This window comes from Anser anser (assembly GCF_964211835.1).
Source record: "Anser anser genome assembly, chromosome: 1".
NCBI lineage: Eukaryota > Metazoa > Chordata > Aves > Anseriformes > Anatidae > Anser > Anser anser.
The window spans coordinates 17,051,018-17,111,965 of NC_139720.1; the positions used below are offsets into that span (position 1 = coordinate 17,051,018).

The 60,948-nt window shown below is 40.2% G+C and overlaps 1 protein-coding gene across 2 annotated transcripts; it reads right to left on the reverse strand.

Annotated features, from left to right (window-relative positions):
- Positions 1-15,923: 15,923 nt before the first annotated feature.
- CERK (ceramide kinase) lies at positions 15,924-60,720 on the reverse strand. Of its 2 annotated transcripts, none has more exons than XM_083827493.1 (13): positions 60,347-60,720; positions 51,085-51,198; positions 49,866-49,988; positions 47,507-47,632; positions 46,857-46,920; positions 42,121-42,266; positions 33,659-33,733; positions 33,256-33,408; positions 32,432-32,537; positions 30,319-30,389; positions 22,031-22,233; positions 19,632-19,840; positions 15,924-18,660 (listed from the first exon to the last, which is right to left on the reverse strand). In XM_083827493.1, exons 1-13 carry the CDS (start codon positions 60,477-60,479, stop codon positions 18,561-18,563), a joined length of 1,623 nt encoding a protein of 540 aa, XP_083683619.1. In that variant the 5' UTR covers positions 60,480-60,720; the 3' UTR covers positions 15,924-18,560. The 2 variants fall into 2 exon arrangements, with proteins under 2 accessions (XP_083683619.1, XP_083683618.1); XM_083827492.1 differs by having other exon boundaries at positions 22,031-22,236.
- Between the last annotated feature and the right edge of the window lie 228 nt (positions 60,721-60,948).

Here is a 60,948-nt window from a genome sequence, read left to right on the forward strand (position 1 = left end):
GTACCTTCCACCCTTTGGCCTCAGCTTAACGGGTTGAGAAAGAATTCATGGTGTAATTTTGGCCTCATGTTAGAAGGTAAGCTAAGAAATTAATTACTTCGTGTGCTTGCAGAGTGTGTTCACAAATTCCCCTGGAGACCCCGGACTAGCTGATCCTAGTCATTAGCCTGGGCATGCATGGAAAAGAGCCAGTGGCCAGAATCCTTACAGTAGGTTTCACGGGCATCTCAGTAGAGGTGATGATGGTAATTCCGCTGACAGCCTGTCTAAAGATCGTTGCAAAGATACTGCATAATGCACATGCTGTGCATGGCCTGAGGTATTTGATAAAGGCCTTGTCCACGAGACATGGAAGTTGGATTGCAGATGAAAGTCAAAGGATTCAGCAAGCAGCCAGGTTGTTTACACAGACCTAATTGATTTAATTCGCTCAGAATGTTTGGTTTTACTTTTTCTCCAATACTTTCTAATCCAAGTGACCTAAACAGATCATGAAAATGACAACTGAGATTTTATCTGAGCACAGGACTCAAATAAAAACAGCAGCTATAGTAAAAGCTGTGGACTCCAGTGCTGTAGACTCCACCTGGTTAAGCCCTTTGGGCCTGAGTAGCTAGGCTCTGTGGAGCTGAGAGGCATGCACTGAACTGTAGTACTACTAATGGATGGGAAGACATGGCAACAAATTGATTTGCAACGGAGTGCAAGCCACTAATGTTGACTCTAGAGATGGTGGCCATGTGTTTTGTTTGAAAAACTGTGAGAACCGAAGAATGACCTTCATTATGAGTATCTTTTTTTTTTTTTTTTTCCTTTGTCATTGTTTACTATCCCATTTTTTGGTGGTGGTGGTGGTGGAATTTTTTGGTTTTTATTTTTGGTAGATGTTGGTATGAGCATATGGCAATAGCAGGGTCTTACACATTCCGTATTGTGGATGATATGTTTCATGTATATTATTTACTTCCAGCACAAAGAATACATTAATTATTCAGTATGGCAAGAATTGAGTGTCCAAATGCCTCTGGTGAAAGTATGAATTATAGATTGATCTAGCTATATACGTGTTCTGTTCTTATGAGCTGGGCTTCTAAGACTTTGTCTCAGTGGACTGTTAGTCAATATGAACCTGATGCATGCCAGTAATAAACTAATAGTACAGGTGCAAGCTCTCTCATTAATAGGGCATCCTGCCTTCAGCTCTCTGGTCTTATTCCCATTGTTCCAGCATCAAGGATTAGCCCTATTCAGAAATATACGTACTACATATACAGCTGCCATGGCTACATATGGCGTGGCTGCTCGAGGTCTCCTTGCTTACCTCCTCGCTCACTGCAGAGCTGTACTGATGCTCGTGTTCAGCCGAGTCACTGAGAGGGGAGCTGGTGGCATCACACTCTGCTTAGTTTAGAGAAACCCAGTCTTGGACAGGAGGATGAGTGGTGAGCCTGGAAATGCTCCTGCTGTTTGTTTTTTCCAGAAGGGCACAACTCAGCTGTGGAGGAAGGGGATTACGTCAATGACAAAGAACAGCAGGCACAATGTGCTGCTGCCTTGCGCAGATGCAAATTTATGTCCACTGAGATTGTGGGAGGATAAGAAATGCAGTTTCTCGTGTGGTGGTTTTCATGCAGCCAAAGTGCATTCAGTGGCAATGTCATGTAAGCACAAAGACTTTCTTAGGAAAGTCCAAGGACATATAGGGATGGTAAACAGCTGGAGCTTGGAAGGCATGTAATGCAGGATGGGCACCTGCAACCGGAGATGACTTTTGCCTTAACCTGCCTTCTCCAGAGAAAACAAGATCTTCAGACTCCTGATTGTGTCCTTGCGCAGAGCAGGCCTGGTCCAGGCAGGGGTGATGCCCTCAGACTGCTGCACTAACAGGAGGGATAAACCCTTTTACAGCTTCAAAATGTCTGCCCTTCTGCTGCTATAAAATGCAGGCAGACCGAAACAACAGAGTGCAAAATGGTAAAGAACAGTGAGTGGTGGGTAAATACTGTATTGTATGGTCAGATTAGAAATGGAAAAAAAAACAGTTTATCCACACCTGTCATCAGTTCAACCCTTGGAACAAAACCCCAGAGAGTTCCTTCTCCGTCAGCTGTCCTGTAAAAGGACAGCTTTTCCAGACAAGGTCTAAAGGACGGAATCATGACCATATGCATTTGTGTCCTACTTCATCTCCGGGTGTAACATCTCCCAGTTGGGTGTGCATTTACTCATAAATGGTGAGTGAGCAATACACAATGACGTACTTCTGAGACCGTGAGGGTGGTGAGAACCACGGAGAAGTTAGCTCAGGAGTCCTTTAGAGAAGGCATTTCTTGGATCCATGAAACCATACAGACTTTTAAACATCAGGCACTTGATACAGCTGAAAGTAATTGCTCCGGTGCTGAAAAACAGAATTGTTCTCTAGGGATGATAGTGTTCTTTAGTTAAAATACCAGGCAAATAAATAACTTACTTTTCTAAAAGAAAGCCAAAAAATGTCACTTAGAGCTGAGCAATCATTCTTAAAAGGCAGCACTTGTCTGACACAGCTACAGAAACAGCACTCTTCGCAGGAAGGAGCTTGTGTGGTTATTATCGTAATTCGTGCAGGTCCAGCTGCCTTGCAAGCAGAATGCAGAGCAGCTTTAATCACAGCTTTAAACTAATGTGGCAGATATTTATGATAAGAACAGTGGTGTCAGCTGTGTCAGATGCTGTAAAAAAAACTCAAAACAATCAGCTGTCAGACCGACTGATAAAAAAAAAGTAGTTTCCTCTCAAAGTGCTGAGGTAATTTAAAAAAAAATAATAAATTATAAAGAGCAAAATTAAATTTAATCAAACCATTTCAATGATAAATTGCATCCAGGGAAGTCTCCTGGGGATGTAAAGAACACACTTATACTGTCAAGCATGTCAAAAGGAAGATTAGATGGAGACATTGTAATGACGGAGGAAAGCAGGGATGCTCCTTTCCCCCACTCCTCTGCCATCACAGTGTCCCAGCAGTGCTATCTGCACCATGACGTGGCCAAGTACATCCCCTGCCTGCTTTCTGCCTCCCTGAAACTCTCACTGGTGAGGATACTTCCTTCTGTGGAAAGGGGGGAAAAGAGGGGAAAGAGACACCTAATGTCTGACTTGTCTGAATCTGTCCCTAAAACAACAGCTGCAGGTGCAGGTGTGTGCCATCAGCCCGTGCTGGCTGTCCTGGGGGTGCACGGCGGGGCAACCTGCAGCTGCACCTCCCTCCTCCTGCTGCTGGTGGGCTCCGTGCTGCTGGGCTGAGATTTTCCCACCTGGCTGATGGCTGGCGGGAACAGCCAGAGCCCGAGGGCCGGGTTACATCCACGGGGGAGTTCTCACGGGAAATGCTGTCTGTTCCTGTGCTTTTGCTACACAGAGAGTTACGGCTAGTGGGCATCCGATGAACGTGGGGCTAAGTAATTTGGGTTACGCGCAGCAACAATCCGTGCTAAAGATTCAGCACATTAAAACGGACTTGTAGTGAGATGGTCAGAAAGCCCCGTGCAATAATTTTAAATTAAAAAAAAAAAAAGCATTAATCTCCTTTGTTGTTTCTGTATTTTTAATGGCAAGATTAATATGGGAAAGCAGTAAATGAAATAGGCTGATCATTTAGTGTCACGAATTACATGTTATCGTTCAAGAAGAGCATTGCGTGCAGAAGACAGGATACATTATAGATATGTCAGGGAAGATTCAATGCAACTGAAATAACTGGAGAACATAAGCTCTCCTTCACAACTGACAGAAGAGCTAGAAGTGTTTGATTTAGTTCATGCTGCTGCACTGTGCGGCTCTGCTTTGTAAGTCCGTACTTTTTCTGTTAACTCCTCAATTCAACCTTACAATTGGGAATTCAGATAACACAGCCCTTCACTTCTGATCTTAGTTGAATACCAATGCCATAATTTTATGCTTCCTTGCTTTCTCTACTCCTGACCTTTCATGTTTCTTGAGGGACATCTCATTTCCTGTAGCTTTCAAACACCTCAACGTTTATTTCTTCTTATTGGTGATACAATTAAGTACACATCCTTAATTGAGTTACAAGCAAATACATAGAATAATAGCAGGGTGTTTATCTTTGTCAACCCTAGACAGGTAATTAAATAGTCTCCTTCACACTCTTCTAGGCAAACAGAACCCTTTAAACTGATATGCCTCCTTTACATAATGTCAATAGACTGTCTTCTCCTCTCTGTTTAGATGAGCTTGGGTATTCACTAGAAAATGCAAATTTTCCTTACTCGAGACTCGTCTGGAAATGAACCTAACACTTCTACTAGTCTGGTTCCTCTGGCTCAGAGTATATTAAAGTGAAACAAAATGTTACTTCTTTTGCTAGTGCTTACAGGAAACAATTCCAGAGGTAACACCATAGAGGCAAAACCTATTCATAGTTGTGGTGAAATGCATGATGAGATGTGCTTGGATTAAGCATGTATATTGGCTAAGCAGAGTAGCAGATTTTCACCTGTGGTAAACCGTGATGTGGCACTATTAAAAATCAGAGGTGTTGCACTCGTTTCCATCAGCTAGGGATATAGCTGACCTGCCACTTGTGCCTGGCCCCATTGCCCTTTGGAAAAAGAAACCCTCTGGTGCTCAGCATCAAGGTGCTCTTGCTGACCTCCGAGGGCTCTGTTGGTGAGTGCTGACTTTCAAAACATTTATGTGAGGCTGCTCAAGTGGAATGGTGACATGCCAAAGGCTCCAAAGTGCAGTCGGCTTGGATTTTGTAATCAATGTGCCACTGGCTGAGCCTTCCATAAAGGCTGGGATATACAAACATGCAGAGGCCTGGCTTTTGATTTGAGCTTTTCTCTGCTATGTATCATTCCCCTGCTGCTCCCCCAAGGGCAGAAGGATTGGTACCTCTCCTGCTACCTTTTTGATAGTGTTGTGTTCTCTCTCATCATTTTCCACTGAAAGCCCCAGGGATCTTAATACTCCTGAACTTAAAAGATGGCCACAGTCAGCACAGAATACACAGCCCTTTTGGCCATGGGAACAGCCGTTTCCCTTTTATAGAGCTTATGGTTTCTGATGAAATCCAGTTACAAACATCAGGATGCACTTCAATCAAGTGTTGTGTGGGTTACGGATCCCATTGTAAACAAGCCAGCTCATAGCAATAAATGCTAGGAACATTTGCACTGAAATAACTCTATCCGATTTTCTGCAAAATTGCTTTTTACACATGTATCATTGCTCTGCTATACAGGAGAAAATATGTAGAGCACGAGTATTGACATTTATATTGTCCATACCAGTACATGTTAAAGAAATCATTATTTTTTTAAAGGCTTTCAATAAAGATGGCTGTTGGAAGGTTAAGAGAGAGAACAAACATCTTAGCAGCACCACACAGTACTTCTGTTTCCTTGGAGATCCCTTTTAATGTAGAAATAAGTACGAAAAGCTCACTGTTCACAGCGACATGTTTTTTTTAACCCAGTCTCTTAGACAGAGGAGTATGAACATGCCAATGTGCTACCCCAGTGGTGATGCTACGTAACCTCTTGTCAGTGATACTCAGTATTTAAATGCTGCCTTTGAGAATATGCACTTATTTGCAACTGATTTCCACATAAAGAATAACATTTTCATATTGCTATTGTCATTCATTTATTATACATCAATATTTCCCCTTGATAAAAGCAGTTTTGAAGAATTTTCAAATACTTAAGACAGAAAACACTCACAAAGCCACAAACCCAAAGCTGATCAGTATGGCTTGGATATACTGTAACATAAAACACTTGGGTGCCCAAGGACATGTCCAGATGCCAAACAACTTTCACATCTCTTCTCAGTGATATACAAGTAAGTCCCTTGTTTCAGATGTATGTCTGCATCACAAAATCAAGCAGAAAAGTTCCAGAATAGAAATAACACAGAGAGGAGCTTGATAGTCTGCGTGCTGGAGCAGCAGGCAGCCCGACCGAGGGAGTATCAAAGGTGGACCAAGGGAGATTAAAAGAAGAGAGAAATGTCATCAGGCCAGAACTACAGGAACCACATCTGAACTCAAAAAGAAACTGGTAAAAGAAGACAGTAGAAATAGTAAAAGGTCAGGAGAGAAATGAGGAAGGGAAGAAGAGAAAAAGTGTAAGGGGTGAGAGAGTGTGTGCCTGGTTGTGCTGGATGAGCAAGGGGAAAAGCTGGGGGAGAATTAGCACCCAGAAATACTGCTGTGGCATAAAGGAGCAAAGGGCTGAGCCTGGGAGCCAGGAACTGAGAGGGGGAGGAAGAAGTAGCACCAAATCTACCGAGTTTTGCCACAGCCTCCTGTATGCCATGTGGCAATGACTGACGATGGTAGTGAGAGAGCGATTTCCTGGGTAAGTCCTTGCAGGCTACTAGCTTAACATACATGGAACCTGATTTTCTTTATTTATACTGCATTGACAGTCCTCCACTCTTCCTTAGGGCAGAGCACAGCGAACCCTCACTCACCAAGAGCTGGAATTACCTAAGAACTGATGGAAAAGAAAATTCTAGCCACCATTATTTGTGTGTCCAGTACGGTTACAGTTCAGGCAAATCCTCCCAGACTGAAAAAGTTGGTACCTGAGCAAGAATCTAAGGATCTCAGATCCTAACATTTACAATTACATTTGACACTATTTGACCTATGTTTCTATCCTTTTTTTATTGAAGACATTGTCCAAATCATTCAGTTGTTTGGGACAAAATCAAAGCAAAACAAAAGAAACAATGACAACAACAACAACTGTGCAGCATCTTTCACTGTTTGAACACAGTGAATCCTGAAAAGAAAATGAAAAGTAGAAATTACCAGTGTGAAATAACGTGTAATTTGAAGTGAAGCATGTTACTGCAGATCTCATCAGTAAGGGAACCCACAGGAAATGGATTTGCCAGGCTACCTTAAAAATGAATGCTGTGTGTTGAAATGCAGCTATTTTCCAGAGAAATAATTTGCAGTAGAGGGAGCTGCAGGACTGTCAGACTTAAAACACTGACTAGCAGTTACTGCAGTAAGGTAGATAACTAAGTATTTACATTAAAATGCAGAATTATTAAACACTGTACTAGAGAGTTTATTATTATAAAGTGATTTAAACCCTAGAACTCTCCACTTGAGCTTAGGGTGTGGAGAAAACAACAGTGGCATGTATATAACTGCATGCAAAGGCACTGTCTCACATATTGCTGAAAAATAATCTTCTCTTTTCCTGGATTATAGGCACTGATTTGTGATACAAAGGCTCTGAAAGCAAAACAAAGCCATATTTCTTTCCTTATTGAAAGTTAGTGGCAATATTTCCAATACGGTGACTTCAGACTGCAGGGTTAGAGATTCAAACAACATGCACGCCAGAGAACAACAGGCAGAGTTATATATGCTGTCTCCATCCTGTTGTATTTGTATGCAAAATAATCTGTTTCTACCCAAAGGCAAATCTTGTGTGTGTGCAATTTTCTCTGGATGTGTCATTTTCAAATGTTATCCTTTCTACTCAACATGCACTGATCCTTTTTGCTACTGAGGCTGCTCTACCAGCGTAGTCCAGTTAGCAGGGTTTGAAACACCGTGCCATTTATAGATGTTTAGTGTCCCTCAGTGTTGGCGAGCCCTTCCTGTTCTGACACCGCTGTGTCAGCAGTGTCAGCGAAGATTGAAAAACAAGACCTTGACAGGTGCCTGAACAGAGAAAAATGAGGTTACAACAAAAGACCTGATGTTATTTACAGGTCTCAATGCATCCTAGAAAGTCTGAGATATTTGTTTGGAGATGAGCATCTTCTCCAGTGGGCCTGCATAAAGGCCCTGAAAATACACCTTTATGACAATAATTTCCTCAGGTCAAATTACTCCCAAACACTCAACAGTAGCAAATATGCTGTAGTGCTGGGGCAGCACCAGTAAGGCTGCCCTGCAGTCTCTGCTGCTGGCTGCCTTAGTCCTGTGGATGAGCTCTGCTCATGTTCACAGTCTCACTGCAAAAATGGGGGCCCCTCCGTGCCACGTCCATGCCATCCGTCATGTGGCACAAGCCCAAAGGACAAGATGCTGCTACTCCATCTTAACTTGTACACACCACATAGACCCTGCTGCCCTATTTAAAACCTCCTGATGTTGTAACCTCTCACAGAAACACAGAACTGCGAGGCTGGCAGGGCCCTCTGGAGGCCAGCTGCTCCAACCCCTGCCCAAGCAGGGACACCCAGAGCAGGCTGCCCAGGACCACGTCCAGGCGGTTTCTGAAGTTCTCCAAGGAGGAGACCCCACAGCCCCCGTGGGCAGCCTGTGCCAGTGCTTGGTCACCCTCTCAGTGTCAATCTTCTTCCTGCTCATCGGTCTGCTGTAACAGCCTGATACCTATGAGAGGAGAGAAGGGCAAAAGAAGTGTCTGCAGAGAGCTTAAAGTAGGAGACACCACAGGAAGCGCCTCAGTGCATCTCCGCAGTCAAACTGCCTTAGCTGTTTTCTAAACAAGGGATGATGTCTCGGTTGCTGAGGGCTCCACTCATGAAAGCAGGCTTGCGATGCCTTAGAGATCTGGAACTAGAATAACAAGAAGGTATTCTATAGGTACATTGGCCAGAAAAGAAAGGCCAAGGATAAATGAGATAAACGAGAAGGGAGAACTGGTAACAACAGACATGGAGGAGGCTGAGGTACTCAGCAACTTCTCTGCCTCAGTCTTTGCTGCCAGTCAGGCTGTCCACATATCTTATTTCCCTGAACCTGTAGATGAGGGCTGGGGAAGCAAAGTCCCTCCCACTGTAAGCAAAGAGCAGGTTCGAGACCACTTGATGAAACTGAATGTTGGAGAGTTATGGATTTGAAGGGTAGAACATTGGGTGGATAAGGAATTGGCTTGACAGCCACACCCAGAGAGTGGTGGTCAATGGCTCTGTGTCCAAATGGAGGCCAGTGACGAGTGATATCCCACAGGGGTCTGTCTTGGGACAGGTACTGTTTAATATCTTTGTCAATGACATAGACAGTGGGATCGAGTGCAGTCTCAGCAAGTTTGCAGATGACACCAAGGTGAGTTGATACACAAGAAGGAAGGGAAGCCATCCAAAGGGACCTGGACAAGCTGGAAAAGTGGGCCTATGTGAACCTAATGAGGTTCAACAAGTCTAAGTGCAAGGTGCTGCACCTGGGTTGGGGCAAATCCAGACGTAAGCACAGACTGGGAGAACTCACTGAGAGCAGCCCTGCAGAGAAGGACTTGGGGGCTTTGGTGGATGAAAGGCTCGACACGAGCCAGCAGTGCGTGCCTGCAGCCCAGAAGGCCAACTGCGTCCTGGGCTGCACCAACAGAGGGGTGGCCAGCAGGGGAGGGAGGGGATCGTGCCCCTCTGCTCTGCCCTTGTGAGGCCCCACCTGGAGCCCTGCATCCAGGTCTGGGGCCCCCAGCACAGGAAGGATGTGGGGCTGTTGGAGTGGTTCAGCGGAGGGCCCCGAAGATGATCAGAGGCTGGAGCACCTCTCCTGTGAAGAAAGGCTGAGAGAGCTGAGGATGTTCTGCCTGGAGAAGAGAAGGCTCCGGGGTGACCTCACTGCAGCTTTTGAATACGTAAAGTGGACTTATGAAAAAGATGGAGAGCAACTTCTTGCTTGGGCAGATAATGACAGGACAAGGGAAAATGGTTTTAAACTAAGAGAGGGGAGATTTGAGATGTTAGGAGGAAATTCTTCACTCTGAGGGTGGCACTGGCACAGGTTGCCCAGAGAGGTTGTGGATGCCCCATCCCTGGAGGTGTACAAGGCCAGGTTGGATGAGGCCCTGGGCAAGGAGGTGTCCCTGCCCATGGCAGGGGTGTTGGAACTAGATGATCTTTAGTGTCCCTTCCAATCCAAGCCATTCTACGAGTCTGTGAACTTGCATCAGGACCTTATAACCTTCCTGGCCTGGCATGACCACCTACAAGTGAGAAACATTTAGATCTTTGACCAAGAGCTGCCACAAGATCTGGAGTGCCAGTGCATTTGTTGCCAGGCTCTCACCGTCACTTAAACGAGTGGGCAGTGCCTTCAGTGAGCTGATTGTGCTCAGCCCCTGCAGCTCCGTAGCTTGGCAGTTCACTGTCAGCGCGTCCATTACAGACATCATTAACAAGAGCTCTGTGAACTCCTCTCTTTTGTATAGCTTGTTTTGTCTGCACCCCGTTTGTTGCTCCTTGCTGGCACTTCTGCATTCTGGAGGCACGGCATGATTTGTGTTAGAGCCATCAATGAGAAGCACATCCTGATATAAGGTTCTTTGCAGGGCATGTTCTACGTCAGTGCTCCTGATGGCTACAGGGCACTCCTGCTAATCAGGACTGGTCGCACAACCATAGAGGATACCCACATCTTTTTCCTGGTGCATACCAGGGGTTTCTCAGCATACATCTCAACATGTACGAGAGAGAAAACCACACAGCCCTCCTCTCCTGATAAAATGTCTGTGGTCTTAGCTCAATGATAATGGCAACCTCATTTCCTGATAGAGGTCTTCTGATTGCATCTTCATATGGACCAAACCCTGTTATTAGTAGGACATTGCTTTGATGGCAGTAGAAATCATAGAATCACAGAATATCCTGAGTTGGAAGGGACCCACAAGTATCATCAAGTCCAACTCCTGGCTCCACACAGGACCACACAAAAATCAGACCATGTGTCTGAGAGCGTTGTCCAAATGCTTCTTGAACTGCAGCAGCTCGGTGCTGTGGCCACTGCCCTGGGGAGCCTGTCCCAGTGCCCGAGCACCCTCTGGGTGCAGAACCTTTCCCTAACCCCCAGCCTGACCCTCCCCTGTCCCAGCTCCATGCCGTTCCCTCGGGTCCTGTCGCTGTCCCCAGAGAGCAGAGCTCAGCGCCTGCCCCTCTGCAGGGACAGAGAGGGAGATGCAAGGCAGCACTGCAGTGAGCTTCTGATGTTAGATGCCCAGTCTTTAGGAAGACAGCAGAGATCCAGTCCCACCTGAGTGGCATTAGGAGAAGCATTAAAAACACAGTAATTTCAGTGTGTTTCAGTCATTGTCTTGCACCAGGGAGGCATTTGCCACTGCATAGAAAGCTCTGGCCATCATCACTGAGGGACATATCCTGTGTCCTGGGACTGAATCCAAACAAAGTACAGCTATCTGTACTTCCAAAGGGTAGAGCATTCATTTCCTTAGCTCCCAACCACATCAAGCACATGAAGGGGTTCTGGTATCTCAGCAGTCTTTTTTAGGAGGCATAAATTAGAAACCTTGGTAAAAATTAGTAGAAGTACCAGTAGTCTCCTACTCCCCTTGCAAGTGCAAAGTAGGATGCATTGTGTCAGACTCTCAGTAAGGGATGGGGTGAGTCAGCAACCGTTTCTTCATCTTCCTTTTCATCTTTAAATTCAGGTGAAAAAAATGAGCACAATCCACTTTGCTAGCAAATTCCCGCTGAGCTTTTTCACAGCAGTGTTACAAAATTTATCCCACATCGGTGAAATTTCCTCCGACAAATGAAGGCAGGGCAGACAGCCTTCAGTCCCCAAACCTGAGCACAGGCACAGGACAACATTTTTGTTGACTGTGAGAGTGCGATTGGACTGCTGAGTGTGCATAGCCATCCATCTTTTGATATTTGTGCTCATCTCATCCCCTTTCTGCTTTATTCCACTCAGAGGAAGCCTTACAACAAAGCACAGCCTCTGCCTGCTGTTCCCACTTCAGCAGCCTGAGGACGGACTCCTGAGTACAGACAGCAGCAGGTCTGTGCTTCCTCCCCAGCGTGCTTTCCTCCATTGAGTCTGTAAATGCTTTTATCTAGGGAAAATACATACTCTTTTGTTAGCCTAAAGCTTTGCCTACGCACCGAGGAGAACAAACAGCACAATCTGCCGTTCCAGTGGGAGAATACGCCCATGTTTACTCTTTCCTGGTCCTGCTACCAACAAGCTGAGGATTTTCTGAAAACCTTTAACAGGAACTTGCGACTAAATCAACGCCAAAGTGTTCAGGTTTTGCCTGTTTTCCCTTGAAAAGCTTCAGCATTACAAGAAAAAATGGACAAGCGGAGCACACCTGAGAGCTACTTATTTTATTGGGTTGATTGTTCTTGAGCTAGGGGCAGTGCAGAATCTACCAGCCTTGCAACCATCAGAGTAGCTATTTCTTTGATAGGTATTGCTAAGGGGAGGTATCTATTCTAAATACATCCATCAAAGCTGCAGACAGTGTTCTATGAAAACATGATCTCCAGGAACTAACAGTATCTGCTTTGATTGAAGACTTTACGCAGATATGCATTCCTCTTCTGGAGCAAGCCTGTCAATACTTGCTTTCTTTCTACAGAGTCACTTCTTTGGTGGTAAATAGAAATCAGCTTCAAGCGGTTTTTCTTGATATCGATATTCTGCTCAAACATTTTTCCCCCCCTCTGTCTGAATATTAATGCTGCATGAGCGAAGAGCAGCAGACTAAGAGGGAAGACAGTAACATAGGTAAGGGAACTGCCTCGAAGGGAACGACCTGTTCCCTCTGCCCACTGTGGCCAGAACAAGGAAGCTTAAATACAGAAAAAGCAATTCAGTTAAGCAAATAAACTTTTCTAGCTGTAAAAATCTTTAAGCAATCTGTTCTGGTGGCTAAACTGCATTGCAGAGCCCACATCACTGAAGGCTCGGGAGAACAGCTTACACAAACATCTACCAGCATCAGCAGAGGCATTTAGGTATGCAGTCATTTTCCTTGGGAAGTTTGCCTGAAGTTAAAAGGTTTATGGAGCAGCCCCTTAGCTGGCATGAGTTGCTATCCTACAGCTTTAACCTCAGCAGCACTGAGGTACTAACACAGCACTTCTTGCTTGCTGCCCAATCCCCCCCTTTCCTAAAATACAGTTGCTAAATATTAACATGAAAAATAAATATCCAGCAGATTAAATTCAACAGCCATTTCAGATTACTGCACATTGCTACAAGGAGCTGCTTTTACAATTGCCCTTTAACACCCCTTCTAGTGATGCTGTTATTTTGCTGAAGTTTGCAAGTGGAGATATAGACCACGACTAAACAACTTAGAAATATGTCTTCACAAGTGATGAAGTGTTTATTCTGTCTACCAGTGGTAAATATTCAAATTTCTGGTAATCTATTCAAGCTTTTAGTGCCAGCTTTTCTGTGTAGTTAAAGTAAACATGACGGGGCAATGCTTTCCAGAAAAAGAAAACAATATGAAACAACAAACTAGCATGTCTGCATTTTATTTTCCTATTTCCATTTAATTTTTTTTTCCCTCCTTCTTTATATAAACTGTTTTACTTTTGCTCACTTTCATCCTTTCCAGGAATCCCTAGCCAGGATGATGACAGACTGATGAATTATTCTTTAGGAAACTAAGAGATACCTCTAGGTCAGCTGCCCTTGTCCTTAGGGGTGGTTTCAACTTGCCAGATGTTAACTGGTAATACCACACAGCTGACACAAACAGGTCCAGGAGATTCCCAAAGCACCTGTTGGTAACTTCTTGGTATAGGTACTAAGGGAGCTGACCAGGAAAGGTGCCCTCCTAGATCTGTTGCTTATAAACAGAGAGGGTCTCATGGGTGAAGTGGTGATTGGTGGCCATCTTGGCCATAGTGACCACGAGGTAGTCAGGTTTAAAGCCTTTGATGATGGGAGGAAAATTGTCACCCACAACTCAGGATTTGGAGAGAGCAGACTTCAGGCTGCTCAGAGAACTAATTTGCAAGGTCCCCAAGAAACTGCTTTTGAAGGCATTGTGGTCCATCAGTGCTGGTCAATTTTTAAGTACCTCTTAAGAGCACAGGAATAGGCAATTCCAAAATGTCAGAAGTGAAGTAGGCAGGGCAGAAGGCCAGCTTGGCTAAGCAGGGATCTACTAGATTTTAGGCAGGAAAAAAAGCCTATGGCCACTGGAAGAGAGGTTGGGCGACATGGGAGGACTACAAGGATGATGTTTGCCATCGTAGGGAGAAAATCTGAGTGGGCAAAGCTCAATTAGAGTTGAATTTGGCCAGTACTGTGGGGGACAATAAAGAGGATGTTTTAAAATATGTTAACAGGAAAAGGAGGAGCAGAGATAACATTGAGCCATTACTTGATGAGGATGACCAGCTCACAAACAGGGATGTAGACAAAGCAGAAATGGTTAATGCTTTCTTTGCATCTGTCTTCAACATTGATGATGGGCCCTGGGACCCCCAGAGCCCTGAGATGGAGGACTGCGACTGTGGGAATGATAAACTTCCAGCCAACTCCAAATTTGTGTGGGATTTGCTGCTTCACCTGGATACATATAAGTCTATGGGGTCTGAAGGGATTCATCCCAGGGCACTCAAAGTAGTCAAAGCTGGTTGATGTCATTGTAAGACCTCTCTCAATTGTTGGGGATCTGGAGAGATCCCAGTTGGCTGGAAGCTGGCAAACATTGTTCCAATTTTCAAGAAGGGCAAGAAAGAAGACCCTGGCAATTGCAGGCCTGACAGTCTCAGTGCAGTGCTTGGTAAAATTGTGGAGATTATTCTCGGAGACACTGAAAAATACCTGAACAACACAGTCGCTGGTCACAGCTGACATGGATTCATGAGGGGAAAGTCCTGTTTAACGAACTTTATTTCCTTTTATGATAAGGTTATCCACCTAGTTGACCAAGGGAAACTGGTTGATGCACCTTCTCAGATTTCAGTAAACCTTCTTTTCCATTTGACAAGGAAAAACTTTTTTACATGCAACAAACAAAAAAAATGCACTGTAGTTGAAATAGCTACCAAATCCAGCATGCTATTATTTCAAACATGTACGAGTCTTAAAGAAGGAAACAGCTTTTGAAGACAACCCCTTGTTGGCAATTTCAGTAGGTACATGTCAGGAATTATTTTTAGCAGTGGGAAATTAAATAAAAAATTGTTAACCCTCTCATTGCAGAGTATTTGAAAGGACTAAATTGGGGCAGACTGAATGCCCCAATTCCTTTTAAATAATGGGTCTCGTCACACGTTAAGAACATACATAAGCCCTTTACAAGATGTACACTATGTGCATATCAGAGGGTAAGACAGAAGGCTGGGGAGATTTGCTTCATTATAGACAGAATTCATTTACTGCAACTTAAACATCAGCTAGAGCCTATTAAATGTATTTAATTAACCTATTGAAAGTTTGGAATAAGCAATATGACTAGTGAGAATAAAAATGATGAAGTCCTGTTATTCATTTAATTCATAGGGATTAAGGCAGGAGTTCTGAGGAAATAATATTTGAACAGCAAGACAGAGATTTCTGGTTCTACATACCATCTTCCCCTTCACGAATAAACATTATTTTCATATACGAAGTCTTATGACATCCCTGCAAACATTGGCTTGTTGCATAACTTCAAAAGCAGAACTGTCTGAAGTGTTGAAAATCATATTCCTGCTGTGTCCACTGCTTACCTATAAAGAATACATTGTACTTCTTACTGGGAAGTGTGCTGTATCAGTAATAATTATTGCAAGGAAACTCTAAAAACATCATCTTGGCATATAGGAGGTACTGTTTAGAGTACAATATATATTCTGTATTTCTTACAATGGTAGTTGGTTTTGACTTGTTGCAGTTTAAAATTTTCCATAACCAAAACCTCTAAATCCTCACAACTAAGTTATTTCTCCTCCTTCAGTCTTAAGTTTCTCTTAACAGAGTTAGTTTTAGTAGAAGTCTAGCTTCACTAGTTGCTTTCCTTCACTCTCAGTGTTTGCCCACACTCACGCTTGCTATAAAGCTGTAGTCAACATCAATGAAACCTTATGAATTACTTCTCTGCCTGGTTCAGCCTGGGCATGCTCATTACACTGAGTACGTTACCTTTGTTGGGCTGAAATCTCTCAACAGGCATTTTTTTTTTTTTTCAAATCAAGTTGTGAAAAGAAGAAAACCACAGTACTGCTGCTGTACAACATAATTTATTTATTTTTTTAAATGAATTCCCTTAGCCTCATAAAACAGAACGCATTTTCTAATCTTGAAGCCAGCAAGATTGGGAAATAAAAAACGAAATCGAACTTGGTTTTCCTATAAATGATTTTCATACTGAGACTACATTCAGAGGAAAAACAAAACAAAAAAATACTAGAATTAAAACGAACGCAGACATTACTTATACAGCTCTCTTCTTAAAATACACTGGACATTTCATACAACTCAACTATGATGCTTGGCTAGTATAATATGCTACAAGTATAATTATTCAAATGCAGCTATGTAGCTTTTCTATTTTCTAAGAGATTTTATTTTATTATGCTGCAACACCTTTAGTATTTAATTTACACTTCATTACCATACGACTGAATGATCTGTTTTCCCTTCTTTTCTGGTAGCTCATTTCTCAGAATGGAGGCCTTAACTGTGGGCTTTTTTTGGAAATACCAAGTGCACAGTTTCAGATATTAAAAGTACTCAGAGCACTTCAGTATACATTCACAATGTAACTAATCCACCGTTTTTTGAGTTAGGAGTCTCATGACTTGCTAGAAAAATAATGGAAAGAGCTGGTTAGTATTTACTTCTGTTCTCATAAATAAGAAAGTGATCTGGATAGCTGTAATGCTTCATAGAAGTCCTCGCCTGTTGGTGAGCTGAGTGTACACTGTCATATCCTGCCCAAGAATTACAGTAATTTGAAATCTCAGTTTTTTCACAATATTCATGGATAGATCAATCTAACTAAAACTTTTTACACAAATGACACTTTCAGAAGATATCTGCATTTGTATGACAGCATAATTTCATTTTTCAACAGGGTTCTTGGTTCAACAGTACTATTTCACTTACTAAAAATGGCTTTAAAATACAGTATACATAACAAATGTCTGAAAAACATTGGATGAATCAACTTTTCAACTCATTGCATCACTGAAGAAAGTACAGTACTACTTTTGGAAAAGTTTTCAAGTATCTCCCTGAAACACTATATAATAAGAAACGGATCCTAAACTTTGTATGACTGTACTTTGAGCAATTATCATTTGCAAGTTTTTTTTTGTCATACAGTATGAACACAACAGTATGAATAATACTTTATAGCAACAATATAGCACAACATTTTAATATTACACAAAACTGGAATGTTTCAATAGAAAAAAAAACAAACAGCCACTTAAAACAAATTTCAAGTGTTTCAGTAATAAACCAACCGATCACCATGGCTCACACAGAGCAAATACACAGGAGACTGAAACTAATAATAGCTGAATGACAGAAATGCCAATAGATACACATGAATAGAGAGAGTCATTAGCTGTTCAGACACACACACAAATCTGAGATGCCTGAGATGCAGTAAGGTTTACAGAAGAGAGCAGGGGCTAGCTTCTGATCCTCAAACAGGAATAAACCTGTATGAGAAGAGCAAAATCCAGCACCAAGCCTGCACACTGTACGTGTGTGTGCCACAACACACAAATTCATACACAAATAATCACTACATAGCTGTACATGATAGTCTTATGTATTTGCTGTAAAAACAAGTCAGCACAGTGATTTGTGATTTATCATATACCAGTTTCTTCCCTTGACTTCACAACACAAATCGTTTCCTATTTAGTTAAATAAAAATATTACTTAAAAACATTCAATCATTGAATCGTATCTTCAAACTTAACATTCCAACATCTTATTTTGCAAAGACATTTTAATGTATCTAGTGGAATCTCCAAAGAATTGTGTACTGAAAAGGGAAGCTTTTCATATGTTAATTTTAGTTATTTTTAGAAATGCAAAATTTGCTGGTGTTTTATAAGATATTTATATCTTCCCTTGCCTGTGCCTTCGTGGTATCATTATGTATCCGTACCAGTTGCTGATAAGACATTTCAGTTGCAGTGTGTGGTATTTGGTATCATCCAAACAGTCATAAAACCCTTTATAAACCCAAAAAGCAGCATGCAAGGAAGCATTTATAAATAGATTACATAAGAGAAGGTATGATCTATATACAGATGTACTTTTATTTTTCAAAATATTTCTAAATTGTTATTGTTATTACTTAAAGCCAGGAATGTGTGTTTGAATTGCATTGATAAGTTGCAAGGTATTGTCAGAATTAGAAAATGAAAGATTTTACTAAAAAAAATAAAAAAAATGCGAATGACAACACTGTTGTCCAGCATTTAAGCCACATGCAACTACATAACACTCCCAGCAGAAAACATCTTCTCAGACTCTGAAAACATCTTGTCCTGATATCTTGGTTTGATGGCAATATAAAGTTCAATGTTTTATAATATTTAAATATTATTGCAACACAGCTGCTAAATTAGCTCTCTAGAAAAGCACAGAGTATTTATCAGTTATTGTGAATACATACATATATGCCAATCTAACATAAATTACATTACTTCAAGACATATTTTAATGATTAGAATGTTAAAAAAATACACAGTGAAATAAAATGTCTAAGATTATACTGAAGCCATCACAAAAAAAAATCTAAAATTTTAAAATACTTGTCAATTTGACTAAAATGCATATATACTCAATTTCCTTGAGCTTTTATTTTTTCTTCTCCCCATTGGAGGAACAGTGTCTATAGTAAGTGTTCAATGCTACTGTGGCTGTAGGCAGCTTCATCTTTACAGTTTTCCTCGATTCCCCTTGCAAACAGTTTCATTAACTGGCAGTGAACCCTGAAAAATATGGAAATCAATTAATCGTATTTTTTTTAAATATAAGTAGGTACTATATATTTAGTTTTAATAATCTGTGAATCTCAAGCAGTTAGGCAAAATTCTTTGTTTCAGACTACAAAAATAGCCCTCATGCTTGATAAAATCCTCCCCTTCAAAGAAGGCTGGGTGCTTTCACACATACCTCACTCCTGCTACTACTCTCTTCCACACAGTAGGCGACATGGGACACTTAGAGGAGCTGACCTTATATAACATACACTGTTCTTACATAAATCACTCAGACTGCTGTGTGATTGCATTTGAATGGAACAAACTTGGATGCACACATTTTGTATTTCCCTTTGATCTACAATAAACAAACCCAAACTAAACAAATTAAAAAGCCCTTCAAAATTTCAAAGCTGTTATTCCTTTCCAATTTGTTCATTTGCAGAACTGCAAACTTCTTCCTCCATACGCCGAGGCTGGAGATAAGACTGTGCTGTGTGTCAAAATATACACAATACGGGACGTACTCAGTATTTCTGTAAGACGAAGACGCTAGTTAAGCACCTATCAGGTGGCTTCTATATGACTTTTCAAAAAATGGAAAAAATGACTACTATTTTGCTGAAAAATACTTTGTTTATTTGCAAAGGCTAGCGCTCAGAGTAAAGAAATACTACATTTCTCTAAAAAGAATCCTTCCACCAAGACCTCCACCCTTCAGCACTTCAAACATATCAGTTTCTAAGAACTAAGCAGGACTTTGAGGGTAGGGTCATCTATCTCAAAGAGATCATTTACAACATATAGCCGGAGTGTTTACTAGAAAGGATCCAAAACTTAACAACAAAAATCTAAGTTTATTATCAGAAGACTCGAATTTGCTGGGGAGATATGTTTTTGGGATATCTTTATTAGCACCTTTACATCAATGAAAAGGCTTAATATCTTCTTGGTAGATGCAGAGAAAAACAGGTGCTCACCTCACTTCAATTGCTGAACTATCCAGAGTTTCTCCATCACAGTTCCAAGTGCTGTCAGCAATATTGCAGCAACAGGCTGGGTGATCTCTACAGAACTGGCCAAAACGTTTCTTTCCTATGTCTGTAACATTGCTTCCATTGTCTTCTGAAAGCTTTGATGTAAATTGAAAACTCTTCACCCGATAAACATCTACAAATGAGAAGTCAAACTACAAAGAAAGAAATAATCAAAAAAGGCAATTACAATTACTTAAATATACTTGATGCGTAAAGAAACTCAGCATGCAGCATTTGGTATTCAATAAAGTCCATCCGTTCCAATTTTCTACAGAATTTTACCTGAGGCTAGAGTGATATTTGTTTTTAAGAAACTGCAGAAGTCAAAAACCATAAAGCAAAACTGAAACCTTATTTTTGATGGTCATCTTCGAGAAGCAGCAGTACTGCCACTTTAAGGGTAATGAGGTAACAGGTTCTGAGATTATGAGTATGGGGTATAAGAACTATTAATAAACTATTAAAAAAACTACTATAACATGGAATTGAAGTCAAAAAGGTTTGGATTGGAACCTTGTACCATCCTCAGGACCTGTTCACTACAGCCCTTAAGAAACATAAGCTTTTCTGAAAGTCTTATGCTTCTGAATTTTGGAAGAATACCTTGAGATGAGCAGACCACTGCCCTAATCAAAGAATTAGAGAGATTGGAGAGCTGGGTGTATAGGAAAATACGACTATATGGAGATATTATAATACTCCAACAAAATAAAAACATTTCAGCTAGCTAATTCAGGTAAAAATATGTAGCATCAGTCTGAGGCTCACTAAGAAGCATTCCAGGCCAAAAAGTTTAGCTGCAAAAACTGGTTATCACTGGCTGCACAGAGCCACTTATGAATGTTCTCGTGTGTCATGGCTAAGCAGAATGTTATTATAATTCTTATTTTATGATAGTAATGATATAATTATATATATTATTATGATTATTATTGCGTAATATATTTTCATATAGTTTGTTCTTATCATTTATATATTTTATTAATTTATAAATTGATAGGTTGATTGATAAAGATTGATAAATCTTGAAACCGATTGGAAAGGCAGCTGGGAAAGGCTTCAAGTAACGAAAAATACTGAGGAAACAGAGAGAATAGGGAGGAGTGAAGGGAAGAAGAAGAGACAAAGAACAGCAGGAAGACAGAACACAGACAAACAAAATGTGCCTGGGAATGGTAACAAGGAAATACAGGAAAGAGAATTTATACAAACTCTAGAGGACGAAGAGTAGCAATGCAAACAAGTGAGATTTGTTATTGTTTCTATAACCAGATATGCCATCAGTGTATTGTTCAGTTATCTGCCAGAACATGTTAATAATATCAGGTTGTGACAAATATTAAAGTGTGTGCGTTCATAGCCATAGCTCTACTTTCAACAGGTATTAACACTCCGAAGCAGTGATCAATCTTCCCTTGCAGTTTATCCTGACAGCTGTAACTTATGCAAGGAAGAACTCTGAAGCTGAATGCCTAAAGCTCATGTCACCCGTACGTATTAAAATCCGGCTCTAGGCCTGCAGTTTAGAATCAAACTGTAGTTCTAGTAAGTTTTTTCTACATCATATTTTTATACGTTTTACAAGAATTATTATTCCTTGCTAGTCTTCTACCTCAGCTACATTATATTGCTGTGAACAATTTTTCATGACAAATACTTGTGTGCACAGATGTGATAACATTTTAAATATTGTCCAAATAGTAAATATACTCAAAATATTATAAGAAAGAATTCAACTAATAGAAGTGGAATGTGGTTAGAATCATAGAATATCCCGAGTTGGAAGGGACCCATAAGGATCGAGTCCAACTCTTGGCACCACACAGGTCAACCGAAAAGTTTAGACCATGTGACTAAGTGCACAGTCCAAATGCTTCTTAAATTCAGACAGGCTTGGTGCAGTGACTACTTCCCTGGGGAGCCTGTTCCAGTGTGCGACCACCCTCTCGGTGAAGAACCTCTTCCTGATGTCTAGCCTAAACCTCCCCTGCCTCAGCTTGACACCATTGCCACGGGTCCTATCACTGGTGATTAAGGAGAATAGGTCACCTGCCCCACCACTCCCCCTCACAAGGAAGCTGTAGACTGCGATGAGGTCTCCCCTCAGCCTCCTCTTCTCCAGGCTGAAATATATATAACATAGAATGCTATAGGCCAAAGATTTGAGTTAGTTTAAGCGATTTTTCTGATGGTACGCATGCTAAGATTAAGTCATACGAACTGTATAAGCACTTTTCAAAAAACTGTTTTGTAGATATTCTTTTTGTCATATACAGTTGTCAATATTTACAACTTAGGCTGCTCCTGGAGAGAGTTCACTGCCAAAGGGAACACACACCTACCTGGTCATCTTGGTTTGTATTTCTGACAAGATGCCGTAGAAAATCAAATCTGGAGCATTTACGAACTAGAATGAGGTCAGCTGAACCATCTGCCAGATGAGCTGCTGGTGAAAGACCTTTTGGACTGCGTGGACAGGCACAGCTCATATTTACTGCATTGATGGCTAGAAATTTCCCTTTAATAACCTTCCATTCTTCTTCATCTTCTGAAACACATGAATAAAGGCATGGATATAGGCTATTATTTGATAGATTCACAAGAACAGTAAAAAGCAATCATTGGCAGGTTAAGAGGTTTTACTGGGCATGTTTATGCACTGTCATTACACATCTAAAAAAAATGCATTTAAAAAAAATCTGTCTTTCATATACTAACAGAACAGTTGCTTCCTCCCTTCACAGACCATTATTATCTACTAACACCGCTTACTGTAAAACCACAAAGCCTCAGGCAGGGACAAGACAGAGGCAGGTTGCAACTCTTGTAGCTTAAAACTTTGTGAGGATTTTTAACTTTATTCTTGCTGTTCAACATGTTAAGTCTTAAGCAAACAATAATGCAGAGACAGTGGTTTAGTGTCTGGTTTCTAAACCAATATTCCTCTTCTGCCTCAGTGCCACAAACTATAAAAAACAACTCCAAACACAACAACAAGACCAAATCTGAACAGGGAGGACATGACTCAGGGTTCAGGAAGCACCAGGATGCAGCAGTGCTGTTACGTCTGTTAACGACACCCCACAATGTCTGCAGACGAATAGTATTAGCAGAACTGAATTTTTCCATGCAAAAACATTCAGAGATTCCCGGAAAACAATATAAAAGTGTTTTCAACAATGCAAAACTGTTCTGTTAGAATAGAACTGGACTGAATTTAAATGTGTGATGGAATAAACACTACCGAGAGGCAAAGGAATTTTCTGGAACGAAGACTGATTACATTGGCAGCCACTGCACAGAGTTGTTATCTAAACTGTATTTTCATCTATAGGGATAAAAACAGACAATAAAAGCCTTTGCATTTGTAGATTACACACAATTGCCTTCCTCACTACAATAAAAAAGCCATAAAGCAGCTATAACACTCTGTTTTGCCTCCAAATATAAATGGGCTCAGATATTTCAAATGAACAACTCCACAGTACTAATGATTTCAGAACAGTCTGTGGAGATATGCACAGTTCTAGGGCTGTATTTCAGGAGTGAAGTGTCACAGTAGGTGATGGGGGGGGGGGTAAAAATTAAGGAACAACCAAAAGAAAAAGTTTGTTTATCTAAGATTGTTTAACGTGTTTGGTCATCAAACCACAGTAAGGTAGAGGTTTTGAGGCATATTAACTAATAGGGACTTAGAAATCTAACACTACCCATTTGCCCATGCTGGGGTTAACTTATAATTAATTATTCACAGTGCTTCTTTGATAAGATTATGTATAGCACACCAAGCCCTCTATTTCATTTCCTGAAATTCCGTTATTTTTACCAGCTTATTTCTCACGCCTTATTACCTTAGTTCTTGCATCTACTTTAGAGAACCATTACTGAGGTTCAACAAGCCCAAGTGCAAGGTGCTGCACCTGGGTCAGGGCAATCTCCGACATAAGCACAGACTGGGAGGAGAACTCACTGAGAGCAGCCCTGCAGAGAAGGACTTGGGGGCTCTGGCAGACAAAAAGCTCGACACGAGCCAGCAGTGCGTGCCTGCAGCCCAGAAGGCCAACTGCGTCCTGGGCTGCACCAACAGAGGGGTGGCCAGCAGGGGAGGGAGGGGATCGTGCCCCTCTGCTCTGCCCTTGTGAGGCCCCACCTGGAGCCCTGTGTTCAGGTCTGGGGCCCCCAGCACAGGAAGGATGTGGGGCTGTTGGAGTGGTCCCGAGGAGGGCCATGAAGATGATCAGAGGCTGGAGCACCTCTCCTGTGAAGAAAGCCTGAGAGAGCTGGGGACATTCAGCCTGGAGAAGAGAAGGCTCTGGGGTCGCCGCATTACAGCCTTTCAATACTTAAAGTGGACTTATTAAAAAGATGGAGAGCAACTCTTTACATGGACAGACAGTGATAGGACAAGGGGGAACAATTTTAAACTGAAAGAGGGGAGATTTACACTACATGTTAGGAAGACTTTTTTACTCTGAGGGTGGTGAGGCACTGACACGGGCTGCCCAGAGAAGCTGTGGCTGCCCCATCCCTTGAGGTGTTCAAGGCCAGGCTGGATGGGGTCCTGGGCAACCTGATCTGGTGGGTGGCATCCATGTGCTTGGCAAGGGGGTTGGAACTAGATGATCTTTAAGGTCCCTTCCAACCCAAGCCATTCTATGACTGTAGAATTACTACCATTGTCTAGATAATTGTGGACCTAAATTCTGTAACATTCTTTTTGAATTAACCTCTTCCAAGCTTTATTCACCAGGAAAAGAGGAAAAATAGGAGAAAAAAGTTTCTGTAGACCTTGCTCTTTCAAGTTTTCTTTTTTTTTTTTCTTATTTTTTATTTATTGAAACTTCTTACTATCCCCTCTCCAGTAACAGAACCCAGAAAGCCGGAACTCCAGGGAAAACAGAGAAGGACTGTAACATGACAAAAGACTTAAAGGAAACTAAAAATAACTATCACTTTTCCATCTAGTCTATCCTCCTCTCTATATTCTGATAAACAAATCAGTAATAAAAGAAATGCAGCTTTGTTAAATTCAACATTTTTACATCATTTCCCAGAGTGGTTTTAGTATCAATTATGTTTGCTTTACTGCTGATCTTTTATGTTGCTTTCAAAAAGGACATTACAGAAAGAAATCATTTAAATTAGATTCAAAATATGTATTTTAAGAGAGAAGAGAGAAACATACATCAAACTACAGAATGACTTTGTTCAGGCTGCAGGCAAATGATGACTCTGCTCTGAGATTAAGGGAATCAAACAGAACATAAGAAACTTCTGGAAAAAAAATGAGAAATAGTTCAACCTAACAGTTATCAGTGTGAGAAGCTGATGAAAGTTACAGACAGTGCTGTAAAGGATGTCTGGGTTTCACAGGCAGTTATGAGGAGTTACGTGAGAGATTGCACAGAGAACTGAAGGGGACCACCACCTTTAGGGGAGTTGAACCTTACAAAGCCAACAGCACCTATGCGTCCATACCAGTAATACCACACACATATGGGATCACATAGATCCTATTAGAAATACCAAATTTGGGCTTTTATGTAGCAGAACTGAAAACAAGGATGAAATTTAGCTAGATCCAGCTGTTTATTTGGGAGGAGACGAGGCTGGAGAAAGGGAAGAAACTTTTGCCCGTAAATAGAGAAGGACTGTGGGTGATGTGAAGGCTGGAGGCTGTGTTGGACATGGTGATCACAAATTAATGAGTTTTTGATTCTTCGGAAAAGAAAGGAGGGATGTTAGCAGAACTACCACCCCGGACTTCCATAGGGCAGACTTCGGCCTGTATTGGAGACTGGTTGGTAGAATCCCTTGGGAGGCAGTCCTGAAGGGCAAAGGAGTCCAGGAAGGCTGGACACTCTTCAAGAAAGAAATCATTAAGGCACAGGAGTAATAATCCATGAGGAAATGGCTAGTGACCTGCTAAACCACTTAGACATTCGCAAGTCAATGGGCCAGATGGAATCCACCCGAGGGTACTGAGGGAGCTGCCAGAAGTGCTCACCAAGACACTTTTGATCATTTATCAGCAGTCCTGGCTATCAGGGGAGGTCCCACTCGACTGGCAGCTAGCAAATGTGACTCCAATCTACAAGAAGGGCCAGAAGGTGGACCCAAGGAACTACAGGCCTGTCAGTCTGACCTCAGTGCTGTGGAAGCTCATGGAGCAGATTATCTTGAGTGCCATCACACAGCACTTACAGGACAATCAAGGGATTAGGCCCACTCAGCATGGGTCTATCAAAGGCAGGTCCTGCTTGATGGACCTGATCTCTTTCTACAACAAGGTGACGCTCAGTGTATGAGGGAAGAGCTGTTAGATGTAGTCTACCTAGACTTCAACAAGGCTTTTGACATTGTTTCCCACAGCATTCTCCTGAAGAAGCTGGCTGCTCAAGGCTTGAATGGGTGTACGCTTCATTGGGTTAAAAACTGGCTGGGTGGCCAGGCCCAAAGAGTTGTGGTGAATGAGGTTAAATCCAGCCAGACGCCGGTCTCCATTGGTGTCCCCCAGGGCTCAGTACTGGGGACAGTTCTCTTCAATACCTTTATCAATGATCTGGACAAGAGGATAGAGGGCACCCTCACTAAGTTTGCAGATAACACCAAGTTAAGCAGGAGTATTGATCTGCTTGAGGGTAGGAAGGCTCTGCAGAGGGATCTGGATAGGCTGGACCAATGTATGAGGTTTAACAAGGTCAAGTGCTGGATCCTGCACTTGGGGCACAACAACCCCATGCAGCGCTACAGGCTGGGGGAAGAGTGGCTGGAAAGCTGCCAGGAGGAAAGGGACCTGGGGATATTGGTTGATAGCCAGCTGAATATGAGCCAGCAGTGTGCTCAGGTGGCCGAGAAGGCCAACAGCATCCTGGCTTGTGACAGAAACAGTGTGGCCAGCAGGACGAGGGAGGTGATTGTCCCCCTGTACTTGGCTCTGGTGAGGCCGCACCTCGAGTACTGTGTTCAGTTTTGGGCCCCTTGCTACAAGAAGGACATCGAGGTGATGAAGTGTGTCCAGAGAAGGGCAACAAAGCTGGTGAAATGTCTAGAGAACAAGTCTTACGAGGAGTGGCTGAGCGAACTGAGGTTGTTTAAGCCTAGAGAAAAGGAAGCTCAGGGGAGACATCATCATGCTCTACAATTACCTTAAAGGAAGCTATAGCGAGGTGGGGATCAGGCTCTTCTCCCAACCACCAAGTGATAAGATGAGGGGAAATGGCCTAAAGTTGCACCAGGGTAGGATTAGGTTGGATAATATGAGAAATTTCTTTACTGAAAGGGTTGTGTGGCATTGGAACAGGCTGCCCAGGGAAGTGGTTAAGTCACCATCCCTGCAGGTCTTCAAGAAACAAGTAGATGTGGAACTTAGTAGCATGGTTTAGTGGTGGACTTGTCAGTACTAGGTTAAAGGTTGGACTAGATGATCTCAGAGGTCTTTTCCAACTGAATGATTCTATGAAACAAGGTTGATTAAGGAAGGACACACATGGAAAATGTGGAGGTAACTGGTCACTTGAGCGTAAGGAGGCTGGTGGTCAGTATGCTCATTTGGCCAAGTCCTACACCTGATCATTGCAGGTTATTCTTATTAAACTTTATTCCTTTGCTCTCTATGTGCACGAGATGTACTAGAAAACTTCAAGTCATACTAGCCATTGAGTAGACCTCAATCTGTAAAGACTCAAAGTCAGAGCTGAAGGCTAGCAAACACAGCCTGGGGTCTGGACACAGATTCTGGATTTAAGTTCAAGGTACCCACAAATATGCATATGCATCAGAGTTCAGTAGCTGAATGTAGCTGTAGGTTTTGTTACCAAACTGGACAAAAGACCCAGGATCTGGGCATTGATATGGGAGAGACAAAGTACATTCTAATATCTGAGGGATCCCTGAATATGAGCATGGTTGTGAATCATGAGAGCAAAGGTACATGTATGTTCTACTAGCAAACTTCAATCCTGATCAGAAGGAGACAAGGCAGGATTGGGCTAGTTGTGGTGCTCATGTTTTATGCAGAGGCTGTTCATGGTTACGTGGGTACCTGTAAAGATACTGACCTTCTGTCTGTCTTGATCTCTGTGTGGCCAGCCATGTCTGTACTGTGTCTTGTCTATGCATGTATGAGAAAACATGCTCAGCCTTGCTACTGACTGTACCTGGGAAAAGGAAAAGCTGCAGCCTCACAACCTGCACACTGGGAAGGAAGGAATGTCCCTAAGTCTTAAAGTCTACCAGGCTTTAATAGATTTAATGGGCCACATTCATCATTTTAGAATCTCAACTAACAGTAATACTGGATTTTACTTCATACACAATCTGTGTCCAGAACTGTACAAGCTATTTTAAAGAAAAACAGACATTCTCTGATATGGAAGCAACAAAATGAAAACAAGACCCTTTAACAATGAAACCTTCTGCTGTTTATCTGAATAATATTAATTTAGTCTTTACTGTACCTAGATAAGTGTTAACTTTTGAAGTATGCTCACTGTACTAAGTCTCAATGTACTTAGGGTAGAATGCCTATATACATTGCTGTAATTGACTGTATTGAACTGGTAGAAAAGTACTGTTCAGTAAAAATTTAAGCATGTCATTCAACAGTAGCTTCACTGTTCAATAAGAACAAAGTCAGAGTACTTATCACATTTTAGTTGACCAGCTGTTCTCGCAACCATTCCGTAGGGTGTCTCACTGTAATATCACAAATTATTTGCCTACAGTATCTTTCATACAATAGAACAATCATAAAAAAGGGAGAAAAGAAACGACACTCATTTCAATTGTCTATTGAGCATATATACTGCCAGTTGCTGAAATCAGCCTAAAGTGCTAACACTCCAAATTTACTCAGCACATGCACATAGACTTCTGTAAAATACAAAGAAGTATTTTCAGTGATGGTTAATGCAAGCATCCTTCTAAACTCATCTGAACTGTACACAAACCAAGTAGGCATAAAGAGTCAGCCAATACACCCTGCTGAGTAAAAAGCTTACACAAGGTGACAATTTAAAATCCTTCTTATTGCAGATCAAGAGTAGTGGATTGTTATTATTTGCTTACTAGTATTGCATGGAGAATAGACTGCAGCGCAAAGAAAAACTGCTACTGAAAGTAAAATTTAAGACAAAGTCCTACAGAATCATCTGCTTAATGTCTTGTGCTATGCTGAGTAAAGCAGCCTTGATTGCTCACTAACCTGTAACTCACTTTCTTCAGCCTTTGTTCCTTTGCTGAACCAAAACTAATAAAAATAAAAGTAACTAGCAAACAGACAAAAAAGGCAGGCAATTTCTACAATTATTTCTCACAGACATCCCCCACTGAATTTTTCTTATGAAAAAGAACCCTGCTATCAGATTTAGTTCCTAAGAAAATACTACGTAAAGCTATTTAATTTATTCCTAGATTCAGTTCTGGAGACTCTAGAAACACTCTAATCCAGCCATTTGTCGACTATATCAAAGATCTAGAAGCAGTAGCTGGGATGAAAGCATTATGGATAGATGGGTGTGTATATATTCACACACACACATATAAGCATGTGTAACAAGAATTAAAGTTGGCATAGAAATCCATATATAGGCTTTATAGGCTACCACTGAATCTCTACAGAGTGATGATACTCTTTGCTAACAAATAGCTACAGCCATGCACAGATACTGTGCAAAACAACAGTAATTACAAGGCAATCGAGGTCAAAAGGTCCAAAGCCTGTGTCAAGAAAATTACAGTTTTATGCATTGGGCTCTACAAGAAAAAAAAAAAAGTACGAGTAAAAATAAGCACCCATGGAAAGTCTGCCTGCTGTTTAAAAGGGATTTATCCAGGAAGACGAACTGTGAGCAGAGGCTAAACTCAGGCAACTGAAGCTCTGTATTTTTTTTCCAGCAAGGTCAAAAGTGTATCAATACCAGTGCTTCCTGTCAGGGGGCAGGAATCAGACATGAAGAGATACAGATAGGAAGGCTACTGCACAGAATCCAGCATATGAACAGTTGTTTTAACATAAGAAAGGAAAAGGTATGCCCATATAAAAATCCATGGAAGGGTTTGGAATGGGGGAAAGAGGATAAGGGTAGCACAACTAATGAAAGAGGAGAAAAAATCTAATTTTTTATTTATACTGACTATTAGTGAAGTACCGCACAGAAACACCTAAGTTCACTGCCTCATATTTATTTAATAAACAACTTTACATAGGGTGACTTTTGTGCTAAAAAACACAAAGCTGAGTCCTCATCTATTCCAAAAGTCATCTTAATGAATTGCTTCTTTCCACACTGGCTCACAGCTTAATAGTTAAATCTTACTCACAGAAAAAAGACAAAATCTCAGCTCACAGGACATATCTTTCTTAAAGAAAAGGAGCCCAACACACCAAAATAAGTAATTAGTACGATATTAATACAAAATATATAAATAATTAGTACAATTTTATCAAAACTGAGGCCTGGGTGGAGGAATGTTTTTCACTTATTTACATATATATTTAAACTTACAGAAACATTGGATTTCCTAGTAACTTGCAGTTTGGAAAAAAAGCATACGTACTTGAGCTGATACATACTGAAAAACAGTAAGTTGCATAATGTCACATCATCTTCTTTTTATGATAAATTACCTTCATGTTTTAATCCACATTTCTTCTGCTGTTCTGCCAGTTGTTGCTCACTTTCCTTGCAAATGTAACATCTGAAAACAGAAATACTATTGAGTTGATGAAAATAAAACTATTCAGCTCAACTTTTGTGTGTTGTACCCCATCATTAAATGACTTTCTCCGCCATATGATGGGGTGTGGCACCAACAACCCTGATGTGTCATGAATCAGGATAACTCTGGGGACAGTGTAGGAACTTAGGTATAGCACTCAGACTTATTGGAGGTCAGAAATACGGCTCTGTGATGCTGTTAAGACCACACAGGTTGGAAGGGACCTCTGGATGTGGTACAAACTTCTACTCAAAACATGTCTGATAGGATCGAGGTATTACTCATTGTCTTATTCAGTCAAATTTTGACTATCTACAAGGATGGAGTCTACAAGCTCTCTGGGCAACCTGTTTCAATATTTGATTGCAGTGAAATACCTTGACATACTGCTGCTAGTCCTCTATTTCACAAATGCTGAATTCATAGGAAGAATCACTTTTCCTGACCTGTTGGTTTCTGTCTTCTTTAGAAAGCCCGGTACATGGTTGGCCCTTCTTGCTGCAAGGACACACTGCTGACTTGGCTGTAGCCTGTTGTCTACCAGGATCCCCAAGACCTTTTCAGCAGAGCTGCTTCCCAAACAGTGCTCATTCCTTACTGTTGCATGGGACTATTACACCCCAGGTGCACACTGTATGCCTCTCCTGAACTTCATGAGGTCCCTATCAGCCATTTCTTCAGCCTGCCAAGATGCCTCTGAATAGCAGCCCTGAGTTTCAGCATACCAGCCACTCCTCCCAAACTGTTATCACCCATAAGTTCAGGGTTGCAATTCTACTCTTTGCCTTGCTTGCTTCTCTCAAGATTTTAAACTATAATCTCACAGTCACTGATGCCAAGACTGTCCTCATCTGTAACATCCCCCACCTTCATTTTCTGTAACAAGTCCAGCAGAGCATTTCTCCTAGTCAGCCTGTCAATCACCAGTATAATAATCATCATCAATGTACTCCTGGCATCTCCTGAATTGCTTGTGACCTACTGCACTTCCAACAATTATCAGGATGGATAAAATCACCCACGAGTTGCAGAGCCTGCCATCAGAAGGCTTCCTCCAGCTGCCTAAAGGCTTCTTCACCTAATTCCTCCTTTGGATCAGAGGTCTGTTGTAGATGCCTACCTCCCTGTCATCTGTGTTTGTCTGTTTTGATCCTTATCCATGAGGTCTTCCCTCATTCCAGTGCAAAGCTCTGTGCAACAGAGCTGTTTCTCTGCATTGAGCGCAACCCCACTTCTCCCCCTGGAGGGCATATACGCGTGCTGTGCTCATGTGAGCAATCACACCATGTCTATAAAATCTCAGTGAGACTTTAGCTTTGCATCCATTTGTGGACTTTCAATTCCTCCTTTTCGTTTCACAACATGTTGCACATGTTTGTATTCAGACACTTGAAACAGACATCCGGTCATGCTGACATGACACAGAGGTGAAGCTCTCACACTCCCATGCTATTTCTAGACACATTCTCAGTGCCCCTTAGCCTTTTATTCTAAGGAGAAGTGAAGATCACACAGAATTTATACAGGATAATTGTAGTCCATTAAAAAAAAGACTAAATAGTGGTTCTTGAAGGGACCTATCCTCAGGACAAGTTGTTGTCATTACACTAAAACAACTGATAAAACTGCTAGTTCCAATTACAACACAAATGTTTGAAACTTTTTGAATAATTATTTCTACTTGCAGAAGCTATAAGGTATCCAGACTTGTTATTTATTAGCAGTAACACAGAACCATACCCTCAGCATACAGTAACTGTGTACTGTGGTATTATACTTTGTTTCATTTAAAATCGGAGATGGGGAGGAAAGCAGGCTAACAAAATTTTATTACATTTTTGTTCACTGACCTGATAAAATAAGGTATTCTCTTTAATGAGTCAATAAACCTTTTTAAAAAAGCTTGTCTCTTTCAGAGTAAACGTTTTGATACTAAAAAGCAACATTGCTGTAACCTCTGTTTACATACAGGCCTTTTCCAACAGTTCACGTCAAGTACCCAGAAATAAATATTAGCCTACCCTGTTCTGCAGCTATCTTTATCTCGTGGAGATCCCAGTGTGTGTTTTGCTGGTTGAAAAGAAATTGTTCCTTCATAGTAATGATGAGAAAGAAAAGTCTTGAAGCCTACGTTAAGAAAAGGTAATTAAATTCTGCTTTTGTATCTTCTTTCTCCTAACACAAATCAAAAATGTAAAACATACTTTCCAGTAACATAAGATTTGCCCAAACATTAAATACCCAGGCTAAACCACTCAGCTAACTCTACAATCAGTACTGAAAGAACTACAACTGTTCACTCCATCAGCTGCACATCCAAGACAGCAGAGTGCCTACCTCTGTCCAACTAATTGAGAAGGAAGTCAAAATGATTAACACAGAAAAGATATTACATTTTAGGCATCTCTCTCTAGGTGAGACACATCAACACATGACATGAACACCACAGAACAGTGCTAGAGTGCTAGCAGGTTCACTAATCAAAAAAAAGCTGATTAATTTGAATTAGTTTTGCTTTCAACATCGTTCATGACAGTTTAAATAAACATTTTAGTTCTTTATAAAGCTTATAAAACATATAAGTGTTAACTATCAGTTAATTTGCTAACTGTGTTATATAGCCAAATTCAACACAACTTGAATAAGCAAAGCGTTAACGTTATCTCCTAAATTACAGAGCTTTACATAATCTGATTCAACACACTTGGTACCACAAGGAGTATACAATCAGGTTCAGTCTGTCCCTTATGATTAAAAGCTTCAGAGAACCGTGATTTGGACAGAGGGTATCAACTGCTCCAATATTCTTACGTGCTGACAAGAATGTAATAATCTCCCAACTTACCTGAATAGTCGTATCTCATTGGACCCATCCACCGTTTCTTTTCACTATCTTTTAATATGTCTCCATAAAAACCGTAACCCAACAATGATACAGAGTACTTCAAAAATGTATTGTTATGATGCACAGAGGAGACATCCAGAGGCTGGCTATCACCTACAGAGGTTAGAAAGTACAAAGTTCCATTAAGGTTTATTTTGTTTCAAGCTGCAAAAATGATAACAACTTCAATGTTACATATTTTTTTAATTAAAAAAGTATATTGTACAAAAAGTTCATTTTTCAACTTGGTTGTTATATTCAAATGACATTTCACAGGCATGTGGAAAACAATAACCAAATGAAATTACTATTTTTGGATACTGGAAACATTTTCATAGCAAAACAGTGATTTTTGATCACCCACCTACAATAATATGAAGAGCTGATGTTACTGGATCAGAAATGCCAACAGTCGAATAGCACACGCAATCTGTTGATCCTGAAAAATAAAGACTGAGAGATTACTTTGTATATGTTCAAAGCAAGTATTATCGGTATGGTTCTCTGAATAAAAACTTCCTATTCTTGTAGCCTGCCCCTTTCTATTTTATGGAACAAAGTTAAATATATAGATAGAAATATTATGATTTAAATTGGAACAATAACCTTTTTTCAGGTAAATAGAACTTGTTTGTCTCCACACAAAGTACAAGGACTTAAACAATATATATATGCAACTTTTTGACCTCAGTGCCAGGAAAGCTCATGGAGCAGATTATCTTGAGGGTCATCACGCGGCACTTGCAGGGCAAGCAGGCGATCAGGCCCAGGCGATCAGGCCCAGTCAGCATGGGTTTATGAAAGGCAGGTCCTGCTTGACGAACCTGATCTCCTTCTATGACAAAGTGACGCGCTTGGTGGATGAGGGAAAGGCTGTGGATGTGGTCTACCTTGACCTCAGTAAGGCTTTTGACACCGTTCCCCACAACATTCTCCTCAAGAAACTGGCTGCTCGGGGCTTGGACTGGCGTACGCTTCGTTGGGTTAGAAACTGGCTGGATAGCCGGGCCCAGAGAGTTGTGGTGAATGGAGTCAAATCTGGTTGGAGGCCGGTCACTAGTGGTGTCCCCCAGGGCTCGGTACTGGGGCCGGTCCTCTTTAATATCTTTATCGATGATCTGGATGAGGGCGTCCAGTGCACCCTCAGTAAGTTTGCAGATGACACCAAGCTAAGTGCGTGTGTCGATCTGCTCGAGGGCAGGAAGGCTGTGCAGGAGGATCTGGATAGGCTGGAGCGATGGGCTGAGGTCAACTGCATGAAGTTCAACAAGGCCAAGTGCCGGGTCCTGCACCTGGGGCGCAACAACCCCAAGCAGAGCTACAGGCTGGGAGATGAGTGGTTGGAAAGCTGCCTGGCTGAGAAGGACCTGGGAGTATTGGTTGATAGTCGGCTGAATATGAGCCAGCAGTGTGCTCAGGTGGCCAAGAAGGCCAACAGCATCCTGGCCTGCATAAGAAGCAGTGTGGCCAGCAGGTCTAGGGAAGTGATTGTGCCCCTGTACTTGGCTCTGGTGAGGCCGCACCTCGAGTACTGTGTTCAGTTTTCGGCCCCTCGCTACAGGAAGGACATGGACGTGCTCGAGAGAGTCCAGAGAAGGGCGACCAAGCTGGTGAGGGGTCTGGAGAACAAGTCTTACGAGGAGCGGCTGAGGGAGCTGGGGTTGTTCAGCCTGGAGAAGAGGAGGCTCAGGGGTGACCTTATCGCTCTCTATGGGTACCTTAAAGGAGGCTGTAGAGAGGTGGGGGTTGGTCTGTTCTCCTACGTGCCTGGTGACAGGACGAGGGGGAATGGGCAAAAGTTGCGACAGGGGAGTTTTAGGTTGGATGTTAGGAAGTACTTCTTTACCGAAAGGGTTATTAAGCTTTGGAACGGGCTGCCCAGGGAGGTGGTGGAGTCACCATCCCTGGAGGTCTTTAAAAGACGTTTAGATGTAGAGCTTAGTGATATGGTTTAGTGGAGTACTTAGCGTTAGGTCGGAGGTTGGACTCGATGATCTTGAGGTCTCTTCCAACCTAGAAATCTGTGATACTGTGATACTGTGAACTCCAAAACTAATTCGTAGGTTCTCGGTTCTCTTCCCTACAAATAAGTCCTTGAAAGTCAAGGTTGGAAAACTCAAAACGAAAACTTAAGTTGTCCACATATCTACTCTCAGATTTGCTACTGATATACTAGATTAGAGCAGCTCATATACAGAGCACTGATTCCTAAGGCCTAATCAAAGTAAAATATAAAATTAAAAATGTAAGAATGACCAATCACTATTTAAAATCCTCTTTTGGTTCTTTCTCGCTTTGAAAGCAGTCAGGACATATACCATTATCAAAAGGAACAAAAAAAATCCTTTTGCCTCCAACTTATTTCTGAGAAAATGGACATCACTTCCCCTATCGATGAAGTGCACAGAAGCCTCTATCAAGCAAACACAATGCAGAAGGCAGCCACTGTGAACAAGAAGGAGCTCTGTGAGCCAGTTAAAGAGAAGATAAATATAACAGAACTGGCAGAACAAAGGAAAATGTGACTAAGAGGTCTCTGTCTACACAGACTGATGTTCACGATGGTGCAAATGTACCACTACGAGCTTACGTTGTTGTATAGGAAACAGGGCTCCAATTTCTCTCAGTACCACAACAGATGAGGTACACAAAAGATGCTACTGTGCCTAATTTGGAGTTTTATAGCAGAAAAAATGTAAGCAGAGTTCAGATACTTAAGTTACACTTCATTGCCATTTTTTCCAGTTTTATATTGCCACCTACACTCATGAATTTGTTAGGCAGAAAATTCTTACTACTTCTGAAAAGAAAACCAAAACCAATTGGCCACTAGAACACCTGACCTGCATTTTCTGCTAAATGTACAAGAGTAGCATTTCATCCAGCCTTCCGAATTTCTTTGAGATAAGTTTGTATTCTGCTACTAGAATTACCTTAAAGTCACTTCTGTCCTGATGTAAACAGCCAGAGCTTCCAAGTAGTCTTATGCTCTGGGTGGGAGGAGAAGAGGGGCATCCACACAAGCTAGATTTAAACACTGGAGGCTCCCTATACTGTTCTGTAGTCAATTAAAAGCTGATTTATCTGCTGGGCAATTTTACAGGAGTTATTTTCATTTCTATTCAGTTAACAAGCAAGGGAGGGCTAAAATTAGACTTGATGTCTGAAATTAACTCACAAGAGTCTAAAATGGCAAGCTGGGGAAAATATCAACAGTGTTTACCAGCTATCAAATGATCCCTCTTTCTCAGACTTGCCAGTGGAGTAAAAAAACCACCACCACCACCAACAAAACAAAACAAAAACAACAATAAAAACCCAAACTTTAACTGACCTACAAAACAGTAAAACTTTTTTTTTCCTTCTCAGATCCAGTAGTATGGAGCAAGAAAACCAGTATCATTCATCATGTACATCCTGAGAGAATATAACTGCTCCTAACACCAACCACAACATGCCAAGTATGAACTTAACAATGCAAGGTCACAAAAATGTTCATAATTAGTAAGGATTTGGATCTCTTTGAATACTTCAGAACCAAACAGGTAGTCCAAATGATTTTGGAAAAAAAAAAAAAATGTTCTCCTTAGTTTTCATTAGATGGGTCTTGAACAGATTCAGAGTCTGCTACTCAGGAGATACACACATAATGGTCACTGAAATCTTATAAGACTACTGGCTGAAATCTTACTGAAAGACTACTCACTTTGGCACTTTTGTTGATGGAAAACAAAACAAATTCCAAAGAACTGGAGGACTGTCGCTGCAGTACTAAACTAAGCAGGTGACAGAAGCAACAGTCAGCTTGATGTTGATCCTAGAGCAAGCAGTGAATTTAACAGAGAAACAGTAACACACTTAGCACTCAAGAGCATTGCTCAATGTGAGATACCCTTGACAACTGGACAGGTATTTCTACAGCGTACTCTGAATCCTCAAGGAGAAATTACCATGGCAATGGGTTTTCCACTACATGCAATAACAGCTTCATTATGGTTCTTGTACATTTATGTTTTTTTTATAAAGCCAAAATTTTGTAAAGTCATCATTTTTTTGGCACCCATCAACAAAATATCATGTTAATTCTTGGTTGAGCAGCATTTAGTACTTCGAAAAATCTAGACTGTGACTTTGCTGGGAAGTGATTTTTAAAGGACAAGGATCTGACACGTTCAAAAATAAGGAGGCAAAGTTACTGTTACAGGGAGAGATGGATGGCTTGGGCACCCAGAAACCAAGAAAACAGTTTCACATCTGCAGAATGCTAGGTTAGCTTAAAAAGAAACACTTCAGAAGGATTTGGGGCATTTTTTGTTGGTTTGTATTCTTGTAGATAATCACTTCAGCAGAAGTTCAGTACCACAGTATATCAAAAATGGTAATAATGGCAAATTTAGAAGATGAAATTAAAATCACAAACATTACAGGGAAAAGTAATCTTGATTGACTTGTTCTCATAGCAGCCCCACCGTATCCAATGCAGTATTTAGCTCTAAGACAGTCATTTCCAGGAGTATAACTGATTAAAAATGATGAAGGTGGAACACAAAACATTGGACTTCACCTTCCAAATTGAATGTACTCAACCTTGAAATGAGATGCTAACTAAACTGCAAAGGTCATTAAATATTACAAATATTGTAACCGGGAAGGTTGCAGATACATCATTTAGAATCTTAAAAAAAAGATAGCTTTTTATGCTATGCTTTAACACATTTTCCAAGAGAAATTTTACAGCCTAGATGGCAATAGTATAGGAGTCCAGTCACACTTCGTGATTTCACTTCTAGCTGGTTTTGAAATTTGTGAATGAATCTTTTTTCTATGCAACCTTCCTGTACGAAGTCTTTGCTGGTTTTAACATGAGCTTCAATAGCCACACATCAACATGCTGATTATAATCACCCTTCATGCTTCAATCCTAGGCATTAAGAGTTCATATCCTTGACTGCAGCAAAAGCAAGAGGAATCTGGATGCACTAGAAGCCTAAATCACTATGGCAATTAACACTTTGTTTCTGCATTTTACTCAATACTCTCCAGTACTTGAAAGATTTTTCCCCTATTCCCAGGGCAGACTGGCAGGCTTGGTTTCTGGAAAGAGAAAACCTGCACTAGTATTATGCCACAGCACAGCATGCAGCAGGATTTTTTTACCTGCTGAGATCATAAACACATTTAATCTAATCGGTTCTCTTTTACTAGAGGAGTTTCCAACAGCTGTTGACAGCTTTGTCCCCCTCTTCTGTGCCAGGTTCAGGAAGGAGAATGAATTACTTTGGCTTACTCCAGAGGGTATCATTTTAATACTAAAACATGTGGATGAAACCTCAGTGCCACGTTCCAATACAAAAGGTTTTCTCTGGTTTCAAGTTATGTGCAGGCATACGGCCACTCTGGCTGTAGGAAAAAAAACAGCTGAATGTGCTTTAAGGGCAGCTGGTACTAGCAGAAAGTAATAACTAAAGAGAAGTTTTTTTTTAGGTGCACTGACTTGTAGTTACCACACTAAGTGTGGAACTGTCAGGTTGCCTCTAAGTACTTTTAACAAGAAACCTGTTTACAACAGCAGTCAGTCAATTTACACTGGCAGATTTAGGAACAGCTGCAACTAATGTAGAAGTTCAGAAGTTACAAAAGCCATGAATAGGAGCCTTTATTCATGGCATTTTAAAAAACAAGTTATTTCATAAAAATGTAGAATAAATCATAAGATTAGCTGATATTTTTAAACAGAAGACAGACTATTCTATTTCCTTAGCGTATTTCCAGATACCCTGAAAGAGCCATGTAGGGGCTTGCTTCAGAAAATAAGAATTACGACTTAAAAGTACCATTGACTTTATAAAAAGATTCTGCAGAATGGGATTCTGCCTATGAAATAAAGCTAATTCCTCAAAAAAAGATCATATAGGTGAAGGTGTTTTACCATTAAATCTTTCTTTCATTTGTAGTTTCAAACCTCTGTTCAATTAAATTGACAGTTTCTGAGCAAAGATTAAGCCTGCTGAATTGAGTGCTAGTTTGAATATAGACAGTGTTTAACCACAGCAACGAAAGTGCAGCAACCTGCCATGTTTCTGCTAACGCAGCTTGAAGTTAGGAACTAAGAGATTAAAAGAAAAAAAGAAAAACCACTGAGACACTGTCACCTTATCCCAGGCACCTGTCCTCACTGAATAAATTGTGTCCGTGTGTCAGAAGACACACTTTTAGAACTTAATCCCTGGGTAATGGTTGTCGTCAGTATCAGTTGACATGTTCTTAGGATTTTAAGAAAATGTTGGTTGTAATGAACTAAAAAAGCATTATGCATCAAGCTTTCCTGTATTTATGACTTGCATTGCTTTATTCTGTTTTACTTGCTGTATTTCAGGATTGTCAGTTTAGCTTTAAAATATTCTTTTTAAAGACTTCATTTATTCTGGAATGAATAAATTCTCCCTGAACTACTCTGAGAGCCAGGGGATCTGCTAGAGTCAATACATGGTCACAGCTCCATCACGTCAAGTGAAGTGTAGAACCTCACAACAGTCAGGTAAGCACCACAGAGAGCAGCTTCACAAGAAGTTTCACCAGTCTGGAAAAAAAGTCCTGCTGCCTTCCCAAGCATCCTGCAATGCATGGGCTTGGCTATTTCATACACAACCTCAGGTCTCCGTGATAGCTAGATGTGTTAAGAAAGGGTTAAGAGTTGTTCAGTGAGTTTGATAAATATATCAAAATAATATTCCTACAGGCACTTTCACATTTCAATAATGAAGCATTTTAAATATTGTACAACATAATTCATATCTCGATCTGTTTGTATCTTCTGTACTTCCAAAGAACTAATTAACAGAATTTCAAGACCAGCTTCCTTATACGCTATTGTAAACAACTTTTGAAGCATCAGAATAATGACTTAAAGAAAATATTTGAGTCTTAGCACCGATTACAAGGCTGGATGTACCTCATGGTAGTTCAGGAACACAGCATGCACTATGCATCCAGATAGCAAACAGCTACAGCAGACAAAAATAACAACAAAACCACTGAAGTACATCAGAGAAGAAAGTAGTTTGACACACATGAGCAATTTTAAAACATCAGTGAAGCTCATACTTCCTGGCTGCGATTGGAAAAAAACTCATTAAGAAATTGTTGAAAAGGCAAGGTTAAATCTTTTGATTTTATGATGCTAATAGTTAATTTCCTTTTCCTAGGGGCAAAGAAATAGCTTTCAACACTGACGTTCTGTTTTGTTATTTTTTTTTTTAAACAGTCTTTTTATGGTCACTAATATCACCAGTAGGCAATTTTTTTTCTGAAACCAAATCATGTAAGCAGAACTCCTTAATCCAAGAAATAAACATTAATAAGGGAAATGAAGGGTAGAGCACTTCACATTCTATTCTTTAAGGTTAATATACAAACTGATTTTAATACAAAGTTTCAACAAATAAAAACATTACAGTTACATATAGGGTTACACAGAACCCTTAACGGTGCTAGCTAACAGGAACAAAAAAATATAAAGGGGATATTCACATTACAACTTGCAATACAGTAACAGTTAGACATCTATGAGCAGAAACTGTTAAGCTTTTTCCAGGCAACAATTCAGATGTTTAGGTTTAGATACATTCTTCTTAAAGATACAATGAACATAAAATTAGTCACCTAAAGCCTGAGGATACAAATGTTCTGTTTCACCTGGTGTATTTTTATTGCTGATGTGAAATTTTCGGATAAAGTCTGTGTTTCAGTTCTAGTTAGAAACTCACAGTATTTATTTCATATCAGTTCTTTAATTCAAATCTCAAGTGTCTGACAAGGAAAAGAGAACAGCATACCAATGACACCAGAAAGTGCACTTGTCTTTCCACACAGTCCACAAAATAAATGCAGATAAATAATATAAATAATATAAATAATAAATGCAGATAAATAATATAAAATTACACATAATTGCCATCAAAGAGTTGCAAGACTGAATCCAATCTTGGACAAGAGAGTCATTTAAGTCCACTTTTTAAGGCATCCCACCAACTGGCAGGGATGAGGTAACAGGTAGGCCACTAGATTTAACAACAAGCTTAATCCAAACAGTGACTGTGGTCAATAAAAATTAAATTTATCATTGAGAACTGAATCCTGAGACAAATGCCTCTCAATGACGGTATGTGGCTGAACTGTGAAGGTACAGCGTCTGGCACCAAAAGTAGCCTGGGCAGAAAATGCAGCTATCTGGAACCTGAGGACTGTTCCCCAGCTGCAGATGCTTTATGTTTTCTGTGATAACAAATGGGAAAACAAACCAAAAAAAATAAAACAAAACAAAAACAAACAAACAAAACAACCACAAACCAGAACCAACCTGTTGCCAGAACAGTGGGATGGTCTTACTGCAATTCTAACTACATTTGTGGAGCATTTGGAACTGAAGGAAAACAAAACCAGAAACACACACAACACTTTTGCCCCCACAGGTAAGTCTCTGTTCAATAAATTTCACTCATTAATGTGTTTCGATGACCAAAGACATTACTGTCAACATCTTATCTTGTATTAACGTAAAATGAGCCACCGAATTAAGGGAGCAAGGAACAAACAACAAATTCTCAAGGTGCACATTTAAGATTTCCTTTCTTTTGCAATGCATCCTTCCCAAATAGCAGTGCATACGATCAGTAATCATACTGGGATACAAAGAGCTACAGTTAGGTGTCTTTATTGTACACTATTGCTCGTATCTCACACTTAGGCCTAATTTCAAGAAGTTATGAATAGAAGGAATTTCAACAAGAAATGAATAAAGTAAACTGAAAGTTAACCCTTTCTTACCAGCAGGGATTATGCCAATCCTTATATTGCATTGGACTAACGGTGCTTTGGGATTATTTTGGTCTATGCCAGAGTCCTTCTGCATTCTTCCAATGAGACCATGCATCACTTCACTGAACATGCCGTCCCCACCAACACAAACAACACTGCCAGGAAACACAAATTAGAATGCACACTAACAGTCAATAAACAACACGGCAAGTGTTCTACTTAGGGCATGCACTGCACATCAAATATAGTTGTTCTAATCTCCTCCTCCAGTTTTTACAGAATATAGTAGCTCACAGTCAACTTGGCATTAAACAAAAAGCAGAAAAAAATTCAAGCTACACAACTACAAATGCGCCTCGACGGTTCTCTAACGTTTGAAAAATGTTGGAATGCAACCTAAAAAATTTCTCTGTCCTCTATTGCTGTATGCAGACAGACAGGTATCAGTGGAAAATCACTATACAAGGAAAACACCGAACAGGACTGCACACACAGCTTTCTAAGTAAGCAAAATGGAAATAGGGTACCTTTACTGAAAAGGGAGAGGTAAGTTTAATATCTGTGGCTTCAAGCAGAAGTGTGCCATTTTACAATATTCATTTAGCAGCGATATGAAAGTCAAAAACAGAAAAATGCATGCTTGCATGCTCTTTTGAACGTGCTGATAGCCCAAACAGACAGAAGTCATGTATATCTACATAACCACTCATAATGAAACAGAGTTCTAAATGTTACCAGAAGCAAAACTTTGGTTTGCAAAATTAATTCAGGTCAGAGCTGGTACAGCAGCTACACAGATCCTCAGTATGTTAAAGCTCAGCAGTGTCCACACCCAAGCAAATACTAGGAAGTAAAAAACTATTTTACAGCAGTATACATTTCATGCACAATAATAAAATGCACAGTAATAAAATGCACACTCTGAACTCTAAAAGCATAAACATTCTGTAACCGAAAGACTACTTCCAATACACTTTGAAGGAACACATGACAAATCCAAAATTATACATGATTTGGAACATTTCCTGTTTTCTACAGCAATCATTTCCAATGCATAAACACCAACTCGTCCACATAGTCAGCAATAGACACTGCAGAATGAGCACTCATCCCATAGGACAAGTTAGTTGATTTAGTTTTTAAGTATTGATGACTTAGACTTATTATCGTATTTTCAGAATTCTCTTATTGTCAATAAACAATTTTTTTCCCATTAACGGAGAAGACAGTCTTATACTGTCCAGCTCTAAGTCAACACCTAAGAGACTGTGTGAGAAGGGAGAAAAGGAGGTTTGTGTTTCCTCATTATAATGAATTTATCTCCTCAAAGCTTAAATACGTTATTCTTCAACTGTCTCAACTTTCTGTGCAGCTTCTAAGAAAGAGAGGAATTGGTCAAAAATTTCCACCTCAGCTTAAGGTCTATGTTCTATTTGTAACAAATTGTATATCCAGACTCAGAGGTAACAGAATAATATGAACTTCTATTCCTATCAAGGGTAATTTTTTAAACTGACAAATGAAAAAGTTCACTGATACAAAATTAGCATGACCAAGTTGACTGCAAACATCAGATGATCATCAATGCGTGAGGCACACGTGTGAAGGCCCCTAGTGAAGGACTACTGTAAAAGACATCTTCCTAAGGTGTTTCTTACATTTTGGGTTTATTTTTCTAATGGAGTAGCATTTCACTTGTTAGATAATAAAAATAAATTACATTCAGAACTTCAGGAGTAGCATCTCCATGAAACAAATGAGTTTTAAAAGAGCTGTGCTCCCTTCCAACCTCAACCCTTCTGCAATTCTGTAAACTAATTCAAAAACTAGAAGAAAAAAAATGAAAAAGTTTTCCACAGACCTGTGAAACAGGCATATATATGAATCACTATTATCCTTATGCATATCAGATTTATTCGAAACAGTCATTATTTGTACAATATTACAGCATTAATATATGCCATTAACATATGTAGTTCTGCATAACAACGTAAAAGAACCTGCTATACGGTAACTACATTGGCTACATTAATTACGCATCTTCAAAGGGAAGCTGCTCTATCACTGAGCTATTGGATCAGTACGCTCACCAGGGGAAATTCTTATTAGGAGAAATGGGAAGAACAAACAGGAAACACGCACAAGAGGTTTCTACAATACGCCTCAGCACATACACTTGGAAGGTAAGGAAGCAATTATCAGTAAGAATCCTGTATCTAGTTCCAAAATTACAAGCACAGCTTTCCCAAATTGGGAATCTGTAGATTGTATGAAGAATCTCATCACTGAATGAAGGAAAACTCACTTATCAGAAGTGACTTATGAGGACAGGTGAACAACAATTAGATGCAGGAATCCAAAGCTTTCCCTCTATGTGAAAAGAATAAACTAAACTTAGAAACACACGCTTATGCGACTGAAACGTTCTTTTTCAATCTTCCATTTAACCACATGATCTGCTGTTTAATAATTTGCAAAAGAACTGCTTCCTAATGTTACTGTTCACCATAGAAACATACACAATGGTCTAAAGGCAGGCTTAGAAAGACAGCATGCAGTTCTCAAGGTACCTGCCATTCAGGCCCGGTCTGGGAATGGAAGAACTCTGAGATTCTAAAAAAGATGCACTTCTCTGGCCAACTCTTTTTCTCAGTCATGGTAAGGAAACCAAAAACAACCCCCACCAAAACAAGATTTAAGCTGGAACTACCAAAGAGCGATTTAGAGCACCTTTAAAATGAGTAAGTACATCTACACTAGAGATTGTTTCAATCTGTCAAAAATGTTTTGGGTACCACTACAATTGGTCACTGCCATTTGGTGTAAAAGCAAGTTGCTAGGAGGGGATTCCATCATGTTTTAAAAGACATCTTTGGGGATGGGAAGGCTCATCTCCTCCTTTTAATTCTGGCATATATCCCCAGATGGTAGAATCACCTCTCTTTAGAGCTGAACAACTCACCATGCTATCTTGAAGTCACCGTTAAGCTTCAAGTTGTTCCTATTATTCCTAAGCTTCCTAGAACATCCAACTTCTGCAGTTACTTATATACATACTGCACGGTGAGATTAAGTAGGCTGTTTTGTTGCATGTGGTTTTGGTTTTAAGCTATACATTTTTGTTTGTTTTTAGAAAGGCAAGGATTCTCTGCTTGTCTTCCCACTTTGATGTTGCAACATTTCCTAAGTAGTCTTCCTCCTTTCCCCAAAAGTCCCAACTTCTGTTTAACTATTTATTTTGAAAACTTTTTAAACTGTTTATCTGAACCTCCTGAAAAATACTTACTTTTATTTTTGTGATGAAACGGTAAGTGGCCTTAATGAGAATACACATATGCACAGCTTACAATAATACATACAATCTGCATCAATATAAAGCGTTAGAAGTTTTAAGTTGTAGAAGTTTCACTTCTCAATACTTTACTAGACTAAGTCTATATAGGTGAAGGCTAAAACATTATATTACAGTAGAAATGGAATCCTCCCATCCACACTAACAAGTTCAGCTACACCTTCTTGAATCTCACACAAGAGTAGCCTGTTTTGATAGTCCTTGACAAACCCTTCAGGACAGAATGATTGGTTACCACTTTGGGCACCATCTCATACAATAGCCAATTCTAAACATTGGCTTGCTTGATTCTCTTTCCCACTCTGTATTGAGATGCCACCAATCCTCAGTATTATATACTTCAAATGACTTAAGTCAGATGAAATGGAGAAAAATCTTAAATAGCTTTTTTCTAGGTTATTTTCCTTGCATATCTGCAAAACCAAGGAAAATGCCAATATTGTCAAAACGGTTTACATAAAGTCAACTTATTTTAAAGCAGCTCTAGGAACTCAATCTGTGAATGTAGTTTCTTACAATTACAATTTGTCAACATCATGCCTTCACTTGATTTATACCATGCAAGTACATTTTCGGAGTACTCTTGTAAATCTAAGTGTTGGTTGTTGTTTTGTTTTGTTTTTTTCAGTTTATGAACTTAAAAGTACCTGCCTACTTAAAAGTACCTCTCTACAACCATAGTCAGATATAATTTTAAAATACTGTAGTTATGAGAGTTTATCTGCATAGGTTCTGCATACGTTTTCAATTTTACAATCATATGGCTCATTTCATGTCATGAAACAGAACTGAAATGATTAGTTTATTCATTAAAAATACTCCGCTTCTACAATTGACTTAATGAGGGAATGCAATTTTATTATTCAGCTAAGTCTTCTTTTAAACCAGTAATTTCACAAACAGAACAAAACTGGTGAAAAAAGTAAAGCCAAATGACATAGCAGCTATTTCCACTTGGTGAAAGGAACTTTATTAAACATTTCTAAATAATGCATGATTTTACACTAATACAGTTTTTTGGACTCATGTAAGTGTCAAGATCACCTACTACAAAACTCTGCAGGGTATTTCTCAGGCTATCACAGAATACTCAGCTTCTGGATCAGCAAAAGTAATCTTACATCGATCTTCTGCACACCAATCTCATGCAAATATCATTATATTACACATGAATATATTACATATTGAACAGATCTACTGAAATGGTTCAGTTTTCCTTTGATACTCCTAAACGTGAATAACCTCATACAGAAAGGAACATGTCCCGCATCTTCCAACTGTTGCAATAAACATATCATCAATGAACTCTACTATTTTAAGTTAGAGACAACAAGAGACAGAATACAGAATAGATCAGTGAGGGGGAAAAAAAGGAGCAAATGAAGTTACTTACCCATCGTATTTGTTAATATTAACTTCAAATAAGTTGTCCTTAGCATGGTTAGCATGTTCAGTTACTATGAAGAAATGAGCACATAAAAATTACTGTTATAAAAATACTGTTATAAAAAGATATGACTGTTAAAACTGTTATTAATTTATTAATAACCATGATTCTATTGTCAGTATGCCCACAAGAACAGCTTGCCCATAAAAAGTGCTTCAAATGATTTTATGCCAAGGAAAGAATTGAAAGAGACAAGCACTATGAGATATATATATTTTTATATATATATATATACACATGGCTATATATAGCACAATTTTTAGCGAAACATTTTTCAAGTGAACAATTGTTTTTAAACTGTAAAACTGAAAGAGAGAGGAAAAAACAGTGTTTATTACAGATGAAGAGATCAAATATCTCAGAACTACCCAAACTTACAAATTATTTTAAGTTTGTACCTAGTAAGCAGAAAATGGACATAAGGTCATGATTTATCTGGGTATTTACACTTTAACTAGAAAACGTTCCCTCTGTACTGCTTAGCTTCATTCACTTAGTAAGAAAAGGTAAAATAACAGAAGGAACTTAAACACCATACCAACTCTTTAAGACATTTCTGAGTAGCTTATTAAGATATTGAAATATTCATTACTCACTAACAACATCAGTGGAGATAGAAGCCAGACTGAAGAGTGGAGCAACCTTCTGTTCATAAATCCTCTTCCCTTGTCGTTTTCCTCCATATGGATTAATATACACAAGCAACTGCTTTGGTCTACACTCTGCAGTAAGGTAAAAAATAAGATTTTTTTTTTTAACTCAAAAAAAAATTCAACAAGCTATGCAAAAACAAATCAGAAAACGCTAAAGTGAACATAACCTGCTTCTTCTACCTTGTGTATCATACCGAGTATACTGACAAAATTGACTGAATGGGTAACGTGACAGCAGGTGAAATTCAGGATCAGCAATGTTGATTACTTTTTTTTTTTCTTCATACCAGCAGAACCGCAACGCATCAAATGGTATGACTAGGTAGAAAATTTAAAGAATAAGCAAATAATACGTAACTGGGATCTGGATTTCTGCCTCATGTTGTAGTTTCACAAGTTGTATCAGTTACAAAGAATTAAATGCATGCATGCACAGTAGAAAACTAATGGGAGAAAAATCATTCTGAGTGTATACAAACTACCTGAGCCAGAGGCTATAAGACATTTCTGGAAGCTAAGGCTACTGTGCCAGAGAACGTAGGATTCACTCTGCTCTGTATGCTCTTATGAAGTATTTGCCAATACAGACCTTTTGTCTGGCTCCATGTGGCTAGTCTCACGCATATTATTCTCACATGGTGTTAGTAGCACAGGCATGCAGGACAAAAAATCCAAGCGCAGCAGGAGGAAAGGAACTTCCACATGAGACATACATCCAAATACTTTTCCATTAATTTATGTAAACAGTGTTGCTGCTTTGGTAGCATATTTAAAGCGAATTTCCTTTGTGCTATAAAGAAGCAATGAGGATATTTCACAAAACTACATGCTGCAACAGCAGAAGTTTGCCCTACATATGTAAGCCCTTCTCCTCAGAAAGGACCTTTGAGATTACTATTTCAAGTTTGTTCAAATTGCTATGGGTTTACATTGGCGGTGGCGATGAAAACAATTATTATATCTCTGTACCAATAGATACCTGAAATGGTAATGCTTGCTACACCAAGAGACACTTTTTTTTTTTAATAGAACACACATCTGTTATAACATTTGTACCTTCTCATACGACATTCTAAATTGTTATTTTAAAAGAATAAACAGAATTATTAGATCAACACACATAATAAATCCACCCAAGCTAGACTTTTTGAATGGTTTAAAGCTACCACACACCAAAGCACCATCCTCTCTGAGAACCTGCTACCTTTTTTGAAACTGTTTGTTACCAACTGAATGAACGTTTGTACTCAGAGATGTCTGACCAGGCCACATGTCTCATGGATGCAGTGAACAGGTGCACAAAACCCATTTCTTAAAAGATTTTATTGGAAGACATACCTCAGGTGTAACACATACAAAAGAAAAAAATGGTGAGATGCACACTTCCAATGCCTGTTCAAAAGAACGTTTTTTGTTAAGTATCTATTTTTAGGTATTTTTAGGCCTTGCCTGAGTCATGCTGTAGGTGTAACTGTCTCCAGGCCCTTCCCCATTTGTCTCTCTCTATCAGACGGAGGTCAGCTCTACGTTGTAAGTAGCTTGTCCCCAGTCCTGCCTCCAGCCCCACCTCCTGCTGCTCTGGATGGACTTGATTTCTTTGTCATGTCTGGGCTGTAAATGGAACCTGCTGCTATCCCCGTCCTGCTCAGAAACAGTGGGACCGTACCCTGGCCAGTGAGGGCACTGCCTGTGCTGTTGTCACCCTTGACTTGCCTTCTGCCACGGAGTCGTCCTGCTCCTGCTGCTCCCTGACATCTATCAAGTTGTCTCTGTCAGGAATGACTCCTGCAAAACTACTCTTAGCCTTCCAAAAAGTAGATGCCCAAGAGTTCCAGAAATTATTGCCTGGAACTCTGACCTAGATAAGGTACATTGTTACTAAGAGTGGATATGTGACACATAAGCACAAAAAGCCACCCACAAGTCCAATAATTACTACAACCCTTGTCCTTGGATCTTGAAAATATCTCAGATTTCTGAGCCTACATCTACACTTTACATTCTCCAAAGCTAGGATCTTTTAAAGCTGCTGCGAAGCTCCCACTATGTCCTTATTTTGCAAAAATAATTAACAAAAAAGGTATAAGACACCTATAGTCCTGACTGATGAAACACTCACTCAGTACAGCTTACAGATGTAAGTACAGCAAGATGCAAAGTAGTGACAAGAAGATTCCCCACCTGCCTCACCTTAAGCGAGCCTTAAGAGTTTAAAAAAGATATCAAAAATCTCAAAATAATCTTGACTGACGTACATGCCTGTAAAATGATGTTGCAAATGTTAGTACTTTGTCGAACTTACTCTGCATTTCAAGTAATTCTTTCAGTGCCTGCGTCCACTGGTTACACAAGTTCTCATCAACGCACCAAAACGTCACATCTCTGCACCACCAGCGGTGATTTCGGGCTTTTTTCACGTAATACACTATTAAAAAATAAAAATTAAAAAATAATAAAAAAGAAGAGGCACAATGAGACTGTTTGGTGAAATGACATGCATTTCAAATAGATCTCTCAAATATATGACTTTTTAAAGAAGTGCTAACCCCCGCTAATGAAAGGATTCAGAGCATCAACAGTAGAAACAAAAAAATTAAGTGAAAACATGCTCTATGTCCTTACCTTATATCAGATACTCAAACATAAACACTTTTTAAACCCAGTGCAATCCGTTCTCCATAAATTGATTATAAACATACAAAAGTTCTGAGCTTGTACAGATATTTTTAGCCATATTGAAATCTGCAATGTCTACGTGATATAAAAGGCCGTAAGCTTAAGATGATAAGGCAAGCCGTCATAGTAGCTCCCATCTAATCAACAGAACAGGGAGACTTTCATTTCATAAAGCTAAAATTTGAGGAAAAAAACGATTAAATCTTCTTGCACATCAAGAACTAGGTTGGTGAGATCAGAACACTCTTACTTTTCCATCTACAGTATCATCAATCATTACTACTGAAGGACTGAATGTGAGGGAAGTACTCTACAATATACTCCTTTGAATGGGAGCAATTGCATTTTCCCCAGCTTTGCAGCACAGAATTTACTACTGTTTCCCCAAAACAATCAGAACGTTTTTTTGGCACTTTGTCTTATGAATGCAGTCAATAACACAAAGAACATTTACGTGCACACATTCTGACGGTTAGGAATAATTAAGAAAAAAAAACACAAAAACAAACACAAATCAAAAACAAACATTTGGTCTCATTTTTCCAGCCTTTCTTCTGATTGTCTAATCAAGTAGTATAAAGCAAGTGTCCTACTGCAGATCCACTTAGCAGCAGAGATGTAAGACATGAGCTAGCACTTCATTATATAACCAGACAAACCATGTGTTCTTAAATGAAGGGTTCAAGTTCTCAAACTAAAGACCTTTAAATGTATACTGGAAGATTTTTTATACACATCATTTCTGTTAAAAATATTATTCATTCTGAAGATTACTTTTCAATCTGCCCTAAAATATCTCCAACAAGGTAATTAACACATGCATCCTGAGACTGTATCTGCCTTACCTGTGAAAGCATGTGGCTTTGCCAATTTTTGCCATTTGCCAGTGTTATGCTGTTTCTTGTTCAGTTCAGTTTCTTCTACAGCAATGATCTCAGAGGTTGGTACAAAATAGTTTTCTGTGTGAACACAAGACCTTACACATTGACATCTTAAAACAGCACCTGAATGTTTATTTTTACATACGATGTAGATGTACAATTAGAGTAGCTGCTTATTAAGCACAATCAAGAGCATAACTAGAAATTTGCTGAACATTTCCAACTTCCTCTCTCATTTACTCAAAGCACATCATCAATAACCACCTATGAACTACCTCAATTAATGTTTAAAGTGTCTACGATTTCTGAGAAAGCTAGATGTTCTGAGTATAAAAACGTTTTTGCATGAAGCGAAAATCCAGTAATATTGCTTTCAGAGGAAGGAAATTGCCCCTTCAGTGACCCCTAATCCAGACATTTGAGTGAATAGCACAAGCTATTTCAAAGAACATGCAACTAAATAAAGCAAAAGAGAAACTACAAAGGCTATTTGTTATTTTCAAGTAAGTAGCTGTCTTATGAAAGAAGGGCATTCATAAGAATTCTTAAGTCTTTAAATCCCACCAGGCTTTCAAACTTCAAGACCTCCTAAGAAGCAAATTCTAGATGTTATGTTTACGTACTGTTAAATCTAGTTCCCTTCCAAAAAAAGTAATGTTTTTCAGAATTAAAGGCCTCTTGTTTTCACATTATGAAAGAATTTCTTCTACCCGCATTTTTTTTCTCTCATTGTCCCTCAACACATTCTCAGTCTTCCTGACTCCCGTCAAACTGAGAATTTTGTCTCATTTTCATTACCAATTTCAAAATTTCTCTACTTTTACCTTATCTCAAAAAAAAAAAAATTAAGAGGAACTGAAAGAGCACACCGTGTATTTATGCACAAGCAAGTGGTGCACAAACACATACATACATATAACTATATAACTATGTATTATTATACTTTTTACTATAGAAGAGATTGTTATAATATACTTTCTCTTCCATATGTAGACAGATATAAAGAGATATTAGACAAAAAACAAACACTAATACTTTTGTTACTGTTTTTTGTTGTTGTTACTGGTTTCTACCCTGTATTTCAACTTTCTTGCTACTTTGCACAAGTAGTGTGGTGGTAGTAAGGAATGTAAAAGAAGTCAAACTTTTCATGAGCTCTTCACCGTGCTGACAACAATTAATTTGCTACTATTTTTTTTTCCTCTGTCCTATTTGTCAACAGCTCTTCTCAGTTGTTGTGTGTTGTCACATTCTGCTGAGAGCTCAGGATTATACGGGCAAGGCTTTTTTTCCTTACAGGTGTTTTAGTATTTAACTCAATGTATATTCCTTTAGGGTTTGTATTCTCACAGAGATTTTAAGATTGAGTCCAAAGACATGCTTAGTAGTCTCCAACTTTACTGTGAACTATTTTATGAGTACCTTCCTTCAGGAACCTGGCTGTATTCAAATACTTTTCACTACTTACAAAAGAAATTGCAGCTTATAATGACTGCATTTATCGTATTTAAAGCATAACAGGGAAATGCAACAATCATAGAATCTCTATAAAGATATAAGAGCAAAGACAAACTCACTAAAAATATTCAACATATATGTAGATATCACACACATACATATGTAGGACTACATCAAGTAATTAATATTGGATATTAACAATTAATTGGACTTTCTGACATTCAGAGCAAAAATCTGCTTGTTTTTAGGAATCTCGATATGATTATCCACTTAACATTTATCCAAGTAACAACATAGACTAGAAGGAACACTAAACTAAGAAAAGGGAGCAGGTGCTTTAACCTTTCTTTTTCTAGATCTGCTTTTAGTTCTTATTTTTCTATCAGCTATGCCACCTATCCATATGGCGGAATATGAAAGAAAGCTCATTACATTTATAAAGGCTGCACTTCAGTAACTCATTTTGATGTTGCTCACAGATATGCTACAGAACTGACAACATTTAGATCAAAATTTAAATGACAATACTGTAATGAATGTTCTGAGAAATAGTTTTATGTGCTGGATACTTAGTATGTATGCTAGAACAGGAACAGAAGTCATTGTTTTATTAAGCATTTTCTGTATTTAAAAAAAGAATGAAAAGAAAAGGAAAAAAAAGCTTTCCAACTGTACAAATAGCAAACTTTAAAAAAACACTTCTAAACCAGTATTACTGAAAGCATTTCTTTGGAGCATGTATTTTAGTACATACTGCATAACGTATATTAACAACCCCGGACCTTGAAACCAGTCTTACTAAGCCCTCTTAGTTCTTTAGATGTGTTCTCCACCTGAGAATCACATTGTGGAAGTCTTGCTTTTCTAGCAAATCTCTTCACAGATACGTCAAAAAACGCAAACAATAAACATTCTAGTTAAATACGTGCCTTTTTTAATCTTACGCCACAAGAGTTACATACTGCTAAAAAACAGGGTCCTGAACAAAAGAATGGCAAAAACAAACAAACACACACCATGATCTCACCTTTCCTCTGTAAATCTTTGTGTTTGGAGAAAGTCTTTGAGAAATTTCTCTTCTATGAATGCCAGCTATGCCAACGATGCCCCTCAGTACTATCTGACACTGTGCGAACACCAAGCAGCTCCACTGCCCTGACAGAATTCACCAATTTTAAGTAGTCAAAAACATACACTCCCTAATACAGTAATTGCCAAAAAGATACAAAGCTCTCTCAAATATTAACGTGTTATTCAGAACATTCCCTACAGCTTAAGAAAACAAGGCTTGAATGCAATGGCATTTATGTTTGAACAGAGCTCAAGAATTCCTATCAGCCCGAATCACAGAATGGTTATGGTTAGGAGAGACCTCTGGAGGTCATTTGGTCCAACCCCCTGCTTCAGCGGGGTCACACAGACCACGTTGCCCAGACCCACGTCCAGGCGGCTTCTGAAGATCTCCAAGGAGGAGATCCCACAGCCTCTCTGGGCAGCCTGTGCCAGAGCTCAGTCAAACACCCAGCACAGAAGTGCTCCTGGTGTTCAGGCAGCACCTCCTGTGTTCCAGGTTGTGACCACTGCCACTTGCCCTGGTACTGGGCACCACTAGAAGACTATTCTCTAATTCCTTCATCATTTTTGGAAGCCCTCCATTAAACTTTTTCCAGCATGTCCATGTCTCTGTTGTACAAGGGGACCTAGAAGTCAACACGGTACTCCAGTCGCAGCCTCATCAATGCCAAGTAGAGAGGAATCATAGAATCACAGAATATCCTGACTTAGTAGGGATCCACAATGATCATAAAGTCCAACTCCTGGCTCCACACAAGACCACCCCAAAATCAGACCATGTGTCTGAGAGCATTGCCCAAAAGTGTCCTGACTCTGTTAGGCTTGGTGCCATGACCGCTGCCCTGAGGAGCCTGTCCCAGTGCCCGACCACCCTCTGGGTGCAGAACCTTTCCCTAACCCCCAGCCTGACCCTCCCCTGTCCCAGCTCCATGCCGTTCCCTCGGGTCCTGTCGCTGTCCCCAGAGAGCAGAGCTCAGCGCCTGCCCCTCCGCTCCCCTCGTGAGGGAGCTGCAGGGCGCCATGAGGCCTCCCCTCAGCCTGCTCTGCTCTGGGCTGAACAAACCAAGGGACCTCTGCTGCTCCACACATTCTTGCCCTCTAGGCCCTTCACCATTTTCATAGCCCTCCTCTGGACACTCTCTAGTAGTTTTATGTCCTTCTTATATTGTGGCACCCAAAACCACACATGGTACTCGAGATGAGGCCGCACAGCACAGAGCAGGACAATCCCTTCCCTCGCCCAGCTGGCGGTGCTGGGCCTGATGCACCCCTAGGTACGTCTGGCCCTGTTGGCCAAACAGACTACAACAGACAGACAACAATCTTCCCACCACACTGGCTGTGCCACTCATTGCTCCGTGCTCAGTGCTCGTACAGTCTTAACAGAATCTTCTCTTGAAGTGCAAACTGACAAATCAGCAAAATACTGTGTTAGATGCATACTACTTCTCCCCACGTTAAACAAGTGAGGGAAAAAAACTGTAAGGTAAACACACTGACTAGGTTTGCTTTGTGAAAATAGGAACTGAAAGTTGTAAAGTGTGTTTTCGTCTGTTAGAATGGGTTTTTAGTGCGTCATCTCTGTCTGTAACTCCCACAGAACGCTTCCTGAGTTTACAAGCAAACTCGTTCAGAACCCAAGTCAAGATTTATTCATTTACTACAGCCAACCACGTATTCTACAGGTCAAATTCTCTCTAAAACATGTTAGTTTAGTGTTTCAGCGTGCAAAAAAAATACCCACCAAATGTCTGCGATTATAATATTTAGTTTATTCTTAAGTAGTCAGCTCAGCCCCATGAGTACACTGGCATTCAGAATTAATTTAATAATAAGCCTACTATTTTAACTTAAAAATATTAATGACTAAAGAGTACTTTTTCAGTCACTTTGAAGACTAATTTAATGTTATTTACTGTTACGGAAAGACAGCATGAATAGTAAGTTATCTTATCCTAAGCTTAAGCTTTCCTTTCACCTAGAAACAAGAAAACAAGAAAGTTTTCCATCAGAAGGTACATTGCATTATATTGATCATACACTAGAAAAAGTTGTGTCAAATAAAGATCAGACTACGTGAAGACGCTGCATAGGGATGCAGAGCATAATTACATAGAATTCACATCCTTAAAAAAAAAAAAGATGAGGAAAAAAAAAAGGAGTTGTGACTAAGTGATTTAATTCAAAACTGGAAAAGTCACTGAAAAAGCTGAAGGCCACGATCTCACAAAATACAGTCATGTATGTGCATGTGTGTATATATATACATACATATATGAATATATTTAAAAATAGAAAGCCAATTTAAAATAAATCCTCATATACTTCATAAACCAATAGACAATGAATAAGTTCCTAATGTAATTGGACACACAATTGCTAATTCCCTTCATGTATTGACTGTAGAACATTTTCCTGTTTTTTTAAATTTCCAAATTAAATCTAATTGATCAACTATGCATATTTCAATGCTAAAAACAAGAAGTTACTTAACAAGATGTATGTCGTCACCTTAAAGAAAAAAAGGGAAAAAAGAAAAAGAATCAAACCAAAACAATGAGAAGAAAAAAAAACAAAACACCACAAAACTCAAAGAGATATATGCAGAAAAACATACTGGTTAATGAAGTGTGCATCTGCACTTGAATAGTATGTTCCGCTGTTAGAAACAATGACTGTCAGGGCTGTTATTCCCCACATCCTACCAACTCAATATAGTCAGTGAAACTGCCAAGAAAAAAAACATGGTTCAGATTTCCTTACATGCCCGCTGCCAGCTGGGAACAACTCAGGAAAGGTGACTTTGACTAAGGATGTATCAACACACTACAGGTGCTGGACAGACCTAGTTTCCAAGTAATCCCACCTCTGTTGTTTCTGTACTGTGTTTTATCAAACTGAGCATTCTCTAGAATCCACATCATCAGAATGGCATCAGTCTTGTCAACACTAGTACTGAGGCTTCCTCGAGGGGTTCTTTTGGGAAAAATGCTGAAAAAAATGGGTCAAGGGAGAATTCTGAAGGAAAAAAATAGAAAGGTTAAGAGCACACAGAAAGGGAAGGTACACAGTCCAGGTGCCTACTTTGGTCATCCCTTTCCTTCCTGTACTTCACAAATAAAAAAATAGAAAAATGACTAAAGAATCTTATTCTGTGTTTACGCTACCTTAGAACTAGCCAAGACTTAAATCGTTTAAGTATATATGTACAATACATAAACTACAAAATTTAGTACACCACTTTTTAACTGTATTACTTGAAAAAAATAATCAACACCCCACAGATTGGGGCATCAACATGAGGAAATAATAAAACAAGATAATTAATCACCACAGCTTTGCATAAGCTACTTATGATTTACAACTACATCGTATGTACTAGTGTTCCAAAGTTGAAAAAGAACGTTCTTCAGCAAGCTTGAAGATGAAGACATGTCTAGGAGGAAAAGGTGTATAGCTAGAAGTAACTGAGAAACACATGAAGAAATTCAGATAAACCTTTTCATTCTAAGTTCAAATGAGTCTAACCAAAGAACAGGAAACGGGAACCTCTGCACTTGAAAATATGATGCTGTTAAACAAGGCCTAACAGAAGGAAGGAAAATAAACATTACTTAGGAGTTAAAGTTTTAAAAACATACCATGGCTTGAACAAGCATGCTATGTTTTTGTTATTGTTAGTATCTTCTCAATGACAGCATTAAAAATAATTCTGCTGAATCAATACTTATTTCTTCACAGAAGACATCTTGACAATGTTTTTCTCAAAAAAAAACAAAAAAATTATATTGTTGTGCAAAGATGAAAAACCACACGATCTCCCCATCTTCTACAAAACCACATTTTCCTAGACAACAGAACAAAGGCTCTATTGTTTCTCATCTGTTCCTGAGTTTGGATGCAATATCAAAGAGGTAGATACTTCAGTACTTCTACAGTACATCTAACTACAGTTCTAGTTCCTTATCTGTGAAAGTCTGAAAACCTTGACAAAATATATACTGAATCATTTTAACTCAAGCAGTTAAATGCAAGTGAGCAATAAATACTCAGAATATAAGCAGCTCTAAGTTGTTCTGTTTAAAGACTGTTTCACTGCAATAACTACCTATTCAACAAGAAGAAAAAAATACAGAATGCCTATACTGCATAATTAAGTCTATATTTAGGCATACTGTAAAGCAGTCACGTAGTCAAAGGCTAAATGCATGAAAGATATCAATCTTGGTCAAGCTACACCTCTGAAATTATATGCTTCTAACTAACCATCTTCCATATTATAAAGCTTATTTATATACCGTCATGTACATTGCTCATGTTTCCAAAATAATTGCAGAGAACACAGTGAGCCATCCCAGGTCTTAAAAAAGCTGAAAGACATGAAGGCAGCAAAAATATAGAACTGATGGTACTAAAGTGCAAGCTCGGGAAACACATGAATTAATCAGGACTTTTAGAATACTTCATTTATTGTATTGTTCTCTACATAAATTATAGCTGTGCTTTCAGAACACTTAAGCATTTCTATTTCTTCTCCCACTCTCCCTTTTCTCTTCTCAATCTATATCATATTTTCCAAAATCTTGTAAATAGCTGTGTTACAGGACAGCAACCACACTCGGTAACCAGGCTTGCCACTTAAGGAATCTCCAACTGAGTACTGTTACAGAAACCAGCTCAAAAAGAGCCTTGTTTATTATTATGTCCCACTCTCCTTCTACTACTCCCAGCATTCCGACATCCACATTGGAGCTGGCTTCAGGACAGGCTCATACTTGGTTTGGCCCACCAGCAATAAATCAAGAGAACTTGTTTATAAGCACTTGTAAACCTCAGAGGACTAATAATAGAGCTAGTGGGATTTTGTGGCATTCATTCATGGTCTGAGGGAAGTTATCATACAGTGGAATGGAGCTGCCACTGAGCTTGCTCTAGGCCTGTAAGGCAACCAGTAACTTCGGAAAGGATTTTTAGAAGGGTTTTACAAAATTCAACAGAATTCTCTCCATAGCAGGGGCTACTTTACCTTGTGGGAGCAACTGTCCCCAAAAGGCTTTGAAACGTTGTATATTACATTTAAAATCCAGATACCTTCCTCTAGAGGCATTTTATTCCATTAAACTCAGCAGATTAAGAACTAATTTGTCTGCAAAGTTTTAAGTTCATTTAGTTGCACATCTAAAGTAAGTTTCAAATGACCTTTTTCAGCAGTACTGCTGAAAAAATGCTAGAATACGTCAAATTGTGTACGCCCAACAGGAAGGGGACAATACCAAAAAACATTTTTATGTTATCACGAATAAGAGATACATTTAAAACATGACTGATTCTCAGTCACGTAGACTGCAACATCAAATTCATACAATTCTTTTTGAGTCCTCCTCTTTGCCCCATCTTTTTTCAAAAAGTCTTAAGTCAATAAGACATTATGATAAAAAAAAAAATATATATATATATATTTAAGCACATGCTAAGAAGGGAAGAACTATTTTACTATCTAAGTCTGTGAACTTGCCTGGGACTGGAGACATCTACATTTAACCTAAGATAAACTTCTAGTTAACTTTTCTATCATTCACTTAGTTCCTCTCTCTCTGTCTCAGTTCCTCCACCTCTAAAATGACGATGACTCTGGTTTTCCACTCTATACCAGCTGCTGTGAAGAGAAGGACATGAAACATTTTCACGTGTTCACATATCATGCTAGCAGGGCTATAAGACTACTGGAAATAATAAGCATATAAAAACCACAAGGTTAAAGAATCTGATAAAATAAATAAGGAGCAGAAAGCTTGATCTACTTCATGCAAAGACATTTTTAGAAGTCATCTTGAAATTTTCTCGGGCATTTTGGCAGTCATCTCTCGCAGCTGCAGTTTTATAAATCAGCACTATTCAAACTGCACAACCGGGGAACTACAAACAGCTTTGTTACCGCATTACAAACTAGTAGCCTGTAATAGATATTTCCCAAACAGGAACTCACAAAAGTTAAACTTTCTTTGGAAGTTTCGACGAAGCCCTTTACAAAGCAAACTGCTTCAAAAACAACTAACTTGAAAAGAAAAAAATACCTGAAACACTGCTTCAGGATGAAAGTGGTTTTTTTTAGCTGTAACTAAGTCATGCAGGTGAAAAAAAGTCACTTTTAAAGTTCTGTAAGTGTATCATGCTGTACTGTGATTGATGTAAATACAATTTGAAGACTACGTGCTGCCACGGCACCAGGGAACAACGGGCTTAAACCGAACGAGCCGCCGGTTTTCTCACCCAGCCACAGGGCCGGGTTTTCTCCCTTTGTTACCAAAAGCCCGTTCTCTGCTGCCCAGTTGCCCCCTCCGAGCAGCAGGCAGCCGGCTGCACCCACGTGTAAGGCGCCGGGCTCGGCTTGCAGCCGGGCTTTGGAAGGCGTGAGCTGCACAAAGAGCCCGGCACAGCCCCGCGGTGCCTCCGCCAGCCCGGGGCCGGCTCTCCAAGCGCTCCCGGGTGGACTCTAACCCCCAGACACTGCCTCTGAGGACGCGGGGCCACGCTGCCCGGCCGCTTTTATCCTTCACGAAGGGAAGAGGCTCGGCTCGGCTCGGCTCGGCACAGCCCTCGCTGCCCTCGTCGCAGCCCGGCAGGTGCCCCGCGGCCCTCCCGCCCCGCTCCGCCGCGGCCCGGCCGCCCCCGCTCCGCCCCGCTCCCCGCTCACCTCCGCCCCGCCGCGGGTGGCGCCAGGCCAGCAGCCCCCGCTCCTGGTCTAAGGTGACCTCGCAGCAGCGCTGCCCCAGCCCCAGCGAGGACACCAGCCGGGGCCGCCGGCCGGCCGGGAGCTGCTGCTCCATGGAGGGAAGCGCCGAGAGCTCCGGGCCCGGCGCGGCCCGCTGCGGAGCGGGCGGCGGCCGCCCGCGGGGCGAGCCCGGCAGCTAACGGCGCCCCTCGGCCGCCGCTACCCGGCCCCGAGGCGGGGCGAGGCGTCAGCGCCGACGACAGAGCCGCCGGGCCGGCCTCCGAGCGCGGGGCGGGGCGGAGGAAGGGCCCCGGTGGCCGGGCCCGGGCACCCAGGCCTCGACGCCCAGGCCCCGGCACCCGCGGCTCGCTGTGGGGAGGTGGGGTTTTGCGCAATAAAGCTCGTAGGTCGTGCTGCTGTTCTGCGTTGGGGTTCGTTCTGAGGGAGGATCGAGCGCTTCTCGAAGTGAAAGTGAAAACGTGTGCTTGGATAAGCCGCCAGAGCTCTCAGGATAGCCCTGCCTTCCTTTCTGTGGATGTAGTTTGTGTTTTACTTCAAGGTTTGAGGGGACCGCACTGGGACCG

Excerpts from the sequence above, each read along its gene's own strand:
- CERK (XM_083827492.1), bottom strand. The coding sequence starts at position 60,479 with ATGGAGCAGCAGCTCCCGGCCGGCCGGCGGCCCCGGCTGGTGTCCTCG. Across the intron at positions 33,409-33,658 it reads AGCTCTTCATATTATTGTAG|GTGATAGCCAGCCTCTGGAT; the intron begins GTGGGTGATCAA and ends TAACCTCTGTAG. Across the intron at positions 30,390-32,431 it reads AAAGATAGCTGCAGAACAGG|ATGTTACATTTGCAAGGAAA; the intron begins GTAGGCTAATAT and ends TTCTGTTTTCAG.